General features: G+C 39.2%; 1 protein-coding gene and 1 long non-coding RNA gene across 2 annotated transcripts; both read right to left on the reverse strand.

The window, feature by feature from the left end:
- Positions 1–6,981: 6,981 nt before the first annotated feature.
- LOC122968718 lies at positions 6,982–16,470 on the reverse strand. The gene is made up of 3 exons (XR_006398871.1): positions 16,203–16,470; positions 10,698–10,701; positions 6,982–6,993 (listed from the first exon to the last, which is right to left on the reverse strand). It is a non-coding gene; the product is annotated as an uncharacterized LOC122968718 (long non-coding RNA).
- A 10,996-nt stretch (positions 16,471–27,466) lies between these two features.
- LOC122969023 (LIM/homeobox protein LMX-1.2-like) lies at positions 27,467–42,662 on the reverse strand. Its single transcript, XM_044334585.1, has 7 exons — positions 42,625–42,662; positions 42,096–42,328; positions 41,809–41,987; positions 40,025–40,102; positions 36,223–36,289; positions 33,713–33,877; positions 27,467–28,173 (listed from the first exon to the last, which is right to left on the reverse strand). The coding sequence occupies exons 1-7, from the start codon at positions 42,660–42,662 to the stop codon at positions 28,019–28,021; spliced, it is 915 nt and encodes a 304-aa protein (XP_044190520.1). The 3' UTR covers positions 27,467–28,018.
- Between the last annotated feature and the right edge of the window lie 29,427 nt (positions 42,663–72,089).

A 72,089-nucleotide genomic window follows, 5' to 3' on the forward strand; every position in this document is an offset into this window, starting at 1 on the left:
GACGACCCGCTCTACCTCCTGAGCCACAGCTGCTGTTGTATCTTCTACGAGCACTCATTTTGTTTTCCGTTTGAACATTGTATCTTTGTATGAGACACGGAGACAGCTGTTACTGTTAACAAAGGATGACCAACAATCCACCGCCCACTCCTGCTATGCGGTGTTTAATCAAATAAACCCTCCGTGCTGAAGCCAGCAGGCAGACTGGAACTGCTTTCATGAGACAGACGAATGAATCAGAGTTCAGAGGATCACATATGACATTAACTGACATGTACAGCATCAAATAATGTCAGAAAAAGGACCACAAAATAAGTAGCTAGCAAAAACTCTTCAGCAAAAAGTGGAGCTTAAGTTTAAACTTTAAATTGACGTTGATTGATTAGTGTTTTAACCGCCCAGCTTGGTAGTTTGGATAGATTGGCTGATGATGCATCACCACTGTGTGTTTTGTCCACAATTTCTGTAACTAACACCATATAAGTTAAAGTTCTGCTTTATCATTCAAATTTTTAAAGGAAGGCTTTTTATATTTTCAGAGTGAGTGAAGGAATCAGGAGAGAGGAGAAAGAAGTGAGGAAAAATTGCAGGATGTAATAGTGTTGAAAGGAAAACAAAGAAAAAGTTTAAAGAGGAAAGAGAAACACAGAGGCCACCCAGGCGTCATCTGATAGAGAGACATGAACAGATTCAAAGCAGGAAAACTGGTAAGGAAATTACAGCTGTATCTAGATGAAATATTGTTCTGGTAAATATTTTTAAAGGCACAATCTGTTATTCAAATGTAAAGACATTCCACTAAAAAAAGTCAAAGAACAAGATTGAAACCTGCTATAAAATGACATTTCATTTGGGCTGAATGAAATGATTGGACGGGATTATTACAGGCCTGCAACGGTCACAAATACTGGATTTTCATTTGATTTATTGATGGCTGTCAGGATGTACAGAGAATTTCAACAAATATAAGAAAAATGCTTCTAAAATACATTAGATACCATTAGAGACCTATACTCCCACTCCCACCACATGTGTCAACTGCATGCTGTTTTAAACACTAATGGTCAATTGAGTCCAAATATATGCACGTGATTAAGTGCGTGTGTGTGTGTGTGCACGTATGCGTGATTAAGCCCATGGCATCAAAATCTCACTCTAGCTTAGTACTCAAAGTTGGCAACCCTGGGCTATGTAAACAATTTAAATGTTGTTTGGTTGGCAGGCAAACTCTACAAAGTCATGCACACAAGAAGACCACAAACGCACATAAAAGTTTGACTCACTTTGACCGCAGCGGTGGCTTAGTGTGTCTTGGTAAAACATAGTGCATTTCCTTTGAAAATGCCCAGGGCTGTTTTTAATTTAATGGTTAGTTATTCTTATTAGTCCTCTACATGTATGGAAATGAAATATAACTTTGCCTTGGTACCCTTTTAACAAAAGTGTAGTTCTGCTGTAGTTTAACTACTTCCAAAATAGGAGAACCTTGTAATTTCCCTGAATTTGTCTAAAAATAAAAACAATCCTGAAGACAAAAAATGGTGCCGTCTATTTGTTGCTTTCAGCCCATTCACCTGTTTGTAATGTGGACTACTACTGTACTACTACCACTCTACATTAGTGGTTTAACTTTTAATATAAAAAGGCTTCATGTTATAAGACAGAATTGAACTTTAATGGAAAAAAAAATACTTTGGTTTTCTCCATCACTTCAAAAGTTTACCTTCAGTGAAAAAGATACATTAACTAATAGACTAAGTGACTCTATAACATCACTTTCAGCATTTGATCACTGTATGGAGGCAGCTGATAATAAAAATCTCCAATAGTGAAACAGCATATGCTGTAACTTATTATATGATCTAAGGTTCTTAATGAACTGACCTTGGACCATGTAGTTATCATATTTGTTTTCATGGGAGTATGCTCTTTGACTGACCTCAGGTTCTCATGTAAAGAACAGATTCCACAATTAAGATTTACATGTAAAATGAAGTGAAATACATCACCCTAACCACATGGTGGCAGTGGCAAGTTGGTGACAATTGTTAAGCTGCTTTCTGTTTATGTTACATATGTATCTGAAGACACAATAAAGAGCACTGCAAACCTGAGAGAACACTAAATTGGAAAATAATATTTTTTTATATTCAGATAAGAAAATACAGCAGTGAGCTCAATGTTAACACATTCTGTTGGTGTTGGATTTGTTTGATACAAAGTGATTAACCCACATAATTCTGTGAACATGGTTAATGTTTAATAGTGTGTTACATGCCAACATTTTAGCGTGAACATTTTCAGAGGTTAAATAAAACATGTAACAATAATAATAATAATAATAATTATAATAATAACACAAACATAACAGCTGTAATTTTAATCTCAGCCAGTCACTCATACTGAGAAGCAGTTCATCTTCATTTAAGTGGATCTACTGTGGAGTTGGAGAGATTTATTGAGGAGAGTTATCAAATAGCAAACAGGATCAAATACATGTCCTGGAAAAGACAGAATCAGACTTTGAATATAATGGAAGAAACTTAATATGAAGAATGATTCCGCACCTCCCGTGGGTTAAAGAGTTGAGTGAGCAGTCAATGGAGGTCAGGATATCTTTACTGCAATATAGACAGGACAATGTTTTGAGAATGTTAGTACAGGCAGAACACTTCAGTCACTATAGCATTAGTTGATCAGCAAAGATGCTTCATGCTTCACTTTCACTGGTGCCTCATTCATGAACAGCTTGGCTAACTGATCAGAGGGATGTTCCATCAACGCAGCTAAAGAAAGCTGCGCTCACTGAAAAAGCCTGGCTAGAATTAACGTCAACTTTCACTTGAGGCTCAAGCCGTTCCGCTAACGCAGCTTAGCTGCGTCTAGTCAATGCTAAGTCTAGCCAGGCTGGAATAAGGTTGAAGTGCGTGTGTGCACGGAGTACATCAACAACCCAGAATAGTTGATTGTAGAAAAGACAATACCATGTTGCAAAAAGAAGAGAAAACTAGAGTGGTGTTCCTCTCCGCAGCAGAACAAATATAAATAAATATAATATAAAGGAGTTTTCACCAAAAAGTGCAAAACTGCTACAGTTAACAAGGTGAAGAAGATGGCTTGGCACAAAATTGATGACAGATTAAATGTATACCTGTAGGTGGGTAGTGATGGTGAAAAGGTTAGAGGAGTGAACTTACTACTAGAAGGTTGATGGTTCAATCCCTGCATTCAGCTTGATGATTCTGTGTGGTGGAAGTGAAAAGCAGCGCTTGTCCCTGTTCATGGTTTTATCTTTATTTGTTAATAAATGAGCCTTCAGATCAATGACTGTAGTTCTGTTATCAATAGGCTAGATAATATCAGATGTTCATTTAAAATGATGGTGTTGGCAACTTAAGAGAATCAACTTTCCAACATTATCATACATTTTCTCTTTCACAGGATGTCCATTTACAAGCATCACTGAAAGTTAAAAATTAACTGGAAACTGGAAAAGGACGTAAGTTCAGTGGAAGCCACTTGACTATTGATCACGTCTGTCCGGGTCAAATATCACTGTAAGCAGATGATTATTATAACCTTTTCTTTTTCTTTATTTGTCATGCAGAATACCATCTAATTTACATGGTTATATTTATTAGCCTACATGAATATAAAGATACGGATTTTAATGACTGTTTCAAAATACAGTACAGCTGCTTCAAACGCAGTGTGCACATTTTTGAAACAGCGGGTTCTGACGTTTGCCAATGACAAGTTCCTTATTATAGCGAAGATAGCGGTGAAATTTACTTAAACCCCCCCCCCCCCTTGTCATACGTTTTGGGGAGACTACGTTTGTCATTAAGAGAAATGACTTTCTGTCTCTGTCATGATTTCAGTGTTCACGCAGCAGCAGCCGCTTATCATGGGAGTAAAGTACAAAAACAGATTTATGTAGTTTAAAATGTTTTTCCACATGTTGTCATGTATGAAGAGACCCAAAATGAATACTGTAGGCGGACTACTTGATTTCTTTAGGCGACTTATTTAAACAGCATAAGTGTTGTATATGAATGATTCTGTCATTCTGCCTGTTATCACTGTATACATTTAAACACAGCAGGACATGGTTTGGACTTTATTTAAATTTTCTTTTTCTCACAGCTTTAACAAAATGAGTGAATGAATAAATAACTTCAAAATAACCCTGGCACACTTTGACTTCTTAAATTATAAATACTTTCAATTAAAAGGGTTGCGAGTGTGAAAAGACACTTGATGGAAGTGCCTTCTGAGAGTCTCTTCCCGTCCGTCGGACATTCTTTGACATGCAGCTGAGTTAAACTGGACCGTTAGCCTGCCACAGAGCAGGCTAGTTCTGCTGACTAAGTTACCATGGTTACTGAGTTGGGACTCATATAAGTCGCAGTGATGGAACGGAAGTCTCACTTAAATTAGCAAGGTTTATCGAAATAAGCCAGGCTATCCCATCAGCCAGCTTGATGGAACACCCCTCAGCTGACGAGTAACATCCAACCATAATCATACATGTGTACACACAGCCATTATAATCAGAAACCACTCACGCTAACTAGATAGACACAGACCATACATGACATGGAAAAAAGGAAAAAGAAAAAAAAAAGAAAGACTATATATGATATGTATATGATAAAGTGTAATAAATTGTAGAGCTGAAATAATTAGTCTGACAAAAAATTTATTTGTTATGTGGAATGGAGCAGGTGGACCCAAAGGCAGGAGGCTCTATGTAAAGCAAGGCTAAAGAATAACTTTTTTATTCTATGACCATACAGGTAAAAACAAAAGCTCGCAGATCAGCATGAAACAGAATACAGAACAATGCAGAACAAACACAACAGAGGATCCAACAAAACTGAACTGAAAACCAGGACTTGCATACAAACTGAACTAATGAAGGAATGGGGAACAGGTGACCAAACTGAGAACAGGCAATGAGTTGATTGGCTAGGGGAAGACACAGGGAGAGGGGCAGGGCTAATGAGACTGAATGCAGGGCAGGTGTGGAGGGAAGAGCAGGCTGGGGAAAAACAAGAAAAAACACTGGGTGCTTTTCATTACGCTAACGTGTCTCCTCGCTTCCCTCACTCACGTCTCTTTCTCGCGTTTTAGCTCCTCCCAGCGAGGATGAGAGAGAGAGATGTGAGGAAGAGACGCAAGGACAGAGGAATTTAGTTTATCAAACCGGACATCCTCGCTCACTCCGTCGTCATTTTGAGGAGACGACAAGTTGTCATGATGCACTTCGCCTTAAATGTCAAATATGAATGTCAGCAATAGAAATTACTAAGTAACAGTTTAAACTCTAAAGTTTGCAATTAAAATTCATATACAACTAATGAACACTTTACACTGTTACTTAATAATTTCTACATATTGATAGCTGGAAGGAAAACACCTGATAACTGCTCCAATGTTTTATCATCATCTGACTGTCACAGAATAAGACACAAATAGACAATTTAAATCTGTTAATTACTGAAAGAACAGAACTGACATAAAGGAGCAATAAAAACAGCTGTAGCCTGCAGAATATGTTTAAATAAAATGTTGCTTATTTAATTGGTGATAGTCCGATGTGCTTTGCAGACTCTGGATGATTTTATAGGAGACACACAGCTGTGCAGCGTTCTGCATTGTTCTGTATTCTGTTTCATGCAGATCTGACAGCTTTTGTTTTTATCTGTACAGTCATAGAATAAAAAAGTTATTCTTTTTTTTTCTTCTTTACTAGTCTGCTGAGGGGTGTTTCACACTTCAAGCTGGCTAACGGGATAGCCTGGCTTATTTCGTTAAGCCAGCCTATAAATAAATAGGCTATGATCAGCTGCTGTTGGTGCTTTCATTCCTTCTCCACAGGTAGTTTTTCTGATCTGCTGTATTACAACAACAACCTGACTGTTTACTGTCCTGTCAGATCAGCTGACCAATCAATACACACTTTGGAACAAAGGGGTGTTGCTGTCCGGTAAAACACTTCCGCATAGGATACACCTGTGTTTCCTCACTCTAAGCTCCTCCAGGTTCATTTAAGGGACTGGAGGATCCTCCATGATGGCAGAGGGAGATCGTTTTCCGGGTCACGGAGGAGAGAAAAAAAGAAAAGAATTTGACAGATGATTTCATAATGTGCGTATATATGTGGGGGGGTGGAACGGAGTAATACTTTTAAGAGTAGCCATAACAGTAAAATAAGAGACAGAGTAATAATGAGGCAAAAAAGAACATTTAAACTGATAAATGAGTCAATAAGGATGAAACTTTAGATCAAAGTGCTCTAACTGAACTAATCTAACTGAGGCTGCAAAACATTTGTAAAGGTCCTTTCACAGCTAAGTAAAAACTGGGTATGTAGAGGGTTCTTTCTTTCTTTTTTTTTTTTTTTTTTTTTTTTTACAAATATTCCCATGAAGTAAATGACATATAATGGACAAATTAAGAATTATGTGCCATTTCACATGTGATGTGAAGTGAAACAGAAAATGTAATGAAATATCAAATCTAATTTACAGTAAATCAAAGTGATTTTTCATCCAAAACAATCTTTTTCTTTCCACTTTTTGATTGAACAGTGGGGCCGGCTTTATAAACGTGAATGTCTGTCACTGACTAACTGAATGATGAAGTTACTGGAGGTGTGCCCGAATACAAATACGATATTCGGCAAAGCACAAATAGTGGTTTTTTTTCTTACAAATATTTGTTTCATACAAATATTTTTTTTTTTAAAAAGATTTGTTTTTGGTAAGAAAAAAAATCCATGTCAAATACCAGCATGCAGGTCTGTTACATCGCTGTCTCAGTCTCTCTCCTCTGCTCTGCTGTTATGTCTATCAGCAGGCCTCAACTAGAGTCACATCCACAGGGGAGTCACATCCACCTGCTACATGACGCACATTTCCTAATTTGGACATCACTCCCGCAGTTGGGGGTGTTCCACCAGTGACAAAGCTGAGCTACTGACACATGCTGAAGTGCTCCCAAGGGAACACTTCATGAACCCTTATTTTAATGCTTTAATTTTCTAAGATTAAATGCGTAACAAAAACAAAAACAGGATTTTTAAGCCTCCTTCCATTTTTATTTGAATACAAATACAAATAATTTTGCTGCCTCAACAAATACAGATACAAATACAAACACTGGGCCCTTTGCACATCCCTACAAGTTACACCATTGGTCAGCTGAAGGCAGCTGAAGCTAAGTATCCCAGAATGCATTTTGCAGCGATGGCAGAGATTGAGGTGTTGTAATTTTCGCTGTAGGACTGTTAAAATGTCACTTTATTAAGTTTTAATATTTTTTCAGGTAAGAAAGTAACCATTTAGATTCCCAATATGTGGTCAGTTTATCCAAATATTGCCTATTTGGAAATTTGCTCCGACCTTTTCAGAGATGTTTGGAAGCTGCTGGCTGGGTGATGCCAGCCGGTCATCTCAGCAGCTAGCAGCCCAACTCCTGAGATGATCGGCCGGTCAACATCTGTTGTCGTCTCAGGGAGAACATGAGCCGATGAACTGATCTGTGCAGCTCTTAAGTAATTTACCGCTGGTTCTGATGTCTCTGCAGCATTTTGATATATTATATAATTCCTTTTGGGAGATGTTCTCACAGATGAAATCTAACAATTTTAGCTGCCACAGTAGTTTGTCTGAATGTAAAGTGAAGCTTCATGTTTTTACAGCACTGCCTCTGGGGCTCTACATGTACAGATATCACCACATTTCAATGAATATAATAAATATAAATATAAAGAATAAATATAATTAAGCTGAGCTGCTGCTGTCAGCAAGTACGCTCTTGTTCCAATTGCAGAATAATCGTACTGCATCCCCCTGTCCTCGGAAGTTTCTACTCCCGAGCCCAACTTGTCAAGTCCATACTAGCAAGTACGCAACTCCAACCTTGGTGTTCTTGGTATTGAGAAAGGCCCTATGTCAAATTGGCCTAAGTCAAAGCTTGGCACACTTTCTGGAGGCTTGGTCACCGTGAGTTGTGACTTACTGTATCTGTCTTTTAAATATCTTTTAAATCAAAAGCACTCTAGCATTTCATAGAAGGTTCAGCCATATGTGATTTTGACCTAGTCTTGTTTACTTGTGAAGGTGGAATATCTTCTCAGAATTGTAATATCTAATCTGTACCTGGTTATGATTTGGCATAAAAGTGCAGGACTAATATAGAATTAAGCAGTTTACACAACATTGTTCTCATGTGTCCAATAGCAGGTACACTACTCTGTGAAAATTCATTTGCAAATGTTAAATGGTGGTAATTATTTGACACTTAGGTGCTTCATGTTCCCATCTGTTTCATAGAATGCAGTCGGACTCTTTTTAAAGTGCAACATTTTGTGTACACTTCAAAAGAGGTAAAAGGAGACTGATAAGAAATGTGAAGAGTGGCGGCGCTGGTTTCAAAGAAGAGGGGGTGAAACTCATCAAACATGGAAAAGCTACCTGCCCTCTGGCAGCCATTCATCTGTCTCAGACACAGACTCGATTAGGACGGAGTGTTTCTCTCCGAGGTGAGGATAGGTATGGTAGTAATGTGACTGAGGGCAACAGGTACAGAGCTGAGGAGAACGTGTGTTTGTTCCCAGATCTGTGGAGACCAAAGTACCTACTCCTGACCAGGGGCGCTGGATTACTTTCAGAAGTAAAAATGTATGTGTGCGTTAGTTTGTGTGTGTCTGTGTGTGTATTTGTGTAGCAGTTGATAGACCAGAGACTGTCACTAAACCTTTGCAGAGTAACTATAGCTTGCTTGCACCATAGGGTGGTGGTATAACTCCAAACACAAAGCAGCTAACTAGTGCTTGTGGGATTAGATACGATCTTTTTTGTTCTATTACCCAAAACTATGAGTTTACAGGACAGTAACACTAATGCAGCTGAGTAACGGCAAGCAGGCAATATGAAAGTTAACGTCATCCTTTTGTTCTAAACAGCCATGCCCCAAATCCGTATTTAACGATAAATCAGAAAAAAACATTACTTTCCTACTGCTTCACCTTCACATATTATCAACAAGCCATGCTGTTGTGAAAATGTCATTCACAGCCTACAATAGCCAAAATAGACTTTGGGAGCTCCTTGATTGCCTTTACTCAAAAAGGAAATGCTTTGGACCTGTTATTTCAAGATTAGTTCAGCTAGCTAAGTTAATAGCTCAAACACATTAAAACAACATAACACTCAGCATTGAAACAATTTTATTGGTTGCAGTGTACACTGTATGCATTTGATTTGTGTGACAATGTCCCCTTTGATTGGATTAAAATGTAAATATTCTTCCTGTTTTATGTTTGGCTGCTTTATTTTACCTAATGTCTTAAGAGCGGAGAGGAATGATTCAAATGTCTTTTTAGCGTTGCAATATAAGGGCATTTGCGGGGATACAATGATTCGTGACTTAAAAAGAATGTGGATGGGGGGGGGGGCAATGGCCCCATGAACCCCCTACTTCCGGTGCCCTTGCTCCTGACTCAGGGTCAGCCAATGGCAGACACAGTTGTCCTCAGGGTAGAGAGCTGCATGGAGTTAGAGTGGCGGGTCTTTTCGCTCACACCTGTGATGTCAGATTACTATGGTGATAAGACACAGAAAAACAGCGTGTTGTCAGAAGCTGTCTAACAGCTTAGTGCAGTGGGCCCAGAGCAGAGCCCTGGGGGACAACTGCAATAGACACTTACAATTTATCTCATATTTACATGACAGCACCAAGAATGTGGCATGTGTGAGAATTAGCATTCCTGTTAGAGAGATCAAATCTACACGTGTGAAGAGACAAAACTGCCTTCACTCGTGTTTAACATTCGGATCTCACCTGTTTTTCACTGCGACACAGACTTTTCAACAGTTTGTTGAAAAAATCTTTAAAATTAACTTGATCTATCTCTTAGCCTTACATCCAAGGTGATCTAATAACACAACACTGAAATGCCATTTACTAACAGAAAAAAACCCTCAATCAAAAACTATAAAACACTAAAAGTTACATAGCCTACAGCTAATACAAAATATGCTGCCAGATATTTGGTATCATGGTTCATAATCATAAAAACATCTATAATCCACTCATTTTTATTAACGTATTCAATTTGCGCATAAAAAAACCTGCAATGGTTTAATGGCACCAACTGCAGAATTAATGCCACAAACCCAACTCCTAGCTTATATTAGGTGAAAAGTTGTTTCAGGGCACATTCATAAAAAGTGAAGCTATGTGTACATCAGTAGCACACCATGACCATTGGACTAAGGCTCTCTAGATAAAAAGTTCACCTACGTGCTCCAAAATTTCACCAGACAGCTAAATCCATAGGTAACAGTCCTCCATTCTTCACTACTTGTAATTTTTATTCATGTTCAGTTATGAAAAACAGTGTTATCAGCAAGCTAGCATTAGCAACAATAAATAAATATCCTTACTTTCCTCAGTTGAAACTGTCCTTGAAACATTCACCTTCTAGCGGACAGAATTTATCACTATTTACTCAATCAACTAATCCTCCCTTGTAGAGGTGTAATCTGATTGGTTAGTTTTAATGCCCCAGATTGTAGTTTTGTTTTGTTGTATTGGCAAGGCCTTCTACAAATTTACAGAGGGAACACTGTAAATTTCATACCTTTTTCCTTTCTTTTGTAGATTGACGGTGCACCGATATACACACGCCTCAATCCCCATGTGCCAGTCCTTGCTGTGTACTTTGATGGCCAGAGGGACGTCATACCTGAGTACAGGCTGGGGCGTCAGTCCATGGAGGCCTTAATGGGGATCCTGCCATTAAAGCAGACACAAGGCTGGTCACATGAGGTGCATGTATTGATCACTGACTACTGGTTGGCACACAGCTTATCATAAAGTGTGGTGTCCTGGGCCTTTCATGTTCCTGAATCTACAGTCTGCAGACTGGTGCACACTGGAGTAGAGAAAATCGCAGCCTTTTACCAGGAGGTCATCAGACTGCCCACCGCCGGAGCACTGGATGAGGTTGGCCAAGGATTTGCATGGCTGGCCAATAGTCCAGTGTTCTCCAGGTGTGTGTGTGCCATGGCTGCCTTGTCCTCATCAAGACACTCCTCCCAGGATCAGAGGGTCAGGATTACCTCAACAGAAGGCTTTTACCATCCATACAACTGCAGGCAGTATGTAATGGGAAGGGCTTCTTCATCAACATCTTTGTGGGGTATCCTGGCTCCCAATGATGGTGGCTACCACTGCATTGAAAGACCTATGGCCATCATCACCCTATATGAAGTCTCACATGCAAAGTGAAGGAGGAGCCTAAGCGTGATCACTTACAATAAGCGAAATACATAATATTTACAGCAAAGACTATATTTAATGAGTACTTGGACAATGGTGATATGAATGATGGTGTTTTTGTCATCCCCTGTTAAATGAGACATATCCCAGACCTGTCAGTACAGGGCTACCTACTTTACAAGTCATGACACACATTATTTCACTCATATAACATGCAGAACAAAGCATGATAGGCATATGTGTATGGTTTATCAGGCCCGTTTGGTCCTTGAAGTGAGCAGCTGCAAATACCATGTGGCAGCCACGTGGATGCTTGTAATTTTGTGACCGTTTCTAACACTTGTCCAATAAATGATGGAATGCTGTGCAATAATGATCAAGGATGTTACACACATTGTTAACACGGTGCTGTTAGTGTGATTTATGACATAACAAAACGGGTTGTGGATTGAATAAACTTATTGACACATGACAATGTTTAGGATCCCCATCTTTTTGCATTATAATATGATTGCATTATAATGTAAGCACGTCTGAATTAAAGCGATTCATTGCAAAGAAGGAATTAACGGGCATTTACACTTCTACTGTTTCTCCGCCATCTCTTTCAAATGTACCAGATGTAGGGGCGGAGCATTTATACACCATGGCGTTCAGCTGAAAGTCTTCTGGGAAGTCTGCTCTTGTTTCCCCTTGTGTATCCACTCCCCTCCTTGCTCCTTGCTCCTTGCTCCTCAGAGCAGAAATCAGAGACTTGACAAAAATAAAAGACATCAAAATGGTGGACCAGGAACAACTTCTGGTTAAGGCGAGGAGAGAGGAGCGAGGAAATATCAAATAAGAGATTTGAGATGTATCCTTTGTCCTCTGCCTGCAGGAGCCTGGTGGGCGGAGTTGGGTAGTCGGGGAGGTTCAGCTCAACTGGACTGACAAGCTTCTATATAAACTGGAGGCAGTCAGTCATTTGCCCTCTCTCCTCTGGCTTCCATCATATTTGGTTTTGGTTGTGTTTAGTTTCATTTATATCTTAGTTATGTACAATAAATCTATTTTTAGTTAAAACTCATGTGTGGTCTCCCCTTCTTTGTCAGACAAAACACAAAAAATAAAAAATATATACATAATAATAATAGTAATAATAATAGATTAAACAATCCAATGACACAAAACAATCATAGTAATGTTGGGACTCAGTTTTGTGTTTGTGGGCCATGTAGACATGGTGACATAAACGCTGCTCACTGCTGAAATTTGGGGGCGGATCTGGTGTATCTGCCAGCTACAATAACTGTCAAATGATGTGCAGACTCTGCCTACTTGGCGTACTACAGGTGTATGCCAGTGTGGTAATGGTGTGTACCCATTCACAGCACACAGTGGGCTGAACTTGTCATAAAGTAGTGACAAGAACTTAATGTGAGGTCTGTACTACAAAGTAAGTTCAACATATGCAGGATTTCTTGTCGTTATCTGGCTTCACTGAGCCTAACATCGGCAGTCCAGATAACCAGTGCTATGGAGCTGGCTATCACCCAGCTCAGTCAATGCTTTCATGTGAAAGAGGCGGGGTTGTTTAATTATGACCGACATCATCAGAACCATGAATAAAGCACTTCATATGATATGAGATGAAACAGTGATACCAAGTAACAGTGGAAAACTTCTGTTTTAGAGACAGCAAAAAGTCATTTTCATCAAAGTGAAAAGTAAATGATAGCCTGTAATCATATAACACAATAAGATGTAGAAAACCTAAAAATGATTTCCACATATTAAAAGTAGACTGAGTCTTAAAACACATGTAGGAATTATTATATATGACTTATAGAATGAGTATTTTTTACTATTTAGTTGGATGATGAAACCATTCTGAATATGTCACATAAAAAAGGAAATTAAAAAGTAATGTCAGACTGTTCTGCTCCTGAAGCAAAGAGTGGAAAAGTAGTTAATGACTGATGAGGTCTATCTGACCCAAATGTTGTATTTATAATCATGGAGCCAATTAACAGTGTATGGATTATTTTTCTAATGAAAGACAGCATTTCATTTTTATTTCCAGTTATCATCACACAGTTATCTCATGCTATTCTGAGCTGCAGTGATGGAATCAGAGAGTAAAACCATCCACACTGTCAGCTTCACTCCAGGGAGGCGTGTCGTAAACGATCTCTCTGTTTGTTAGAAGCTCTGTTTTAAAACCAGCGTTGAAATAGTAAACCTGGAACAATAAAATGTTTCACTGACCTATAAAAATGTATATTGCTCTTTTTTACTTATCACTTTGTTGTAACTCAGGACTTTTGTCCATGTTGCGATCCTGTAGGAATGATGACTCTTTATTTCTAGTGATCTGATTGGTCAGTGGTCTGGGTGCTGACAGGTTGTGATCTGATCCTCTGCTGTAACCCTGAAAATCCAGAGTTAAACCTGAAGTTACCTTGCTAACCCCAAACCCTGCTTCATAGTACAGACATCTGCTTGCTAGCAGGTTTTCTTCAACAAACCCTGAGTTTCTCTCTGTCTCCTTCCTCTTATACAGCCAGACAAACTGTTTCATTTCCTCATTCATTCAGTCTGTATCAAAGTGCGTATTGAAGCACATTAATTAGCTGAGGTTTACTGTATGCCAGAATTAAAATCCTCGTTGGATGTCAGTTTAGTTATTTAGGATTTTCTTAAGTTACTGCTTTTACACACATAAGTCATTTCTTTGAACAGCGTTTTTTGCTTTCACATGCAAGTATTACACAGCATGAAATCAGCGTCAGCTCAGAATAAAACCTCTGCATGTTCTTCTTTTTGTGAGTGGAAGTTCTTTTTTTTTTAATACTGTGACTCTGTGCACACAAGACAGCTGTCAGTTTGTTAGAATAGCTCCTGTACTGAAATGTTTATTGCACATAATGTGTAATCTCAGTTTAAATCTAAAAAATTGGTATCAACATTTAGTGTGTAGTGTGAGATCAATTAATAATTATCTCTATCACTTATGATGTGATGATCGTACTGATGGAACATCGTTCCTGTAATATTGCAGCTAATATTTCTGAGTGAGCAGGATCAAGCAGCATCACTGAATGCTGTTGAGCAAACATACAAATACATGTCTAAAATTTTAAAATGTCCCGTATTTTAACCTGGACACCTTTTCAAGTGCAAATCACCAAACACAATATTACTGATCAGACTGTAAGCTTACAGTCATGTCTCTATATCTAAACATAGCACAAAAAGTAAGGAAATTTGTGTTTGGTAGATTATTTCTTTGTTGAAACAATGCTTCTTGGCAATAAATCTTATACTGTTGGAAAGCCTGGTATAAGATTTATTGCCTTATTCACCCTTTTAAATGGTGCCACATTTGTAAGGAACATGCATTTGTGGGACGAGCGGCATTGACTCTTGTTTGTTGTTTGGTGGATTGGATGATTGAAGTTTGAAGAAACAAGACATATTGGTAATTTAACAATTTATTCATTTGACAAACAGGAGCCTCAGTAGCGCGTGGAAGAACAATACACAGTCACAACAGCCTGGCACCTCCTATTCATGCTGGTCACCAGCCTGGTCACACACTGCTGTGGGATGGCATCCCATTCTTCAACCAGCATTTGTCGCAAGTCAGCCAATGTGATTATGTTGGTCACTCTGGAACGAACAGCACGCCCAAGCTTATCCCACAAGTGTTCAATGGGGTTGGGATCAGGACTGCTGGCAGACCATTCCATCCTCTCCACTCCCAAATTCTGGTAAAGTCTCTGATAAAGCCCGCTCTGTGGGGGCGAGCGTTGTCATCTTGGAGGACGGAATTTGGTCCCAGACTGTGGAGATATGGGATTGCCACTGGTTGCAGAATCTCATCTCGATATCTCTCTGCAATGAGAGATTGCCTTCAATGATGACAAGCCTTGTTTTTCCAGTTAGGGAGATGCCGCCCCACACCATCACACTGCCTCCACCAAAAGATGTTGCTCTATCAGTGCAGCAATCAGCATAGCGTTCTCCGCGTCTTCTCCACACCTTGACCTTATGATCCAACTGCCATAGGCAGAATCTGGACTCATTGCTGAACATAATGTTCCTCCACATGTTCAGGTTCCAGTGCACGTATTACTGACACCAGCGCAAATGGGCCTGATGGTGAAGGGCAGTCATGGCTTACCTCCTGGCAGCCCTATGAGACCGGAGATTGGCTGCGTGCAGTCTGTTCCAGATTGTCTGGGCAGAGAGCCATCGACCATATCGTCCTGCAAACCTTGACTGCAAATCTGTACAGGGCAGCCTACAGTACCTAAGTGCTGACAGGGTGAGGAAACGGTCTTCTTGTGGTGTTGTCTTCTTGGGACGCCCACTTCGCGGCCTGTCTCTGACATCCCCCGTAATATGGAACTTGGCCTTCACTTTGGAGATGGTACTAGGGCTTACTCCAAATAATGCTGCAGCTTGGTTTTGCAGAACAACAGCTTGAAGTCACTGTATTGCACGGGCCGTATCCAGATCACTGGCAGGGCCCATGCTCACAGGTGCTGCCAGGCACCTGATTGGCAACGGTATAAGATTTACTGCCAAGAAGCATTGTTACAACAAAGAAATAATCTACCAAACACAAATTTCCTTACTTTTTGTGATAAGTTTATATGTTTTAAATCTTCAACTATATTTTTCTTCTTCAGTTGCTGCCCCCTTTAAATATATTTAATGTAATGTAATGTAAATGTAATGTAAATACAGCCTGATACACAGTCAGATTCCACTTTATCATCACTAAGGAAATGTAAGTCTGGTAAATGATGAAGTAATGATCGACACTGAATAAAACTTTATTGTGTTAACTTATTGACATTTTTCCCGTTCTGACTCAGGCTCTATTTTTAAAGATAAATGTGCACCGTATGAATGTACACATACATTAATATCTCTACGTTCACTGGATTCAAATGGAGGCTCTGCCTTTTATTTACCTGTAGCCATGGTGAATTGTAGTTTTGAGCTCCATTGATGATGGCTTTTTTCATTCATCATGCATGCGCTTAACTCAGAGTAAGCATACTCAGACTTCATTGAACTGATTCTGATCAGTTGTTCTGAAACCGAAAACTTGGAGTTTCCCATCTCAGCGTTCATCAACTCAGAGTTCGGGGTTAGACTCAGAGTTTGTTAAGCCTGCTTTCTGAAACAGGCCCCAGGAAGGTTCTTGGAAAACCAAAATAAATAAAGGCAGCAGTGCGTGTAAAGCACGTTTTCATATATGTAGAGATGATATACAAATTTAAAGAAATATTTGAAACATTACTTCTCCTCATTATTATATGAAAGCAGAGTGAAGAGTGTTGTAAGCATGTTTTGTCACCTTGGCCTCTGAGTCACCTGGGAAGTGTTTGCCGGTAACACTGAGGCCAAACGTTGTTGGGCGACAGGTTTCATCGTGCAGAAAGCCACTGACATCTGTCTCACTCGGTATCTTCCAGCTGACTGAACTCAAACCATGAGCTGTCTTTGTGTGCTGCTGTGAATACGCATCACTTTTTTATGATCAATTGTTTGGCAAAGAGGCGGCTGTTTGTCTTTCACCCAGCAGCTTGACTGAGCGGAACAAATGGAGTTATTCCACTCATGTTCACTCGCGGCTCATACAAAGAGGAGGAAGGGATTTGTTGCATGGTGGGTAAATATTGTTACCGTCTGTCAGTCATGAAACAAAGTTGAGAGGTAGGTGAACTACATATACTGTGTAGTGACCCAGAAAAAGTGTGCATATGCTATGAATAAACTTTAAAATGCAAATCACACTGCAGGGAATATTTGATTAAAATCTGAGGTGTGAGTGTTTGAAGAACCTGTGTGCTGTGCAGCTGATTGGTCTTTCTAGGGTGTACATGCAGGTGTGTGTGTGTTCTGTTTGTTTAAGGATAAAATATCTTAAGGGTAAGTGAGGAAACCTAAAGATTAGGACTTAAAAGACAATTAGACTTAAGTTAAGCGTAAAGTTCAGTCTCAGAAGTTTAAACTTTGGTTAACATAAGCAGTAAAGTCATTGTCACAGAAATGTGTTGGTCATGGTCAAATAAAAACATTTTATGGGCTCCATAACTCAAAGAAAAGAGTGAATTGGAAACTGTTGATTTTTGGTTGTATCTCCTCTGACTTTGCCCTGATGGGGAAATATGCAACATTTCTTCCTTTTTATGCATATTATATTTGCATTTTAAGACAGTGGGCATCATACAAGAAAAATTTGTCAGATTCAACAAACTCTCTTAACTGGACAAACTTGTTTTACTGTACAACAAAGAAATTGCTTCATCAGCCTGATGAATGTCACCTGTTCATGAGGAGGTAAATGTTCTTGAAATCTGATCATTAGAACAATCAACACCTCTAAAATGTCCATATAAAGCAACATGTTCTGCTCCGTTTGTGGGCAAGTTTCATTAACAAAAATGCTCCCAAAGAGTGAAAAGCAGGCACAGTTATCTGTGTCAGTAGTCATATTAGAGGAGCTGAAACAATTAGAAAATATGAATCCATCAGAGCAGCGCTGTAGTGACGGAAAAGAAGGAATGCTTATGCTTATATTAAATGCCACAAATTCTCTTAAATCATTCGTACATGCCACTTATGAACAAATCTGTTCGTACAAGTGCTTCCAGCATGATATCCATGGCTCGTATTTCACAACTCCCTGCAGTATCAGAGCCCCTAGACCGCTTTACCTAAATGCCCCTTTGCACTGCATGCTAACATAACCAGAAATATAGAAACCCCTGTACATTGTAATATAATTCAATACACAGAGCTGTAATAAATCATAGCTCTGTGATACTCAATTTTTTAAATAGTTGTTGACACAGAGAGGTGCCAAACTACTTTTGGGACTGCAATACACTGAAGTTTTTTCTTCTCCATATGCTGTATGTAAATGGACATAAAAGATGGACAAAATATTAGAAACACTTTTAAATAGTTTTTTTTTTTTTTCTTTTTTTTATCACGCGTCATCAGAAACACTAATCTTGACATCTGGAGAAATACAATGCAACCTTGTTATATTTGTAGTAGTGTTGCCTATCAATATACTATTATCTATATATAGACAATCTTTGGCACTAGTGCACTGTCACAACATGAATCCATGAATTTGGATGCTAACAAAATGACTAATCTTGGGATGTAATAAACATTGATCCATCTGTGGGTCACATGACTTTAAGGCTTGGTCATACCAGGATATAAAATGGCAAAACATCACAGCAAATTAAATTCATTCCAGTGGAATTGCCTCTATCTGTGGTGGGGGTGAAGTAAATTTAGTAAATTTAAAGTAAGTGAAAAGGTAATTTTTTCTTCTAGTTCAACTTTGGTGAACTTTGAACTGCGAAACTGCACCATTGACCAATTGCATTCTGTCATGACAGTGCTGACCTTCAGGGAATGGAGGAAGCTTATTGGCTGTGTTGCATCATTCATTTTATTTCACCTCCTCTATTGGAGGAAAACTGTTCCACAAAAGAGCCATGGACGGTTGACAGTTATGACAGTTATGAGATAGGAGTTGATGATATGAATAAACTATGTGAAGTTATTGTCCCTTTAGTGACCAGGCTAGGCTAACAAGCTTTATTTTCACTATTCAGTAACTTTTTTATTGTATGGTGTACAATGGTGAACAAGATGCCAGGGGGAAGTAAACAGAATCTACAGTGACTGACCAGCGCTAGCAAGTGGTATTGAGTGAGTCACGATATCACAAAGTTTCCAGCTCCACCTTTTTGAGGGATGAGTGAATGTCACTTTGTGGTGTGACCTCTCTTGTTTTGCAGTATGGTAGCCTCCTTTATTAATTCAGCCATGTGACAGTGCAGATAGTGAACCATGTCATCAGATGAAGGTTTCAGTTGAAGTGGCAAAATTAAGATTACTACAATGTTTAGGCTTAATGTAGGTTCAGTTAGGGTCAGAATGGGAATCTATATGTTGCCTTGAGGGGGTAAAAATGTGAGCAAGAGAGGGGAGAAGGGACTGATGAGTAACGGACAGCACAATGCCTTTAGGGTACTTGTGTGTTAGATGAGAAGGGAAAGAATAAGAAAAGAGCAAGAAAGTCTGAGAGGAGCAGCTGCTTATCAAGATCGATCTCAGTGTAGGTTTGGGAGGAATGAGGTGCAGCATGAATGCCGTGCTGATCTGCTGTCAGGATGATGGAGGAACAGGCCAGGTGTTGCCTAACATCTCACAGCATTACACACCTCAGGCAAAACTCTCACCTACTGATTCCTGTGAATTTCTCTTCTCTTTTTCCTCTTCACTCTTTGGTTAGGGAAACATTGTGGCTACAGTTAATAAAAAGGTGCACATTAATCGCAGGTCTGTGATTTGATGCAAAAATTGACATTCACACCCTTACTGTTTGCCTTGGTACATAAAGGGTGCACTCCTTTCTGCATTAGCACTCCACATTGGTTGGATGTAAATTGTGAAGAAAGTAACCAGCCAGGCATTTTGGTCTACCCCACCCCCACCAAACACCATCACCACTCAGCTACCGTCCACCTGTTCAACCTGCACAAACATCAGCCATGCTTAATTTGCTTACAATAATGCATCAACAATCACTCATGACTGCAGTTTAATGTTATGACTGTTGCAGCACCAAATACAAGTCATATATTCATTATAAGCCCATAGTGAAGGGTACATACACAATACAGAAATTGTGTCACCAAAAGGTACAGGCCAGCTCCCTGTATGCCATCTCTCTCTCTCTCTCTCTCACACACACACACACAACAGATGAAACAACAGAAGTCCCTTCCTACCTTTAAAATGTCTTCCTCCTGGTTATACTCGTGGCAGAGTCCTTGATTAGTGCAGGAAAGTCCAGGGCTAATCAATGTCAAGTAAAGCATGATTCCGTTTTAATGTAATGTTTTGATAGTTAACAGGTGTTTAAGTTTAACTAGTGACCATGTTAACCAGTGACTTCCAGCTAAATGCATTGTGGTTGCTCGTAGTGACGGCAGCTGGCTCCTAAAAGCCTGATCAATTTACTTTAATCAATACATACTCATCTGTGTTTATTATCTATGCTAACCATTTACTGAAGTTAAACTGTGCTCAGCAAGGACTATTCACCTTGTAATGTTTCTTATAACGTGGGGAACAAAACATAGCTTATAAGTTGGCAGTGCAGCTATAGCCTATCTTGTAATTATAATTTTATCCTCAATGGCAGTGTGTCCCATACCCAACCAATTAGCCTGCTTTGTCATTGTGTACATACTAAAAGTACAGTTTGTGGCTAAATATTGTACAAACTGTGTGGTCACATGGCCAGTATTCACTGGGTTTGACCCATGGATGTATAAAGAGAACTGGATACAGTGTTCATTCCTGATGAAAGTTGCTCAGCGGCGCATGAAGCCAAAAAAGTCCGACTTCCGGGTATAAAATTACCTGGATCTTCCAGGATCATCGGGCCATTAGAGCAAGCACACTAGCAACTTTCGACTTTCAAATAGGGATAAAACAATTCAATCGTGTGGCTCTTTTAGACTTTTGAAATGTGATCGGAATGAACGGATCAAATCCTGATAGTGAAACGAGTCATTTCATGGGGGTTGTGATGCTCAAGAAAATGTATCCGCTGATTTACGGACATCTCTTTCGCAGTGTTAGTCTATGGGAAACAGTCTTTTTGGGCCCAATAGCGTCACGTGACGTTGTAATCACACGGTTTGGCCGCTGTGTCAAATTGGCTTCACAACCCCGTGCTGTTCCTGGGGGCTTGGTTTGACCAGCCAACCGTCTATTTAACTTGTGACCAAGTTGGACCTAAACCATGGGATTAGACAAAGGCAGGCCTACATGTAAAATCTGAAGCCTCACCAGCTCCCTTTCTCCATCTCCCATCATGCTTTGATCAGTTCACACCTTGGTATTAAATCCAGGAAGCCACAGACTCTTGTCTCTCATTGGCGGAGACACTCCAATGCCAGAGGAAGTCACGGCGATGCAACCACCGCAGCTTTAAGTACCAGCTGCACACAGACATCCATTGCCTTTCCATTGTAATTGCGTCGGAGGACGCTTTGCTTTCTCTGTGAACCAGTTTGCTAAAGGAGGTAACCCCGTGCATGTGTACCTTTTTCCCCACCAACTGGAAGATTCTTCCCTCGCCCAAACACAATCACCGGATCCAAGAGAGACCACTGCTGCAACCCAGCGCTGTCAATGTACCTGCAGAAGGGAGAAAGGATTTCTCCACAGAGATGAAGGACCGCATTGTCTTTAAATGAGCTGACACCTTTGTTTTCTCCGCAACACCTGCTGAGGATCAGCTGCCATCAAACCCAGCGACAGAGCGAGAGGAAGGCCCTGTCAGCGTCTGAGTTGAGGAACCAAGCCGGACCGAAAGATGGACTGAAACACACACCCAGCTCGCTTTCTGAAGCGACCAAGTAAGAGGCATCTGGGCAGAGTCAGTGTTATATTGTGTGTTGTTGGCTTTTAGCTTTTTAAGCTTTATTGCTTGTGTTATTGTTGTGTGAATTGATGGACCACTGAGTCCTTTTGCCTGCTGTGCTCTGAGGAGTAGTTAAAGTTTGCTACCTGTTTAGTTGTGTTCACCACATTAGAAGTGTTGTGTTTGTCCCACTCAGGACTGCTGTGTTTGTGCCACCGTGAGTGAGAAAGTAAGTTGTTTGTTGATCGAAAATCAGACAACGTGCGTTACAGACTCCCCAAGGTCGCTTTGACTGGTTGCTTAGACTACTAATAGCCCAAGAGGTGGCACTAGTACACAGACTACAGACTGCATATAAGAGTGAATGTCATTTCTGTGAGCTATCAAAGTGAAGTAATCAAGACAACAATTAAGTGATCATACTCCTCAGAATATATATACAAAATGATGTATGTAACCTTTTCCTAAATAATAATGACTAAAATATTAGACGGATCATATAACAAGAAGATGTGTTTTAAAGACAATAACCCACATTATCAAAACAAATGCCATGGCTGGCCAGTGACAGCAGGGACAGAGTAGCATATGTGTAACTGTGTGTGTCAAGAAATAAATCATTTTTTTACTCACCTCTACTTGTAGAGGATTCTAAAAGTTTGAGTTTGTGTTCAGATGTAATGCATCTCTATGGTCCGTGAGAGGTTTGCCAGATGAACAAATCCTGTTGAGCTCTATGGGTTGTTCAAAGAGCAGCTTAACCGGTCAAACGGGAGGCAATGCCAGCACTGGTCCCAGTGATTGGTGAGAAGCCAGGTTCAACCAAGTCTCCCTTGTTTTTTTGTTTTTTTTTAACGATTAATTGACCATTCAGTGGTAAGCTCAGTCAAGCCTGGCCTCAGTCTGATTGGCTAAAACTTTTACTTTTTTTCTCTAAGGGAAGCCAGGTAAAGCTGACCTCCTTTGAACGATGCATTTCACTGACCGCTAGACAGAGCAGAGGACGTCAACTACACATTGTTACACGCAGCAGAATGGCACTGTTTCGCTCGCTACACTAGCTAAAGAAGAAAAATATGATGATTTGATAACAAGGGTTTGGCAAAAATCAGTAAAAGACATGTGGGTATAATAAAATTTGTTTTCTTTATTAGAATATATTTATGGGGAGGCCAGGCTTCCTCCGGCCTCTGAGAGAAACCGCCTCTGAACAGAAAGATTAAAAAAGAGGGAAATTAAAAGTGTAAAGGTGACAACTGTTGCTGACAATAAAACAAATGACGCACTTCCGGTTTCCACTCAGAAGCAGCAGAGATACTAAACACAAGAAACAGATGTCTCACTTCACTCTAAAGCGAGACAAAAAATGTACAAATGAGGCAGGAATTTTTTTTCCCTCTCTGTGAATTTTATTTTATTTTTTGATCCTGAGCCTCGTGGGCCCTTTCATGTCATCAGGCCCGGGTATCCCCAGTAAGCCTGTGTATTAAAACAGTGTTGAAGCTGATTTCTCCTGGAAGAGCCAAATTCCTGGATGGGCGGGCCTGGCTCCCCAAGACCCACCCATAACACCGGGTCTGTATGGACATAATTCCTGGGCTGTTTTAAAAGGCTGTGGCTGTGGTCAGCTTGAATCCTCATTCCATCCATCCTTTGGTTCCTGAGGTATTCCCAGGCCAGATACCTGAAATACCTCCATTTGTAGGCTTCCAGGAGGCATTCCATTCATATTCCCCAACATCAACTGACTACTTTAAGTAAGAATAAGCAGCGGTCCCACTGTGAGCTGTAATACTTCTGGATGTCCAAGTATCCCACCCTGAACCCAGAAACTTTGCAATGGAAAATTATTATATAAGATGTTTCCACCACAGGAATTTTTGCAGGAACTAAACCTGCATTTGGACCAGAAGAACCAGGGAAAAAAGTCCTTGCTGTGGGGGGAGGTTTTAACGCCCCCACTTTAATTTATCATGGGTAAAGTTTACATAGTCTATACAGTTCTTCAGATGCAGTGGAAACCTAAATAGGAACTGCTGAATTCCTGAGATTAGTTCCCTTGGTTCTATAGCCCTGTTTCAACCAAAAGTTCCAGGTACTTTGGGCCCAGAGGAACTAATCTCAGGAGCTAACCTTGGAACTTTAGTAACTGGAGTGCAGTCCTGTTTGCGTTTCCATGAACCAGGTAGATCATGCAAATTAGACCCAGGAGAAGTTAAAAAATTACAGCCGTGCTTGAAACACAGCATTCACACATGAGGAAAAAGCAACACAGATTTGTCCTGTTGTTCTTTGTATTTACTGCTACATTAGTTGGATGTCATGAATGACTGAAAAGGAGAACTGCAAAGGAGGAAAATGAATTAAGAATGTTTCCACAGTAAATCATCTGTTGAGTATTTGATGGTTATATATTTGTGCTTTGGAAAATAACCCCTGTGAAACAATCAGAAAATGTTTTATTTCTCTCATTCAGTGCTTTCTTCTCTTTACCGCCACTCCTCGTCCTCACTGGACCACCACCGTGCTGTCTCTCCTTCTCTTTCTCTCTCTATCCCTCTCCCTCTCTATTGCTGGTGCTCTCAGCTCGCTTGAGCTATTTCTCATCTCATCTTTTTCAAAATGAGTCGGGAAGCTGACAACAAAGATTAACTTTGCTATTAACATTATCAAACAAAGAGAAATGTTCTCCCTTCATCCTAAACTGGTCCTAAATGAAGCGGTACGCAAGTTGAAGCCGCCAAGCTGTGTGTGTTTGACCATTCCTGCAAACCCCAACCCCAAAGATCCTGTACTTTAAGAAAGTACTACCCTCCAAGTAGGGACATTTTGGGGGTAAGACAGTTTCCCTGGAACTTCATGTAGACCCTGGTCCCTCCAGTGGAAACGCAGGTTGAGGAACTGAATTCATCAAAAGGTTCTTAGTATCTGGGGAAAGTTCCTGCAGTCGAAATGTGGCTTCTTTGGTCAAAAATGGGCCACAGTCGCTTATATGCACAATCTCTTTACTTTGGTCACTACCTAGAGCTCATGACCATACAGTAGGCTAAGGTTTCAGTGTAGATTGCCTGTCATCCCAAGAGCTTTGTCTTTGCAATGATGTTTCCTCATCCACCTGTCAATCTCAGACTTTGACCCTACAGGAAAAGATGTGCCAAGCTAATTTCATGGTACATTTGATTTCGTTATTTCTTATGCATTCATTAGAATTCATTATATGGGGAACATGAATATCCACAGGAAGTTTCATGGGAACAAAATGTTCAAATGGAATGCCTGACAGTGGTACAAGTTGGAAAGCTCAGGGACTCACCTACATCTTAAGGATTTGTCTTATTAAGGCTATGAATATCTATACCAAATTTTATGCCAATTTGGATAATAGTAGTTGAGATATCTTTTTCTGGACCAAGTATTGTCCACCACTTGACCAACATGCCACCTTAAAACTCATTACTGTGGAGTGAGGTGGTCTAACAAGAGGACTCTGGAACCACAGTGCTTTAGGCTGTTGCAAAAACAGACAGACATTACAAAATGAAGGCAATAAACAGTTCTGATGCCTCAGTCCCCAGACTGTGTGAGTGATCAAGTGCTGCTGTTTACACTGTCCACAGGTTAGATAAGCAAGCTGAAGGCATGCAAACAGGCTCATCTTTTATTTAGTTATTATTTCCCCAGAGCACTAGCTTCAGCTGTTAGCCAGGCAGTAGCTTCCTTGTTTTCTGTAAATTTGTGTTTGTGTCATTTTTGGGTTCCCAATGCAAACTTTTGCTCAGACCTTCATGGTTCCCAGAGGTTGAATCCTAATAACCTTGGTGATCCCTTGACTTTTGATCTTGGTTGACATTTTGGGTTCAGAAATTTCTCAACAACTATTAGGTGGATTTCTACGAAATACTGGCACAGACATTAATTTTTCCCCCACAGGACGCATTGTAAAAATTTTGATGATGCCCTGCCTTTTGATCCAGCACCACTGTCAGGTCAAAATTTCAGTTTGTCCAATACTTTAGTTTATGACTAAATAACTGCAAAACTAACAACATTCCCATCAGCCTCAGCGGCATTTTGTGTTTAGTGCTAATTAGCAAATGATGGCATGGTAACATGCTAAACCAAGCTGTTCAACATGCAAAACATTGGCACAGTAACATTGTCATTGTGAGAATATTAGCAGGCTTATGTTTGAATAGCTCAGAGCATAGCTGAAGACTACTAGGCCTCTTAGAAATTTACGCCTGATATTAACATGTGATCTGTATCTGGAGACAATATTTGGATAACGACATCTGATCCTTGAGCCTTTGCATTTACACCTGGTATTAATAAGTGCTTTTGTTATCTTGACTCTACCTACATTGTTACTCTATTTACACCTGTCATTAACATATGATCTGATTTTGGATACATTATGCAGATAAAGAAAAACATGTTAATGCAGGTATAAATGCACTCAGAACACTTGTGATCAGAATGAGATTGGATCGACCAGACCACATATGGAGATAGTCAGGCTCACATTGTGATTGGATCTCAACCAGGTATGAATGCAATCCGTACAGTGTGACCACTTACCAAAAGTACAAATAGTAGTGGTAACTGAAAGTCATCCCTTGCAAAAAAGTGAATGACGTCTGTTCATGGCAACAGTTTCCTTGACCACAAATCCAACAGCTCCGTCTAGCTAATTTGCATATTGAGATCCAATCACAATGTGGGCACAGCTGAGAAAACGAGAATGCATTTTAATGCCAGCTGTAAATGCAAAGACCCATTGATCGGATGTCATTATACAGATCACATGTTAATACCAGGTGTAAACGGGGCCTGTGCTTGGATCTCAATATGCAAAATACCTTGGTGATCTGGTGGACTGTGTCCCAGATCAAGGGAAGCAATACCATTGATGGGCATCATTCATTTTTTGTGAGGAAAGACTTAAGGTTACCACTACTAATTGTAGCTTTTGCCATGCTTGCTTAAGCTAGCAACAAGAGACGGAGTTAGGTGACCTTTCAACTTACTTGGTGGATTTTCTTCCTCAGAATGTGAACATGTACAGATTGCATTTGCACCTGTTGAGGTACAATCAGATCTCCAGATGTGGTCTGAATGAACGGATCACATTCTGACCACATTAACATAGATATCCAGATAGAATATCTAGATACAGATCACATGTGCATGTTATTGCAAGGTGTAAACGGGGTCTTACTTGTGTTATTCATAACTTGTTGGTCAGAGCTGGGATACACAGTAGTTTTTATTAAAATGTTTAGTATGTGCGATTGGTGGAATTTTCCTTCCATGCTAATTGTTTTTCATTTAAAACAACAAAAGACAAGAATTCAAAAGAATGCATTTTTTATTTTAAGTACCAACACCTTTGGTAAGTTAGCAAATCTAAAATGCATTCTTGACAATGTCCAGATGAACTCAACAGAGAAATAAATAGCAAAGTGATACTAATTTACAGACTCATTAAAACAACACAAATACAATGATAAATAGCAGAATCAATTAATGAATTAGGATGTGTTTGTTTCTTGTACTCCACAATGGTATCATATTGTCTTTTAAATATATATTTTTTGATTTATTGTATACCAGCATGTTTTTGAGAAATAAATAAATTGCTGATCCTAACATGCAAAATTGGATGTTTGGATGTGTCTGAGGAACAATAACTACTTATAGTACATTATATACATTCAACAGCCAACTTTTTTTTTTTTTTTTTTTTTTTTTTTTTTTACAATAAAGAGACTTGGTAGTTGACTAAAATTACATCACCAAAACTATATTTGCTTAATTGTCCCATTAAAAACAACAGAAAATATTATTAATGCACCTTCAACTGTGTTACCTCCTGAGAAACATTTAGCCTAATGTTTATGTGAAACAGTTTGATTTGAACTTTATTCCCACTTTTTATACCGCTAATAAATACTTTTGCTGTGATATCTGTACAAATACTGACAATTCACAATCACAATCTACTGCATTAATCCCAGATTCAGACAGTGGGATGCATATGGAGTCAAATTCATGCTTCCCTTTGCTTTGGCTGGTGGAGGTCAGTCAGGTATATTTGGTGGATTCTTTGCAGGTATGTATTTCCCTGCCTACTGGTTTCTGTCTTGCGGGACAACTCTGTGGTCTGTATGTCTTGTGTCTGCACTGTTGTGAGCTCACTGTTCATGATCTGGGAGTTGGTGTTGTAGGTGAGGTGGCACCGACAGTGATTTTGGGGTCTCAGGAGGCAAAGTAGGAGGTCTGCATGGAGTACAGGCGGTCAATGGGGTTCCCTGCCCGAGCATGCAAGGAGCCAACATCTGGAGTGGACATGAAGCAGTCACTTAGACTTGTCAGAGACGTGTCGCTGTCGATGTCGTGGAAAATGGAGTCACCTGGTAAGAACAGAGAGGAAGTCAAACAAAACTCAACTGCAGTGTCACACTGTCTTTTTTTTGTAACTTGGGCTTCATTTTATTCTATTAGTTTTGTTGTTCTTTGTTATATTCTTATTTATCAATTTTTACCCACCAGCTACCTTGATGAGATCAGCTGCAGCAGTTTTGAAGAAGTAATTTTTTACCCAAACTTATAACTACATTATTTATTTATTTTTTTGTCGATAGGTGGAAAAATAACTTTGCAACAAGCTGACAGACACCAGCCATGACGTATTATCATCTTATTAAGTTGTCTTTACAATTATCTACTTAAACATACCGCAGACATGGACTTATGTACTCATGGGGTACATTCAGTGTGGTTGTGCTTGTAGTTCATGCTTTTTCTTATCGACATTATTACTGATGTTTTTTTCTTCAATACACCTTACCTACGATTATGAGAAATATATTATTCTAGCTTCCGTCCAGTTATAGTACAATCCATCTCACCAGCAGAGCAGCTGCCCTACACTAAAATCCTTTAACAGTCTACATGAGTCTCGTGTTTTACCTGTAATGCCTTTGTTCATCATCTGTGATAAAATCATCAGTTTTCCACATGGTCAAAGAAATAAAAAGTGTGAGTCCTAATACTAGTTCAGTTATAAAATCCAAGCGTACCAAGGAGTGTCTCTCCTGCTGCTGACAGTGCTGTTAGTTGAAGAATCAATCACACTGGAAAGTAGGGGAGACTGTACCAGCATCTGGTTCAAAAGTAGTTTAGCCAATTTTGTTAACATTCAACATTGGAGCTGAGAGCATCTGAGCAGCGCAACTTGTTTCTATTCACTGCTGCTGTTTGTCCTTTCCTCTGTTTTTATGACAGTAAGTAGTTATGTCATTTGTAAAAGTTTCTAGATAATTCAAATAATAGCTGCTTAGAGAGCCCTAGTAGGAACCAGTAAGTATTTTATTAGTACCTGATTCAAACAACAAAATAATACTGTAAATCGCAGGCTGTATTATAAAGTGTTATCATTCTTTTCCTTAACTAATTATGTCACAACAGAAAGGGAGATACTCTAATAACAACAATCCTCTGTGAAAAATAAAACCAACCAGCAACTGGAAATTCAAATTAAATAGTAATAACTTTGATGTGACAATAACATTAACAAGCTTGGCTTTGTTAACGGAAAACATTTGGAACAGTGTGTCTCTAATTGTAGCTGTTAGCATCACAGTGACAGTTTTCTACGAAGATAGACATCAAAGATGTAATATTGTTTGTGTACATGTGTAGTTGCACGAGCACACTGTTCTCATTGAGTACAAATGTTTAATTGCAGGAATGTGTAGCACTGCTCTCCTGGGTGTCACTGGCTTTATTGGGCTCACAGGGTCTAAATGATGACAACTTGATGGGTCATCCATTTTTAATCAGCCATCATGCCTTATTGGGTGATTCCCATCACCGCCAACAAAATAAGAGTCGGATTTGGAGGGAGCAGAGAGTCGTTATGGTAGGTAGGGATGCTATGGGTGTTCTAGTGTTAAAAAGAAACACTCACAGGTTCTCACTCACTGGTGAGGCTGAGGATACAAGGGAAGTGGCAATACACCAGAGAGAGGTTAATCCCCTAGCAGAGTCAGGGTAAAGACGACAGGTACAGTCACAAAGGTACAGTAGATGTGCATGTGTTTGTCCCCTACATATCACTAATAACTTTATTTTAAATGAAAAATAGATAATAGTAATAGAGTATTTTGACTTTGTGCCAACACATTACCACAGCATGTTGTATGGCTGAGTCTAAACACAAACTGAATCCTGAATGCTGTCCTCTAATTTTCGGCACTGTTGTTGGTTTGTTTATTTGTTTTCTCTAACTTGCTCAGTTTGCTATAGCACCCTCAGGTCTGTAGATCTCAGTACACTGTTGAACAGTATTGAGTTCATGAAATCAGTGAGCATTAAGGAAGCTTTGGGATTTAGTGGCACTATTCGGTGTACTAAAACATGTGTATCTTGAATGACCATACCATTTTTTTGCAGGCTTATCCCATTTACTAAAAAAACAAACAAACATATTTTTTGGTTATCAAAGGACTATGTGTAATGTGAAAGGTGTCAGTTGTACTGATGAACTTACAGAGAATTATAGCCAACTCTTATATAGCATATAGCATCTTTCAGTTTATTGTTTTGGTTTTATTGCCTACAGCTTTATTGTTTGGTTCAGTCTAGCGCTCTCATCAAGCTGGTTTCCAGCAGCAGCTGTTTTCAGTGAAAAAGCACCAAACAGCAGGCAGACACAATTAGCCAGCAAGCACATATATGTTGCTGTGTTTAAAAAGAAGAGCCTTATCAATTTTACTTTAATCTGTAACTTTGAAGGAGCTATGTCTGAACGACGGTCACTACGCTCAGGCCGTCCTGCTTTCTATCAGTGGAGGAGAGGAGCTGCTCAAGAAGACTCAGCAAAAATACCTAAGCAAGCAGAACAGCACTTCACTGGTGAGAAAGTTGATGTTACTACATTTGTTTGATGTTTTGTTGGTACAATAATAGGGGAAATATTTAAGCTGTATATTAACTTTATTCAATTAATCAATTTGTCCTCAACTCAAGCTTCTATCATTAGTGGTGACCCAGAACTGGAGGGACAATTTGCAAAGCTGTGAGCTGGAAGGAGGCTCACTTTACTTGCTGAATAACATTTCTGTCTGAGCTCATTCCCACAGCTCTCATGTTTCTTTTCAACATTTTTAAATCTGTAAATCCAATATTTTTTCTCTTTCTGGATTGTAATAAACACTTTTAAAACTGGCTCAAGATAAATCATCCACCATTTTTGTGCAAGTTGTGATATTGTTTTGTGTTCACTGTGACCAATTATGTGCTGTATATCAACAGGTTTCACATCTCTGCGCAACCCAGTCTCTCGGCAGTTCATGAAATAGTCACGAAATTTAATCTGTAGATTTGTGTAGCCTACATGGACATGAATTTTCCTTTTTTTGTGACACTCAGCATGACTTTCAAACTAATGTATTTCAATTCGAAGTATCTGTCATGCCTGCACCACGTTTTTTCTTTTCCGTCAGTTGGGACTCGGGGGGCACAGAAGCTGTTTTAAAACTATAACCACTACATTACTCAACATTTAGTCATAAGATTTTATCCTTGTTTTTATTTCTTTATTTTAATTTTATCATTACAGTCAATGGTCTGTGTCAGTCCCGTGGGCAAACCGGAGGACCCGCTGACTTGTTGTGTGCAGAACTCCATTCAAAAATGTTGAGATTTAATATTGCTGTCCTTTTCTGAAAATGGGCTGCTAACATAAAACATGATAAAACCTGACAGTTTGACTGACCGACTGACAGAATGTGACATTTTAACAACCAAAGCAGTGAGATTGAAATCAGAGTTTTTATGAAGTTTTTATGAACTGTTGAGTGAATCAGGCCAGCTATATGTTACATTCCAGGACGACATCTCTCCAATGATGTATTTGGTTTATACGACAAAGTTTCAGATGAAACTTTTTGTTTGTTTTTTATTTTTTAGTGGAAATAGTAACCAAAATGAGTCACCTTCAGAGATTACAACACTGCTTACAATTTAGGGCATTGCTATAGGCTTGGAGGAATGCCTGAAGTGCTTGGGTTAGGGGTAGGGTTAGAGTTAGGGTTGGGGTTAGGATTGGGACCAGGGTTAGGGCTGGAAAGACCAACCCATTCTCATTCCCAGGTCATCAAATACCAAATATAGACACATGCATAGGCTACTATTTACACAACTCTGGACCCTTGTATCTTTATTATTCTTGGTTTTGTTATTCTATGTCAGCATGACATACAGTAGCCCATTCAGTTAGAATCTGTTTTATTAGCCAATGCAAGCATACAAAGAATATGTCTTGGAATTTGCTGCCAAAAAATGCAACACAGAAGGCTAAAAATAGACAAAAGTAAGGTAATATTAATAATAATGAAATAAACTAAGTAATAGTAATAGTTTTGAAATGGGATATAAAACTTGAATGAAATATTGACAGTACAAAGGAAATATAGACTGTGCTATGGACAAAGAAATGAAGTGTATGAAATATATGAAGGTGACAAGAGCAAAAATTAAATGTGACGTGCATAAATAATTCAATACGTAACAGTGGAGGTTTAATGCAATGCACAATCTAAAGTCCAGTTTGATGAAATATATAAAAGTGACAAGTGCAGGGATTAAATGAGGGATGTGGAATTTAGAGTCCAGTTTGATAACCCTGTCTTCAGTGTGGCAGTGATGCACACACATACACATGCGTGCGTGCACATAAGCACACACACACGTTTCAAGAAAGATGATATCATTTCATTCACATATATATAAATATAGCAAGTCAATTTTATTTATGTAGCACCAAATCACAACAGGAGTTGGTGCTACATACTTTACCTACCTACTTTACACTTTTCAAATAGAGCAGGTCTAGACTACTCCTTAATTTACAGAGACCCAACATTCCCCCATGAGCAAGCACTTGGTGACAGCAGCAAGGAAAAACTCCCCTTTAACAGGAAGAAACTTCAAGTTGAACCGGGCTCTAGGTGGGCAGCCACCTGCCTTGACCAGTTGGGTTGATAGCACCTGGTATTCCCAGGCTGTCTCCCATCCAAGTATTAACCAGGCCTGACCCTGCTTAGCTTCCAAGATCAGACTCACCCAGGGTGGTATGGCCGTAAGCAACTTCAAGCTTTTCAATCACAGGCTGTAAAACGCCTTTGCTTAACAGACAGTGGCGTTTGGATTCAGGTTCCGGTGGACTGGTGGCAATTTGAAATGGAATGAAGCCCACCAACAGCAGATAACCCAAAACACTGTTTGAATGTGCCACATCTGCCCATAACACATTGAACTTCCTCAGCCTACGACTATCAAAAACTGTCAAAAAAAACCTTTTTTTCAGAAATGATGGAGAAATAATTTAAACTGATGGCCTTAATATTAACCTCGTATTGTTGAGGTATCAAGGACACTTTCGTGTTTTTATATTGAGAAAAGTCCACCGGACTGACCAGGACCACTGACCAGGCTACCGTAAGATAAAATTAAAATAAAGAAATAACAATAAGGATAAAATCTTAATGTAGCAGTTAAAGCTAAAAAAAAGAATAACAAATGAGAAAAAACAATACAGTGTCTGTGCTCCTGAGTCCTGACTGACAAAAAAAAAAAAAACGTGGTGCAGGCACAAAGCATACTTCCAGTTGAAATACATTAGTTTGAAAGTCATGCTGAGTGTCAAAAAAAACTGGAAAATTTGTGTCCATGTACACAAGTCTATAGGTTAAATTTCATGACTATTCACAAACTGCCATGAGACTGGGTTGCTCTGCAACAGAAATTTTCATACTATAGTGACATTAATGGAAACCAGTGGCTGCCTAGGAAGTAATAATTTTACCCCTGTAAAGATTTGAAGACTCACACTGGGTTGGGTGCTGTACAAATCCAGGTACAGTCATTGTAGAGTGTAATGCTCACCATAGGGATTCATGTGGTCTCCAGGCATCTGCGGTGGGGTGAGGCCCTGCTGGAAGGGGTCAGTGTTGTAGCTGTTGTGCTCCATGGTAACCAGCTGCTGCTGGTTTGAAGGTAGCGGCCCTGAGTAGGAGCTGAGCAGGCCCTCCATGCAACCTGATATCACCTCTGCAACAGTCAGTGGAAACACTTAGAGAGAGAAGACCGTAGTGATCATCTTATAATTACATTGTCTTACTCTATGTGTGAGGGCACCCATAAACTAAAACCTAACCCACCTTCAATGACTCAGTGTGACATGAGGTGTGTTTCTATCCACATGTTTTTATTCATATTTTCAATTTGCACTTGGCTGAGGCAGAAATGTTGGTGTATCGATATAAGCAGAAAGCAACAAAGTGCAATTGAAACAGACTGTACAGAAGCATGTGACATCCACTGGAGCTTCCACTGAAGAGACGAAAAATAGTGACAATTGAAAACATCAGTATAAGCGTCTCCATCAGCCAGATCACAATCTTTGTTTTTCCAGGCTATATGCCAACCAGTAAACCCTACTCCAGTTCAGAGGGTAGTGATAATGCACTTGAAGCTGTTTGATAACCGCCAAAAAGGTCAGAAGTACAGAACTTGCACAGTTTAGCTAGTTAGGTAACAGCTACACACAAACAGGGATAAAGAAGGCTTCTTTGTTTGTCATTTCAGCTGCTGTTGCTAGCGACTACTTCCAGATCACTTACTGATGTAGTTACAGTGAAGATTATGTTTGTGTCTTGGAGAGACGGATGCATTGACACCTTCTCAACATCAGGCTAGATTGTGTGACAGATGCAATCAGAATATTGATTTGGCTAACGGAGACATATATACAGTATGTGGCTATATAAAGAATTTTTAGCTGAACAACCAGCAACACTTCCAGTGTCCTGCTTTGCTCATCATCTGGCTGAAGTGCAAACTCCAGCAACAAAAGTTACAGACGCACTCAGCGTAGCGCTGTGCAGTGGTGGGATCATGATAAGGCTTCCTGCATATGTGATTTGTCTTTCTGGTGTGATGTACCAATGGGTTCTGCCTTAACACCACTCGCTCTTGAGCTGCGAATTTCAAAATTTCATATATCTTAAAAAGCCCTATAAGTGTAATCATACGCTTATTCATACAACTGAAATGAAAGGGGTTAATTGGATCGTCAGTGATCAAATCGGGATTCCCTGTCTATCTGTGAGTCTTGTACACACTAAAAATCACTGGGTTCAATTTTTACCCAGTTTGGATCAATATAGCACCAATACAACATCAGGTTAGCTTTACCCAGTAGCTATCTGTTATTTTGACCCAGTGTTACACAGAACAAGCTTTAGCTAAAAACTGTCACAATTGTATTGTTTCTTGTATAAAATGATGTGCATATGACATTCAAAAGTTACACAAGCTATTGACAATCAATAATAAATTTGACATGCAAGTTTAAAAGAGTAGATTAGATTATAACAAGCTTTAGTTTGGGGAAAAAATCCAATAGTAAAATAAAAAATAACACTAAAACTGGGTCAAAACAACATTAATCCAGTATTGTGTTGGTGCTATATTGACCCAAACTTGGTAAAGTTTTCACCCAGTGATTTTTAGAGTGTATTGTTTTAACAGTTATTTCATTTGTTTATTTTCTTTCTAATGTATTCATCTGTCTGTTGATTTATTGATTTACATGCATGAAATATTACATTTTCTGGCTCTGGAGCAGTAGGTTTTAAACATCTCTTCAGAAACAGACACTAGTGTACATCCATGTTTTTCAGTAAGCTATGAATGCTGAACAACAAACAGTTTCTCATCAAAGTATATACATACATACATTGTCTGACTGGTTGTTTGATCTCGAGGATGTCTCACCAGTCGTCTAGGAGGCTTCATCTCATCCTAACATCAACTTCAAACAACAACCATTTGCTGGTTTACTCAGCTCATTTGGTTAACAGCGGCAGCTTCCACTATAATAAACCCCGCTGCTATGCCAATATTGACATGCTGGAAGTCCCTGAACAGATAGAGGCAGTGCTTGCCAAAGCACTGAGCCACTTATCTAAACTGTCTGCTCATATCCGCTGTGAGACCACAGTGGCAATAAGCCTGCTAGCTACGAGGAGCTGTGCTGCAGAGAATGATGGCTGTGGCCCACACTTTATAGCCCTGCTGTCGGAAAAAACTCAGATTTACCAGCAGAGATGACACTCTGGCTTTAGAATATATAATAATGCTAAAGCCTACTAAACAGGGAGTGTTTGTAGACTGACTCTGCTCTGTTTATTGTTCTCATAATAAATTTCATATTTCAAGCTGTTTCTCCAAGTACTGTAATTCATAAATTACCTAGCTCCCAGTAATTACTGTAATTACAATAGTGGACAGATTACATCTTGCACATGGACATCAAGTGTGCTTTTCCTTTTGTGACATCAGAGAGAGCAGCTAACCAGTACAGAATACACACACAAATCATAAATCCTCACCTTGGCCTAGCCTTTGGCTGTTGTGCTGCTCCTGCTGTTGCTGTTGTCTGCGGGCTAACTTCTTCATCTGTAAATAAACCAACACAGTAAACAGCTTGGTGTCTGACTGACAGGCATGTATTGGCAAAACAATCAATTACAAAGATGTGAAAGAGCTGACTTGTAAATATCCTCTAAATTATATTCAGAATACTAAGTGATACTGTATGAAATTCTGTCAGGTGATCAAACCATACCTGAGAGATAAACTAGACAGACAACTGAAACTAAAACATGTGCTCTGAACTTCAAGGAATTTGAATATTCTATAAGACCTGCATTCATTGCTTTATGTTGAATTCAGACTACATGATGTCTGCCCAATAATGACATTGACCAATAAGAGCTCAGAGTGCTCTTCAACTGTTAACATGGAGAAGAGAAAGAGGAATGCGTTGATTTGACCATTTGACTCTCACCCTTGGGGCAGGAACATTATGCCAAATGAATCCCACCTGTGGGTGTGCTGTCCCCCTCTAAACACATACAGTATAGTATAACAAAATATCATGTACATCTAATGCCTGATTAGTGAGAACAACAATAACAATAAAATATACTGATCCACCTGTGGTGATAATCCTATTATTCATAGCACCATATGAATTTGGAAACAGGTGAAGAAACCCCTTAATTTAAGAGCACTTTCTTTCAACTTTCAACTGACCCCTCCGTCTACAGTGGCACATGTATGGCTTTCATTTAGTAGGACACCTGTATGTTAATGACATTTTCACCAGTTACCTGCAATTACAGAAAAAATACAATATACCTACAACTTTATTTCTGATCTGATACAAGTTAGGGAAACAGCAGCTGCCTCGTTGTATTACATTGGAATCCAGTGAATGGTATGTCTGTTTGAAGTCAAGATCTGACACCAAAAAGACAACATCAATCCTGTACAGTAGACTTATGGAAAATTGAAGCTCTTCAATTGTACCCAAACCAACAATGTATCATTCCATCTCTCAGAACAGTCTGACTTCTCTACACTATCTGTGGCACTCAGACCCAAAGCCCATTAGTTTGTAAATCTTTAGAAACACCTCACTAATTTATAATTTCATTTTTAAAACGGTTCAGTAATTTTCTAAAACAGCTGGTCACTATGGTTTTTAACAAATGTTACTCAAACAGGAGAAAATAGTGTATTTGTTGGTGATTATTTTCAGTGAAAGACACATTTTGTGTTCTAGTGAGTATTTCTGGCAACATTATGGTTTAAGTGAGAGTGGTATAGGTACTGTAACAAGCATTTTAATTCATTTCACACACAGCAGTAGGTCAGCATGGAGTCAAGTGTTGCAGCAGCTTCTCTACCTTCACACGTGATCATTAATTTTATTAGGACAAGATGCAAAAAGACAAGTTGTCTTAGAATTTTTTCAGAGAAGAAAGAGTAAGGGTGTTTTCACACCTGAAATTTTTAGTCCGGTTAAATTGTACTCTGGTTCATCTTCCCCCTCGGGGCAATTCATTTTGGCAGGTGTGAACACATTAATTGTGAGGACCAAAACAGCTGTACTGAGACCCTTTAGAGGATGTGGTCTCGGTCCACATGAACTCTGGAGTGGTTCGTTTGTGGTGGGAACATAATCCGACCTCGATCTGACCTGACATGTACTCTGCAAGTTTGAGCAAAACAGCTCCACATACGTTACATTTGGCCAGTGGATCTTCTTCCTGTGTTTACATTCCTGCTCCTGCCTAAAACACATCTGACCAATGAATGACGTGAATTTTCTCTCATGGCTTGTGGTGTTGCGTTTTGGCTTGCTTCAATTTTTCTCTGTGTGAAAAGAAAGTGAACCAAGTGGAAAACGCACCAAGTTCACCAACTCATCAGCTCATCAGCTGATTCGGACCAGAGCAAACAAACTACAGTTGTGCAAACACTCTAAGACAGTGGCCAGTACACACAAACATAATTAAAAATTAACATTCCAGCATTGATTTGATATTGGTAAATGGTAAAATGGTAAATGGACCGCACTTATATAGCACCTTTCTAGTTTTCCGACCACTCAAAGCGCTTTTACACTAGAAGCCAAATTCACCCATTCACACACACACTCATACACTGATGGCAGGGACTGCCGTGCAAGGTGCCAACCTGCTCATCAGGAGAATCTAATCATTCACACACACATTCACACACCAAATTGCTCCCGAAGGCTGTGCCATCGGGAGCAATTTGGGGTTCAGTATCTTGCCCAAGGACACTTCGACATGTGGCCACAGCCACCCCTATTGTAGATTATGTGACCTGAGTAAACAACCAATGTGATACTAGTCACACTAATAGATTCATAATTGATTGCAATAAGAGGCCTATTAGATATTCAGACTTTGACAAGCTTATTCCTCAAAATGTCGACAAGCTGAGCAAATAGTAGATTATACATTCTTGATCCACTGAAGCTTAACTGATAAAGAACTGGTTTAGACAATTAAGCACTTTTGGCAAAAAAAAAAAAAAGACTTCCACTTGGTATTAATATGCAGCCAGTTTGTGGATACATTATCTGGATAATGACATGTGATCACAGGCCTTTGCATTTACACCGACTAATTCACAACAAACATGATGAATAAGTGGTACAGATCATATGTTAATATCTGATAATGGGTCATAATTAAAAACAAGGCAAAATGTGGATGTGAACCCGCTGCAGGAATCTTACACATCAACATATGGACAAGTCAGTTTGAAGGAAAAAGCATATCTGAACAGCTAATCCGTATAACTTAAAATGCCTGAGTAAATTATTTTAATGCCTTTTCCTATATGAAACTTTAATTAACCTCATAGTGAAACTGAGTTGTTGAAGAAGTAGAGGAACATTTAATGGATAGCAACTAAAATTGATAAACATCTGACAATTCCATGACTCTCCAGGAATTCCAAAAAACAGAATGAAATGTGTGCTCTTACTTTAGCTGGTCCTTATTCTGTGCTCACATCATGTGGGAGTTACACTAATCAGCTGTTTCCAACTTGTAAACACCATTCAACATTCAAGTCCTAATCATGACTGTGAAACTAGAAAAAGCAAACAAACATGGGTGCCTCAAATTTAAGGTAACATTAGTTTAATGGTAGGCGTTTGAGAACTTTTTGTCCATTTCATCCAATGGTCATGGTTTGCCTGCGCTATTGACACCCATCAAATGAGGCAACGCTATCAGCAGTCAGTGTGTGTTGCACTAAAAAGATGGAGTTTCAGTGCCAGGCATTCTTAAAGGACAGGTTCACAATTTTTCAAGTCTTTCTTAAAACAACAGTCAGGAGCCCAAATGTTGTAATCATTGCTCCTGTTCATACTGACTAATAGAAGATCCCTTCATAATGCACTTACAATGTAAATGATTGGAGACAAAATCCACAGTCCTCCTTCTTTGCAAAAATGTATTTAAAAGTTCATCTGAAGCTAATATGAAGCTTCAGCGTCCAAATGAGTAAAATCTGTACAGTACTCATACTGTACAGGGGTCACATTTTCATTCCATTTGACTTTGCAGGCCTCTGTTTGGTTTGATTTTGATTTGACTGATGTCAATATGAATCTGTTTTGGAATCTCTTACTGGAGTGAAAAGCACAAGCACAGTAAGCTGGCAGCTGTACGATGACATGAGCGCTCATAAACACAAGGATCTTTCCCATTGTTATCTTCCATCAAACATGTTGTGAAAGCAGCGTTAACCGCTATATGGAGTGTGGGTGTTGACAGCTTGTTTTTGGTGTAGTTCTGCACTGACCTTTGCTCTCTGGTTTTGGAACCAGACCTGGACCACACGTACACTGAGGCCCGTCTCTGCTGCCAGCGTCTCTCTCACCTGGAGGTCACAGCAGTCACACTCATTAGCCCTTTTCACACATTAACAATGTGTGGGGACCTCATGTAATTAACCCTTTGAATGCTATGGTGTTTTTGTTTGTTTTTAATTTCCGTTTATAGTAACTATAAATGTCATCCAGACATGTCATATATTGTTTTTTTTCAGGACAAGTTAGGCTATTCATGTATGCCATAATTTGTGTGTGAGTAGTACTATACATGTTCAAGGAGACCTTTTACCAAAATAAATAAATAATATAAATTTAAATTTTCTAAGTGTCTTTATGTCCAGGGGTTTTCTATACAGCACAAATATCCATATATGAATGGATAGAGGGGATTGTCAGGGTTCCAGGGATATAAGAACGTATTGATAGCACCAAACGAATGAAATACAGAAGCCCCATTTTTGATCGATTTGATCACTCTGATTGATTTGCTGATTGTAATTGTTCTGTATCAGCCATCAAGGATCAGTAGGTTTATTGACATCATCCTGATTGATATGAAGTTGTGATGTTATGTTTTTGGGAAAGAAGAAAGAATTTTCTGTGTTTACATGATGGTGAACCTGCACAGAATTAGATGCTGCATTTACTTCTAAACACTTGCAGTTTCCACGCAGGCATGGATGTAGCTGTAAAACTTTTTACTGGAGAAAAAGTCAGAAATTTGATGATTATGAACCAATATCTAAAGTTATAAGAAGCATGTCTTTTCTGTGATTTCAAAGCGGATGCTTACTGATGCCTATCTTTAACAGACCTCAGAGAAACATACATCATGTAAAGGTTAAGTTCTGCTGATTTTTACAGTGTGTGTATGATGTCTGTGAATTCTGGTTTAAAAGAGTTGTGACTTGAGATTGAGATTAAGGGGTAGAAATTTTCATGCATTGCAACATGAAATACTTTAGTAGTCAACTTGCATGTCCTTCATATCCAAGTTGTATTTGGTAACTGATGAGTCTACTCATCAGCACAGTCTGATTTTGCTGGCACTGAGTTGATTGTATGGAACTTGGATCATATTGAGGTGATGTTTGAGGAAAGTCCAAAACTCTGAGCTTCCACCTACAGTAGGGGGCACAAGGGAGTTAAAGGGGGGGCACGAATGGAGAGTCAAAACTCATACTCCTTCTTTGAGTCATAACATTGTCAAATCTGAACACACAGACATGATACACATATTTTTAGAATCAATGTAATTTACACTTCCCAACAATATCATTATCATCTCTATAAATCTGTTTGGAATTCAAAGAAAAAAGACGTTCCCTATAACTCCAGAACTTGCCTGAGAATCATCACATTTTTAAGTTTTTTTCAGTATGAAAGTAATCCAGTGATAGTTGTCTGTACATCCACAGGAGCTGCTAATAGCCAATTCTGCATAAAAAATGTTAACAAATATAGGCTGAAGAAACAGAGCTGAAGTTGTAGCCCACAACTCACTGAATCCAAGGCAACATCCCCCCAAAGCAGGGAAATGTAGTTCCAAAATTAGGGGGCAGTTGTCTCAGTTTTACCTGAGGGAGCCCACAGTGTCAGACTTTAAAAACCCCTGGTCCAGGATAAGCGAGCACCAGAACACTATGGTGAACTTTTTCCAGTTAATACAGGCTATATTAGGTGGACATTACTATTGTGTGCCTAGAAACACACTTCTGTTGAAAGTATTGCATGCTGAGGTTTCTCTGTGCACCTTTCTGCAAGGTTTGGAGGAGACCTCAAAGGAGGCCTTGAAGGCCCTTCTCTGCTGGGTGGTGAGGATGGTGCGTGGTCTTTTGGGCCGTCGAGGGTCTTTGCTGTCATCACTGCCTTTTCCCTGACCAGCAGGACACTTCTCTGAATTCACATCCAGATCCTCATCCTCGCTCTTATCTGTTACCCGACAGAGAAAAACGAACACAGTTTTTTCATTTTAGTTTACTGCAGTTTTGGCTCGACTGATGGGCTTGAAGTGATGGTGAAAAGTGAATCAAATAGTACCTGAGTCAGAGTTGTCTGGGCTGACTGTGCTGAGCAGGTCCCGCTCCCTCTCATAGTCACTCTTACACAGCAGCTGACCTTCCTTCAGGACAAACTCATCTCCTTTGCACAGCTGGCGCTCACAGACACAGCAGGAGAAGCAGCTGAGGTGGTAAACACTCCCCACAGCTCGCATTACAAACTCAGTGGGTGCTATTTTCTCCAGACAGCCGCTGCATTTGGTGGCAAACAACCTGAGGAGACACAGGAGAGAGAAGAGTTTTAACACTGCAGATTTACACTTATACCCTACAATTTCTGCCAGAGCTCAACTGGACCCAGAGCAGCACACAAATACTACACAATCCTACCTGGGTTGTCATGACACTTTTTTTCTCATCCTAGAATATGCACTTAAATATAAGTTTAACAGAAAAGACCATGAAAAAACTTGTTCGATAATATTAATCATGACAAAAAATATAGTAAGTGCGACAATAGGTTTTGAATAAAAAGCATATAAAGGTATGAGCATGGTATGAGAAGTTACCAATCAAGGGATGCCACCTTCACCCAACAGCATACCATCATTAACCACACAACCTCATTGATATTTATGACACATTGCTGTTTTACTGGGTTGACTGAGGGCTGATTAGTACACAGAATCAGTATTTAGGCCAGTGGTTCAACCCAGGTCCTTGGCGGACTGCCATAATTGTTATTGTCATTACACTTTTATTCTTCTGAGTACGTGAAGACCCACTTGTTCCTCCTCCATCATTTACCCAGGCTTTTCCCATTAAAGACCCCTGAACTTCAGTTCTGGAGATCTGCAACAACAGCTCAGTACAAAAACAAAGAAAAGAGCCGGTGACAACACACGTGAGGGAGGAATGAATTGGCAGGAACACTGAGAGAAAAAAAACACTTTTTACACTGCATAGACTGTACGATGTGTCATTACTGTATATACTGTAACTTCATCTCCACACAGCAAAACCAGACACTAGAAAAGAAGCCAGATGTGTCCAGGCTAAATGAATGAGCTATTACTTAGCACTTATTTTTAACCCTTTCAAGCTCCCTGTGTATGTGAAAGCTTTTTGATGTTGTAATGGGCCCACAGGAGGCCTGCTCAAAGGGCTGAATCAGACGGAAAGAGCAGGGACATTTTCCAACCGCTCCCCACAACCACCTAATGAGGCAATATGTGATCTTTAAAAAAGAAAGTGGGTGCTATTAGATGAGGGAATATTACTCAACCAATATGTTCTGAGTCTGGTCCACTTTGACAAATTCAAGATGCCTGATTTTCCCCATTAATCTTCTTATCAAAGATGCCAACAAATGAGCCACAAGTCATTTCCAAATGTTAAGAAAAGCGCAGTTCAAGGGCAACATTCATTTGCCCATGGGGAAGATGAAATGAATGTTCTCCTTCATGTGTTAAGAGATGCATTAAAATGTTACATTGAATTGCAATCAGGAGAAATAATACATGAAAGAAATGTAAAATGTCTGTATGATGAATTTGGAAAGAAATGGTGAGAATATGTTTTTAGGGTTCAGAGAGGTTTTAGAGAAATCTGAATGAAAATCTTGGCAGAGAAAATGAATGAGAAAACTGTCAGCAGGAGTCACTTCACTCCTGTTGTAAATGCAAATTCATTTTACTCAAGTTGGCACCAGCCAACCCTGTCTCCTAAAAACAACCTTATGACCAAGAACCTTGATATTCTGCAAAACCCTGGATGGCATTCAATACCAACATTTTTAAAATTTGCACTTTCTACAATATTTGTCCATGGTTATTGTTAAGGAAAGATGCTCCATGCCCTGGTACACAACTGGTTAAGATGCATGTTACCACAGTGGCTGCTGTTTGAATGTTTGTTGCATGTCATTCCCTGTGTCTCTGCCCTTATACCCTGTCATCTTTCAACTGTCGCTATCCAGTAAAATCCATAAAATGTCCCCCAAAAATATTGAAAAAAAAAGGTTAGGGAAAGATCCTGGTTATGATTAAACAAAAACAAAAAGAAACTACTATCCTCCATGTCACCATCTAGTGCCATATTGAAAGGTAGTAACCAGTGGTAGAATGTGACTAAGTACATCTACTCAAGTACAGTACTTAGTTATAATTGTAAGGTACTTTACTTGAGTATTTCCATGTTATGTTACTTTATACTTACACTCCACTACATTTAAAATGAAACATTGTACTTTTTCACTCCACTAAAGTTATTGTTATGAGCTATTTTTTGATTAAGATCTTACATATGAAACATATAATCAGGTGATAAAATATGATGCATTGTTATAGATAAAAAATACCCTGTATAAAATTTGCTCCACTTCAGTCAACTATACTATTAAAGAAGGGTTTACATGTTAATGCATAAAATAATGATCCAATAATGTAATAGTATAAAACAGGAGATATTCTGCATAACACTAAATGCAGGGTCCTACTGGAAAACAGTCAGACTCTTTGTCTGTCCCAGTGAAGAGTTCTCAGAATGTGGAGGAGCCTTTTTTCCCTGCTGATTACATCCCCTTACATTGATTATGATCAAATTATTAGAGTGTATTTAATCCCACTAAGTCCACCCTTGCATACCCTTTCTCTCACAGTAGAAGTAGTTGCATAGAGCCAGAAATCCTGCAGGTGCTGTGTTCTTTCTCTCAGAAAATAGAGGGATTGTTGAAATGCATCCATTCCATCATCTGCACTCAGTATGATGTTTTGTTGTCTGGGCTCACAGAGGGTGCCATGTGGATTAGCGCTATAGTTTTAGTATGATGACCTCAAGCTGAAGAGAAGGAGTGCAACCAACAAGTGAAGCCAAGACTGGGACTCAAGAAGGAGCCACAGTCACAGCCAGCACAGATCTCTATAGACACATTCTTCTTCCTGACAGTTCAGAGAGAAAGTGAGAAAACATCCCAGAGAGAGAGAGAGAGCGGGAAGAGAGAAAGATGCGAGAAGCCAAGGAGAGAGAGAAGATAGAGGGGGAACAAAAGACAGAAGTGTTTGTTGAGGGTCTTTTTGGAAGCGTTAACTGTGTGTGTATGGATGTGTGTGTGTGTGTGTTGGGGCAGAATGGAACTCTATGAAGTACAGAGATCCTTTCTGTTCTGTACCTCCTTGCCTTGGATTGGACATTGGTCAAATTTCATGTTCTGTGACTGATAGAATGTGACTGCACTTTCCAAAAAGCCAGAAAAAGAACTTGTAATTAAAAGTATAGTTTGACTAAGCGATCAAAAAAAAATCTGAAGGTTTTATCTCCTTGGGACTAATTTCATGACAATATAGCCTTCTGATGGTCAGGAGGTCATTAAAATCTTTAGGATCCATCCCCTAGTATAGGGAACATGAATATCCATTCCATGTTTCATAGCAATCTGGCAGTAGTTGTTGAAATATGCTCTCTAGACCAAAGACACCAATCAAATAACTGGACCACCATCCTCAACTCTTCTAAAAAATACATTCATATCCAACTTCTTTCCATCGGCAAATATGTTTTGTAGCCAACATGATACTGCTTGGATTACACACTTTAATATTCTTGAACTTGAACTCAGTACTTTTTCATTTGTCATCATATAAAACCATCTCCTGGATTCTGAAGCACAATTAAATTTTAATTCAAAACACTTTAAGTTTAGAGTTGTGTTCACTGGCTACATATTTCATTGCCCTTGCTTAAATACTGAAAAAGTCGATGCTGACTTGAAACAGGAGATTCAGTGCATTGATCCGTTCAACATTTACTAAAAATTATTATCTTGTTTTAGCAGCCTTAACCTAACAACATGCAGGATGCAGGAGGTGAACCGTGGTCCCCACTGTCAACATAATAGTGCCCTGACCTCCTCCCTATACTCCTGTGCAGTATAGGAATGTCACACTCACATAGTTTAGATGGCAACTGAATTTCCTCTAAAATGTATTTGGCAAAGTAAATCAGCAGCAGATTTCAGCAGCCAGAGGGGGCCTCAGTATGCTTCACAATATGTGCTTGTCAGATCATTTAACTAATCTGTCGGCAGAAGTGGGAGGGAATATGTTTCTAAATGGACAATCTTTAAAATCATGCTCATTTTACACAGTGATGGCCAGGTGTGTACAGGTGTGCAAGTAGGCAGGTTTGAAGTTCCTAATATCCCTAATAAGTTATTGCAGCTTTCCTGTGTCGCTACACAGTTTGTTTTGTTTGCTTTTTGGGGATTTTTGGGGCATCTGGAATGTTAACAGTAGTCAGCAGTAGAGGTAATTCTTGTGAGTGTCAAAGGTGTAATCACTTATTATGAAGTATTTTGTTTAAGTGGTGACTGCTATCAAAAATAGGAAGGTACTTCCTATTTTTGGCTGGACTGCAGATGCAGGGCCAGCCCTATAAACACAAATATCTCTCACTGACTGACTGACTGAGTGATGAAGTTACACCATTGGTTGGCCAAAGGCAGTCAATGTTAAGTATCCCAGAATGCATTTCACACCAACAGGCAGCAATGGCAGAGCTTAAGCTGATGTAATTTTACTTCTAGGACTGAATGTCACTTTATTAAGTTTTAATAATATATAGTTTTATATATTATATATATATATATATATTTTCAGGCAAGAAAGTAACTATTTAGATTCCCAATATGTGGTCAGTTTATCCAAAAAATGCCTATTTGGAAATTTGCTTCAATGTTTTCAGAGATGTGAGGAGTCGTTGGCCGGGTGACACCAGCCAGTCATCTCAGCAGCTAACAGCCCGACTCCTGAGATGATTGGCCAGTCATGTTTATACTGGACAGAACAACAGCGCTGCCTGTGGGGCTCTATATATAAAATATCACCACATTTCAATAAATATAAATGTATTAAAATGAACAGATCAGTCTATATTAATTTAAAATTTCTTTTATTAAACTGCATAGCAGTTTGGATTTTTATTATACCTACATTACAGACTGAATAACGTAATTTCCTGCATCTCTCTGTTAGTGAGGTTATTTTTTTGTGAGGAAAAAAAGTGTCACAGTACAGTCAGGTAGTTGTGTTGAAGCTGAGCTGCTGCTGTCAGCAAGTACGCTGCTGTTCCAATTGCAGAATGATCGCACTGCATCCTCCTGTCCTCGGAAGTTTGTATTCCCGAGTCCAACTTCCAAAGTCTGAACTAGCAAATACACAAGTCTGACCTTGGCGTACTTGGTATTGAGAAAGACCCTATAACTGGCTTCAGTCAAAGCCCGGGGCACTTTGGTCGCCACGTGTCACCACTCCCTGTATCCGTTGTTTCAAATTAAAAGTCCTCCAGTGTTTCATACACGGTCCAGCCATATACTAGTTTTGGACCTAGTCTTGTTAATGACCAGTAACAACTTAACATTGCTAAAAGGCCAGTCTTCCAACTTTGGATAAGTTTGGAGAAATGTGGTATATTCCTTTCCAGTAAGTTTGGTAAACTGGTGTAAGTGGTAGAGTGTTGAGCCTGGGAACAGGGTTAAAGCAGGGCAAGACAGAGGGATAATGGGAGGAGGAAGGAGGTGGCTGTAGGGCAGGTACAGAAAGGCTCAGTGTTTGGACAGCTGCACTCGTCCTCTATTCAACAGCTCTCTCTCTCTGCTGTCCACCTCCTAGTTCCTCTCTCAACCCCCTCTCTCTCTCTCTGTCCGCAACAATATTAATAGATATGTATATATGAATAATAGTTTTCAAACAGGATTTAGAAAATGTCTCAGTTGATTCAGTTCAATATTTTTTTTTTAATCTCTTATATGTTTCTGCTTACTTGCTGATGCTCTCACACTGACAAAGACACTTTATGTTGAGCTGAGCAGAACTGATAAGTATATATCTTTTCTATATAGTGTTGTAAAAGTTTGTCACTCTATTCCAAACAGTTTCATCATGAATCTCTTAAGATTCATGATTCATGGGAGTCGGTTTTTAGTTCCTCACATATTTCAGTTGGAAAAATGGTAAACAGACTGCATTCATACAGCACTTTATCCAAAGTATTCTAAAAAAGTAATGATTTACATAATGGGGACTTGCTTTTTGTCCGTAAAAGGGAGGTGAGTCCCCACAGTGTGACTGTGTTAACAGATTTATGTCACCACAACATGAGGAATACCTGCTGCACAGTACCAATGTGTGCATGCAAGGTGCTGGTCTAGGCATCTGGAGCAACCTGGGGTTCAGTGCCTTACTCAAAGTCACTGAAGCTGGGGATTGAACCACCAGCCCTGCAATGGATGACCCTAAGTCTTGAGCCACAGACGCCCCCTCTCCCATACTGATTTGCTACATTAACTCCACCTGTGGTCCTCCTGGTTGGTTAAATGATCATCATGTCTTTGGTCAGAGGGACTGTTTTGATGGTTTTTTAAAAGGCTTTGATGCAGGACAACTCAATGTCACATGGCTGACACATGAGCCGACAAAACTCAAATTCTTATAACCTCAGAGAAGAAAATACAGTGTTATGCCAAGCTGTTGTGTATTACATCTAGTTTAAATCTAATTTCTCAAATCATCTATCTACTCTGTCCTGTAGCCAATCAGAGGACAAAGAAAATAAGAAGAAAAAAAAAAATTAAAACCACTGCGAATATGCGCCACAATGACAAAATAACACAAAACATTGATGACTGATGGTTCAAAATAACTTAAAAAACTCTAAAAGCAGCATCAAAGCTTTGTTTAAAGCAAACAATCACACTCAAAATATGTTTGCAATCCTGAAGACCAGATGTGACACAGGAGTAGGTCTATGAAGACACCATCAATCCAGGTTGGAAGTGATTCATATTATTTAATATGACACAGATGACTGCACACAAGATGACCAAAGATTGCACATCTACCATTAAAGCATCATCAGAAGTGCACACCACACGCACTGCAAGACTAAACATTCAAACTCAAAAACATGTTTTCCTTCTTGTCCTTCAGTTGGATGTTGTTCTCTTCTCTGTGCAGAATGATGAGTTTGTTTTCACATTCATCTACAGAGAGAAGTTCCTCTGTGTTCACCTCAAATCTGTGTTTAAAACTTGTATCTACAAGCCTGATTTGTAATCACAGCTAGGCATCATAACTAGTTTGGAGCCAATTATGGTTTAGTATCAGTGGGGGAACGTAACTAAGTACAAGTACAAGTACTGTACTTAAGTATAATTTTGAGTATGTGTACTTTACTTGAGTATTTCCATGTGATGCTACCTTATACTTCCACTCCACTACACTTCAGAGGGAAATATTGTACTTTCTACTCCACTACATTTATGTGGAGGTTTACATGTTCATTGTTGAGGTTACTCCAGATTCATTCAGATGAAGACATTAAAATACGTTCTTGTTTTTTCCCTGTGGGGAAAGGCAGACATAAAAGACAGGTCTGGTCTGATTTGTACCTCAGAGAAAATTATAAAAACAAGAAATTTGGTGAATGTGACAAGTCACCTTAAATCATTCATCATGTCACTTCAGAACAAATCTGTTTGTATGAGAGGTTCTTGCATGAGGTCTAGAAAAACAGCAACAGTGTTGAGTCACTTACAGTAACCTGTGGTTATGTTTTTCTGCCAAGCATCACCTTTCTATTTGGACACTCTAGACTCTGAGCACAACTCAGGATACATGTCAACTATGCACATAAGATATTTCCTAATCCAAAAGGCAGATTTTCATTACATTTACTCAAGCCCCCAGGAACAGCGCTGGGCTGTGAAGCCAATTTGACATAGCGACCAAACCATGTAATTACAACGTCACATGACGCTATTGGGCCCAAAAAGACTTTTTCCCATAGACTTACACTGTGAAAGAGACGTCCGTAAATCAGCTGATAATTTTTTTTGAGTATCACCACCCCTTCAAAATGACTCGTCTCACCACCAGAATTTGATCTGTTCGGTCCGATCACATTTCGAAAGCCTAAAAGAGCCACACAATTGAATTGTTTTATCCCCATTTAACACATTTAAACTTCCATGAGAATAAACCCTTTTGATTTTATTGACATTTTCTCATGGACAAACTTACATTACATTTTTACCTATAAGTGCTACGGCTTCACATTAAGAGAGGATACTCCAACACATGCTGGATGTACTGAACTCTGCAGCTTCAAGAAGCAGCTTTAGACTTTTAGTCTTGTTTATTTAAATATCTTGTTTGGTGAAGCTTTCAGTGTGAGTGTGTGTTTGTTCCAACAGGGGATTCATGAAAAGCCCTCAGCAGTTCATTTCAGTGAGGATATGGACCACCACTGCTAGGGGCCGCCTCTTTGGAGGAGCCTCCTTGACCCCCTGGCCCTGTGCCCTGTGCTTCCACACTGCTCCAGCTTAACAAGCATGAAGAGGTACAGGATTAAAGAGGATAAGAGGAGTGGAGAAAGGATGAAGGAGTAAAAACAGACTGTGTGTGTTCCTGCACTGTTCTCTTGTTTGTTCTCCCTCCTCAGGGAGCTGGGTGACCTAAAGGAGGAGGCTGGGTGGGTGGGTGGCGGCTTCGGGTGGCAGCTTGTTGGAGTTTTAATTAGTAGGAGTAATCAAAAGATTATTGTGAAGGAGGCAGCGGGAAATAAAAGCAGGATTCAGAGAGTGGGGATGTGCTGTTTGCTCAGCCAAAGCTCAAGAAGTCAGAGTAAGGCCTGGAGATTCTCTGGGGACTCACTTTAACATGTTTGTTAGCAGGGAAATTATCTCAGCAATCGATCAGATGGACTCATTTATTCACCTTCTGGAGGTTCACTTTGCACTGAAAGAGTCTTTCAGGGGTCGTGGTGGTAGTGGAAAAAGAAGGAAGAAGGGGAGGAAGTTGCTGAAGGGTGAGAGGCATCATATGTGAATGGAAGTAATCATAAAAATATTTCATGCTGAACACAAATACTGTATTATGACTGTATTGACATATTTAAACGATCTAATATTTTAATAGTATATATTTATATTATAGTATTATAACATATTATAGTATGAGTTTGAACCCTTGTTAGAGTGATACATTCTGATAATTGATCTTTTGCACATGATCTTTGGCTAAATTATTTTCTACACAAATTAGAAACAATATTTTTTGTAAAATACACCTTTACTCCATGCTGTTGTGGGCTGTCTGAGATGAAAGTTGATAATCATGAGAGGAACGTGGTCCTGTCTCAATGTGAGACACAGTATCAGAAAATTGGGACCAAATTCTTACAATGTGACTGCTGCCACAACCCACATCTACAAACCAAGCAATCAGAATACAACATGAAATGATACAGAATACACTGACTACCATAACGTTTTGTAAGTGCTATTTAAGAAGAAAGTTATGGGGAAAAAACACATGTTCTCTGTAAGACATCCATCAGAGCTGAAGATGGATGATGAGCTGATGATGTGTCTGTGCTCTCATTTACTGCTTTTGTTCACATTATAACTCTATGATTCACCACACGGTCATCTCACAATCTGACACAGGTTTTATTAGTCTCGCTCAGTGTGACATACAACAAACCTACACCGTCCTTGTTGTTGTACAGTTTAAAGGCAACATAAGTGGAATAAAGCGTAAGAATATTCAAAACGAACATGATTACATGCTAATTACATTTTTCAACATTTTTTTGTTGTTTTTGATGGCTGCTTGTATATGCATTTTTATAAAAGTACATAATCAGATATGCAAAATTTGAATTACTCATTTAGAAAAACATTTTTACCCATGGTGCTTTTCCTAATTAGTTTAATACACGAGATGTGCTGCACAAGGATTCATTTGTGGCATTGGGATGGAAGTGATTTATGAATTGTGAATCATTGAAACTCAACGCTCATGTTCATTAGTACACATTTAAGAGTCTTATGAGCCACTATCCAGGTTGTACGCAGGAGTAATTAAGCAGTGGTTGTTGTGGCATTTCACTGGTAAACCTGCACAATAACACTGTGATGTGTATGTAAAGGATTTCTATTTTTAAGCCCTTTTATACAGCTTTTGATCAGAGATATGTGCAGAAGACTGTTGAACTAAGCGCATGTTGAAATATAGTCATTGAAATGTCAGTGAAACAAAGGCTATATTTGATCTCAACCAATTTAGCACAGGTTAAACAGATGCCAACACATTTTTTCACACCTTACTGAGTTATTACCAGGTGCTCCAACAATAAACTTTGGAAAATATGGAAAACCATACTCACAAACCTCTGCTCTATGAAATCATTCTCAGTAAATTCACCTCTATGAAATTCTTGTGCTCGGTCTAACACCATAACTATCTCCATATATTTTGTTTCTGGATGCAAAGAAGAGAACTGTACTTCACAATTTTCACATATTTATTATATGACATATTTCATCTGATTATAACGTAAGAAATCATGGATTGCAAGTTTGTTTATTAATAAAACATGTCCTTTCCCTCTCAGGATTACTTTTCTTCCCAGCCTAAATTTGGAGCTCTATCCAAAATAATTGATTCAGTCCTGTTTTTCTAAATAAGGAACAATGTAAAAGAGCCTTTCTGCAGCCAAATAAAATTAAAATTGGAAAATGTGTGCCTGCATAGTTTTATCATGTCATGTGTTGATTGCTGTAACACTTTGTTCACCTGCCTCAGCAAATCTTCTCTATCAAACTGGTTCACAACTCAGCAGTGAGGCTCCTAACAAAAACTAAACATAGATCACAAATAATACAGTTTCATATCTTTCCATTGGCTCCCTGTTACTTTCAAGGTTGGTTTTAAAATTCTACTTGACATGCAAGGCATAACAAGGTCAGGAACCTCTGTACTCGAAGTCTCAAGCCCAAATTGAAGTGACACCATCAGTGTTATTTTGTCTGGCTTGAAAAAGCTGCTCCAGAGCCATATAAAAAGTAAAACAAATAAGTAGAATAGTAGAACTCCTTATGATGAATGAGCTGAACGTTATGTGATCAATTGTGCCTCTGTAGCAATATAGTCATCACAAGAAAACACAACACAAAAATCAGCTGGCGGATTTGTCTATAATCCACCTGAACAATAACACAACACTAAAATTAGCATCCTACTGTAACCACATGAAACCTGAGCATTCTAGACGGAAGCTTTCTAGTATGTTGGCGATACAAGTATGTATAAAGGAGTGATTCTACATCAGAGCTCAGGGACAGTTGCAAAATTGCATTGTGTGAGAGGGCAGGTTGCCATGGCAGCTGTTGGCAGGTTATGTGATATTAAATTTTGGCTGTGATGGAGCAGTGGTGGACACCCTGTGTGAGACGGGTGAATGCTCACATTCTTGTTCTCAGGATAAGGCTTGTATGTGTGTGTGTGTGGTTATTGTATATTTGCATGTATATAGATGCTTAAGAGAATTTGTGCCTCCATGCATATATATACATATGTGTATGTTTGTGCATACATATTGTCAGTATGTATACCTACGCTGCAATCATTTCTCTTGCTTCAAGACAGCATCACAAGACTTTACAGAGTGCCCAACACACTACTCACTCAGGCACATTCAACTCCTGTATATAGAACATACAGTACAGAGGTGCCTGCATAGGGTTGTACAGAAGACAGAGAAGGAGCTGGAGTTGGAATTGTCTTCCCTTGGCAACAAACCAGAACAAAATCTGATGCCAAGTACCACACAGAGAGAGTCAAAGAACAAATGTCAGAAGCCAAGAGATCCTCAGGAGATTCGTTGGGTCCATTTGGTGACAGTAAACCGGATAAGACTAACATATAGAAATGAGTTTTGTATCAGGTGGTGTGTAACTCTGAAGAACCAGTGTGACATTCTGGGAAATATTCTTGCTTCCTGTTGAACAGAATCAGATGAATACATGTTCATCTCTGTATGTTCACTACAGAGATAGGTCACCCTGCCCCCTGTCTTTGTGCTAAGCTAGGCTAAAGATGTACTAGTCCTATCTCTCTACTGGACACACAAAAATGAATTACTTCACTCTTCACTGGTCAGAGGGCAGACACCAGGAGACAAAGAAGAGTGGTGTGCTGGTGATAGTGAGAAACTCTGTGTTGAGACCATGATGGAAAATGAATGATAACACTCATCCCTGAAGTAGTTTGGCTTAGTTTCTGTCTGCAACTATGTGTACATCTAAATGTACTGAAACGAACTTGGAGCTGTGAGCCTTCATTGTACTGAACAATGAAACAAGAGATAGTGGATGTCTGGCTTCTCTAGTTGAAGCTACTTTGTCCAGAACGCTGTTGGAAGTTGTTGTGTCATATTCTATTTATCTCTGTCTGTTTCTAGGAAATAGTTTGAATTACTGTGTTTTAGTCAGAGAGCAAGAAAACAGACCAGCAAGAGAGAGACAGAGAAAGACAATAGTCTCTGAGTGTTGTTCCCATGACAACAGCTTGAACAGAGACAAATAACAATTGAGAACTCCCCAAAACACAATGCTGTAACTGCGTGTGTGTGTGTGTGCGTGTACTGACTGGGACCTAACATACTGTCTAGACACTGCACCACAAAGCAAAAAAAAAACCCTTGAAGCAAACCACAGGACAGAAGAGTTCAAGAGGAGAAGAGAAGCTTTGTGGATCCTGCTTCAACATGCAGCCACACTGAAACTCTGATATTTATGTTTATCTCAATCTGGGGGATTTCTTACCCCCTTCTGGGTAATGTTAGTTACTGGCCAAGTCACTGTGACTTCCAAGGCTGAGCTCAGTGTGTGTTTGTGTTGTGGTGGGGGTTATGAACTAACATCATGGGGTGATTTGACAAGTACACGTGATGTTGTTCATTTGTCTGAGGGGGGTTGTGGCTCAGAGGCAGAGTGGATCAATCAGAAGATCGGTGGTTCAATCCCTGGTTCCTCCAGTCAACACGTCGAAGTGGTCTTGGACAAGATACTGAACCCAAATGACTCCCAAAGGCTGTGCCATCAGTGTGTTTGTGAGAGTGTGTGTGTGAATGAGCATTAGAAACTCCTCCTGATGAGCGGGTTGGCACCTTGCATGGCAGCCTCTGCCATCAGTGTATGAATGTATGTGTGAATGGGTGAATGTTGGCATGTAGTGTAAAGCACTTTGAATGGTTGGAAGACTAGAGAGGAGCTAAATAAATACAATGTAATCTCTGTCTCAATCTTAATTTCTGTCTGGAACAAGCATACACAGGTGTAAACCCACACACACACACACACACACACACAACCCTGAATGAAATATTTCTCATCTAAACAGTGTTTAAGACTTATAATCATGTTTCGTCCAGTAGCATGTAGGTCACAAAGCCCAAATAGAAACTGTTTTGAAGTTTGAACACACATTTTGCTTGCAGGATAATTCTGGTTTATTAAAACATGGGTCTTATTTTCATATTTTTGTCCATTATTTCCATCAGTTATGATAACACTGTGTTCACCAGAGTAATCACTGAGATCTGGAAACATGGTGACCTCACTACAAAGAAGCCCAACAGACCAAAAATCACAGTGTATACTGCACATGTACCTTGGCTCTACTCAGCAGCAGGAGGAATACCTGGATGAATTCAGTCTGCTGCTGGCCCTTTGTGGAAACAACAAGTCTGTAAATGACATTTATTATGCTCTGTGATTATGCCAAGTCCACAATCCTGTCTCTTAAAAATTCAGGGAACCATGCATGTCTGTACAAAATTTCATGGCAATTCAGCCAGTAATTGTTGAGACCAACAGGCTAATATTGCCGTCCATAGAACCATGTGGCCACCAAGGCTAAAATGTATTTGGCAAAGAGAAGTGATAGGATATAATGTAATGTCTGGCTGAAACAGTTATGAAATGTTAAATTTTTATAAATGTGTCAATGTAGTAAAAATGATGGTTCTCCTGACAGTTAAATTTGTATGCACAGTATATCATCCCAGGCCACCTGCAATCTGCTGGGTTGTTCAGGGCTAACTGGCCCTTTGGCCCCTGTATGTCCCTCCTATAAGCACCTGTTTGGGTTATGATAGAGTCATATTCCCAGACAGGTCTCGGCTGCTCCTCATCATTACTTCCTAAACTGATGACACCGCCTCAAGCTCACTGGCTGGTTGTATGGCTGGTGCTCCAGCTGGCTGTCACAATTCATTTGTTTCCTGATACACTGCAGTCTGTCACTACACAATGCCTTCAATATCCCTGCCTTCAGGCCACTAACCCCTCCTCCCCCCGGGGCCAGCCTCTCACCTGCTCTCCTCACTGCTGCTCAGCGCACATCAACACCCCTTTGACTCGTCCACCTCCACATTGTTTTTCCACACACTGAAATGATCTATCTGTGACATGCAGTCTTCATGAACCTCTGTGTCTTATTGTGAGCAACCGCCTGGATGCTACAACTAAAATTTAACATAGGCTATATACCTTTATCTGATGCAAATTGTTATTTCTAAAAAATAATAATATCACAGCGTGTGCTTTGAGTTCTACTAATTTGTATTCAATTTGTTACAATATATGAAGTGTAGAATCCAGTGTTTTCACCGTTAGACCCATACTATGGAATAAAAGTCAGGATATCTTTGATTTTGACCATTCTTAATTTTAATTTGTTGCTTTAGAGTGTTCAAATATGGAGGGTTACTACTAAATCACCAGAGTACCTCTAAAAACACCAAAAACTAAGCCAAAACATGTGTGCTAGCAATTTTGTTGTTTTTTGATAAACATAAAAATGAACAGTATTGTGGGGAAAATATAATGGCACGTAATATAGTGTCACTTTTGATAAGATTTAATATGTTTTTGCTGTTAGTTATCTTTTCAGCCTAAAATATAAAATACAACTTTAAAGATAAGACTATACAACTTTTTGAAGTAGAAACAGCACAATAAAATCTCTTTAAATGAAAAGTTCATAAATCATAAATAAAACACACCCTTGCTCAATTCAGTCCACTCAGGGATTTTGCTGGTATGAGCAGTAGCTTATGGTGGCTCATGTTAGCTGGTGTTAACAAAGTTTAGATGAATATTGCTGTGTAACAGACTGACTTACATTATGTTTTAGCATTTACCATTGTTCCATTGCTGCTCCATCAGCTGTTTAGGAAAAGTTACACAATCTCACTTTAAGTAATCAAATAAAACATCAGGTTCAAACTATTTTCTATACAGTACAATTCTGTAGGCACCTAAATGAAATTACTAAATAACATGGTTGTGTTTGTATGAGCTGCAGTTTTTAGCTTTGGGAATACACTGGCTAAGTGTATACATAGTGACATAGACATTGTGGAAAAGAGTTTACTTTTCAGAGAGTGTCTGAGTTGCACAAGGCTTTTTTGAACTAGGACTTTATGGCAGTGGCAATATACAGGGACCTAAGGACATGAACCTTATCATCCGTGTTGGAAGGATGATTTATAGTGTGTAAACTGTCATTTTGTGTGTGTGAAGATAATAGACACACCCACAGAAGACTGGTGGCCAGCTGCAAACTGAGAGGGGATGACAAACCTGTGTCTAAGTCAGCCAGCTATATGGAACATTATCAGATTGTTAATGCTGATACATCAATGTGTAAGCAGCATTTTACAGTTGTAGCTGGTCTAGGTGTGGCTACGTTTAACTACTTTACACTATTAAATAAAACTAGCTGTGCATCCACTAAACTACCTAACAGCATATTATACGTTTTTAATCCAGTGCTTCCCAACATGGGGGTTGGCCCCCTCCAAAGGGGTCCTAAAATGATTAATAGGGTAAGAAAGAGGGAAAAACAAAGTTCTGCTTCACAAATTAGTATATTTTTTCTAATCTTTGCTTGTTTGTGAAATATTGGATCACTTGACCTCTTTCATTTATTGAAATGAAATGTCTCTTTGGAGGAACTGCTAACAATTCATAGACATAGCTTTTTGGTAAGGGGTCACAAACCACATAAGTTAGGATACCCTGTCTACTAGAATATACAACAAATTGTTTTCCCAATTATGTTGCATTGACTAAAATAATCACTGTCTGGGTTATGTTAGCTAACAAAAGCACTTTGCTCCAGGTTAGTGAAAGACGGTGGTGTGGCTTAAATGTTAATAAACATGCTGAGCTTCAAGTCACTGTGGACTATTTTCTGTATTAAACCAAAACCATGATCTTTCTCTAAACTGAACCAAGTGCTGCCAGAGTCTAAATACAACCATAAAAAGTTTAATATTCTTGTAGTTTCTACTAGCAGATATTGTGCTGCCAGATTGGATATTTTGCTCAAAAAACAACAACTAGGTACGTTGTCTCTGAACATTTTACTCATATGTTCAGAATCAACATTTTTGCAGCTTGTCAAATATGTTATTTAACAAAATTTTCTCATTATGTTGACATTATTCAGCAGCATTACGTTTCCAGCAAGATGGATTTGCTGTTGCAGATTAGTCATATATGAACATCATTTCTAGGAGAAAGGGTTGGTTGGGTTCCACTAGTTTAATCTTCGACAATGTATTGTGTTTAACAATCTTTTTATGTAAAATCTTAATCTGAAAAGTAACTAGTAACCATCGCTGCCATTTCCCTCTGAAATGTAGTGGAGTTGAAGTATAAGCATCAAATGGAAATACTGAAGTAAAGTAAAAGTACCTCAAAATCGTACTTAAGTAAAGTACCTGAGGATATGAACTTTGTTACTTTCCACCGCTACCAGATGATGGCGTTAGATGAAAAATCTGGGAACCACCAAAATTAATATAATTCATGGCAATCCATGAAAGTTGTTGAGATATTTCAGAGGAGAAGGAGATGACATGAAGAGCCGTACAAACAGCAAAATCTTCAGCTTGTTGTTGGTTCCATCCAACACTTTTATATTGTGACTTTAACAGACGTTGCTGCTAGAAAGCAGCCAGGCTGTTGATGTATAGTCTTATTAGAAGTTCAAAATAAAAGATTTATTGAGCATTGTCTTTCCTTATAAATACGAGCTCATTTGTTAAGGCACCACGTCTGTAAAAGCTGTGTTTGAATGAAAAAAGAAATTCTCCAGCACTGACACATCAGGCTCACCTATAAGTCCTCTCCCAGCAGCATTAGTATCTATATGAAACTGCACCTGCTGTGTACTGTCACCACTGTACTAATTGACCAAGCATGCAAGAAGTTGAGTGAGTACACACACAGTGTTTTTCTTATTCTTGCTCACTCAACTTTGCACATACCTGTCCTGGAGAAACTGTCACTCAGCCATAGTGATAACAATAACAATAGTAAGATTCAATATTATTCCAAATGTCCTGAACACCGACTGCCCCTGGCTGTTTTTATGTAAACCAAGCTTTGTGTTTAAAGAAACATCAATATATCGTAGTTTCTGCACAAAACCTGAACAATAAAAAGAATGACAACTGTGGGTAACAAAAACATTGTCATGGACTGGCATGTCTCAGTGGCAGGGTTTGGCAATATATCATAGTCTGACAATGGGAAGGCTCCATAACATTTTCAAGTGCCTAGAAAATGGACTGAATTTAATTCAACAATCTGTAGTGTTGAATGCAGAAGGTCAATGTTTGGATTTAATATTTGGACTAAAGACTAAAATTCGTTTTATTTTACATGACTACATTGACTAATTCAAACAGGCATTTTTGATCTTCTATATATTTTATATTCAATAAATTCATCCTCAAAGTTTGTGGTTACCATGACACTGTATATAGTTTTGTTTTTATACTGGAATCTTCATTTATGTCTGCCATGTAGTTCTTCTTCTGATAAGTTAATGTCCATGCTCACAGTTCATGATTCACATGCGTGTACCTGCCCGAAGCTCTGTCTGAAAAAGACTTTTTATCCAGTTTTTAGCCACATTTCCTTGCTACACTCTTAAAATTTTGGTCGTTTTTAACTATATCTTTTAACTGGATAAAGGATTTTAGTCATCAGACATGGATTTTAAGTTGTTTTCAAGAACTGTTCTTAGTGTTGACAACCCAACTTGGCTCCCAGCCCTTCAGGTTGGCCCAAACATCAGCGCAGAAAACTTTTTAACATAAGACTGTTCAGTATTTTGCCGGTTTTGATCACTGGGTCTGGTTGTCTGGGAGAGGAGGATACACCCTAAATGACAAGTGCTAAGGGTGTCCTGGCTGAGGGAGGCTGACTGTTGGAGCGCTGTCTGCCAAAGTGAAACCATACACCTGTGAGTGTCAGCAGGGTGGGAAAATTTCTGACTTGCTCACTGTATTTCACAAATATTGTATCAACAATATCGGCATGCCCTGTCAGGACTGTCAGCTGCTCCAGAGACAACAGGGATATCACCGACCTGAAGGAAGATATCCGGTGTCTCTCAGAAGAACTGCCAAAGAAGGACTCTCTGTTGTCTGGCTTTGTCGAGGTCGCAGGTGCACAGACGAGAAAGATCACAGCCATGAATTCAGCTATCTCGGATATCACCCGGGATCATCCTTGGACTGTTCAAGGTCTCATCCCCTGCTGTCCTGCTGCTCGACCCCCAACCCTCAGACCGCCTGGTGGTTATTAGAGGCCGACAGAAGGGAAAACATCAGGTTGTGTCACCATCACTGCTGAACCTTTCAAATCGCTTTGAGGCACTGCCTGATGAGGCCACTGCTCACCCAGAGAATCCCCCCGTACTGACAGCGACCCCGGACTAGGTCCCATCCGCACAGGAGTTACTTCAGCTGCCGCCTGCAAACCAAAGATCTCTGCTCGGGTCTCTGCTTTGACTAGCACCTTTACTGGGTTTTCGGTTGATGCAGTGACATATCCTGTTGACATGTTTCCTGCTCCTGCTATGATCTGTGAACGCCAACTGCTTCAGCTGGCCAGTGGGTCTTACAGAAGGTCTAGTGGACATGTTCAGCGGAGCAGCCGTCGTGCAACACTGGCCATGTTCATGATTTGATCATGTATGGTCCACCATGTCGCGGTCAACGGCAGTCAAACCTTCCGCTACCCTGGAGTCTGTGTTAAAGATGTAAACAACTCTGCCGAAACTCTGGCAGCTATGGAAACTCTTTCTGACTCTGCTGAAAGACCACCATTCTGCTTCTGTTGTAGTTGTTCATGTGGGCACCAATGACATACATCACCAACAATCAGAGGGAGGATTTCATCTGTCTTGTGGACATTGTACTTGATTCGGGTAGGCAGCTGAAAAATTCTGGTCCACTCCCTCCCCCTTGTTTTGGTGACATTAAGTTCAAAGGCTTAAAGGCTACTGTAAGAGTAGGGATATGCCCTTTGTGGATATTTTTCAAGTTTTATAAACCGGAGTGAACTCTTCAAGACAGATGGTCTGGTGTCCATGAACACTGAACTGACATTACACTCCTGCAAGGCCTTCACCTTGTGACACACTGTGAGTCCTAATTATTACCATTTTAAGTAACTCAACTGATGTCATTCAGTGCACACTGACATCTCCTATTAAAGTAGTAATTGACAATAGACCAAAGTCCAGGAACAAGCAAATAAGAAAATGTGACAGATCTACTAGCTGTCTTGTACATATCAAGTTGTACTTCGTTCTTATTGTCTATCCTCCTCCTAAACTGAGACACAGTTTTCTCACAATTGATTTTGACAGCATTATCGTATGAGGTGATTTCAGTATTCATGTTGATAATAGCAACAACTGACAACAATTTAATTAAAAAAAACAATTCAAAATCATTTGATTTCAAACAGCATGTCACTGGCTTCACCCATACAACGGTTACAGACTTTACCTGCCTTTCCAAAGGTCTTGATATTGAAACAGCTGTTCTGGATGTTGCAATTTCTGACCATTATTGCATATTTTTTTAATGTAATATGCTCCTTTGAGCAGATAATTATTGATAGATAACAATGTTACATTAATGTATGATAATACTGATAATATATTCATTAATGATTTTTCAAAGTATACATTGCACACCTTGCCATCATGTGATGCCATGGTGGACAATTTCTCTAATGTTATGTCTCAGATCATTGACCATGTTGCTCCTGCCAAAACTATAAAGACACGTGGACCACTAAAAGCACCTTGGAGAAACAGTGAAAAAGTAAGGATGGCAGAAAGAATCTGCTGTAGAGCTGAACGGAAATGGAGATAAAACAAATTACAAGTTGATTTCAAGACCTATAATCTGACCTGAGGTCCAAAACAACTGTGTCTGCATTGAAAAGCAAACTCAACTTTTCTGTCCTCCCAGGCTTATAGTTAATTACTGTGTGTGTGTGTGCGTGTGTGTGTGCGTGTGTGTGTGTGCGTGTGTGTGTGTGTACCCGTATGGTAGCACTTGTTTCTTGTACAGTTCTTGTACAATTTACTTTGCTGTAGAAATGAATCTATTCTCACGCTAAATGAAGACAAGACCAAAACAAATGTCCTGCTGGTAATGTTGAAACACTACATCTCTTATCAGATCATCAACAGTGCAATTGACACTGATAATGTCAAGTGTGTATATTACAGTACCAGTTAAAAGAATAAGGCCTTTTTCAAATAAAAATTAACAAGAGATTATGCCTTAATGATGTGCCTTTGAAAATAAGCAACTAAACAGAGCCAGTGATATATAAAATTACAGTCAACCCTGTGGAGAAGGAAAGGAATTACTTTTTGTTCATAATAATGAGCAGATTTTAAGTTGCTTTCATCTCCCAAGACATGTTTTGTCATATTAAAGCAGTGCTTTTACATAAGAAAATCAACACTGTTCCTGCAACCTCTGCAGAAACAATCTTACACATGTAGGGTTTCAAATAAACCTGCAATAAAGTTTTATGTACAAATTGGTGTGTGTGTGTGTGTGTGTGTGTGTGTGTGTGTGTGTGTGTGTGTGTGTGTGTGTGTGTCAGAGGGTGGTGGCCTCTTGAACTAAACCACAAAAAGTCTGCTCTGCTGCCAGACTTTCTGCAAAGCTGGAAACAATGATCCCATGTCTGTTTCGTATGTGTGACAATGGAATAGACCGTATCGGTTTTCTTTTATTCCCACTGATATAAAAATAGGGGTGCAATGCATTTCATTTTTAACACTTTTAATAACAAGACTAGAGTCTTGTTTTATCTAGAGGCTGCATTTAGGCACTGCGGTGCTTTGAGCAAAATGCAGATGTCATCATGCTAATAAGCTTGCAATGACAATGCTAACAAGCTAATATTTAGCAGCTATAATATTTAACCTGTTCACCATTAGTTTACAGTTAAAGCTGCTATTTGCTGATTAGCACTAGGGGTGGAGCCGAATCCAAATATGGTATTTGAAAAAGCAGAACATAGTGGGTTTTTACTACTATTTATTTTGTACAAATATTTAAAAAAAAAAAAATTTCAGGAAGACAAAAAAACATGTCAAATAACAGTGCACAGGTCGGTACATCACTGTCTCCATCTCTCTCCTCTGCTCCGCTCTGCTGTCTGTCTCTGTGTTGTAAATGTATAAAGAGCTGCAGGTCTGTGTGTCTGCTGGAGCTGAGCTTTGGCAGAGTGGTCAGTGCAGTTGTCTGTGGTCAAGGAGATTGGGGTTTGAGACCCAGTGTGGGAGCCCTACTTTGTAAAATAGTTTATTGAAGAACACTTATTTTAACACTTTAATATCCTAAAATTAGAAGTGTAATAAAAACAAAATAACAATATTGTTGAGCCTATTTCCACTTTTATTCAAATACAAATACAAATAACTTTCCTCAACAAATAATAATAATAATAATAATAATAATCATAATAATAATAATAATAATAATAATAATAATAATAATAATAATAAACTATTTTTATACAGCACTTTTCAAAACAACTGTTACAAAGTGCTTTACAAACAAAAATTAGTAAAAGAAAGCAGGAAAACAATGACATCCAAAATCACAGTCAACAAACAAAACAACACGTAAAACTGTTAAAAGTTATGATAAAAGTAACACATGAGAGTATGTTTTGGTCATGTCATGTTTTGGCAAGAAGCATGAAAAGCATGAATTTCTCTTTGAAGATCATTAAAAAGAAATAAAGATATCTAATTCTGAGGTATTTCTCAAATGGAAAAAACATGAGTGAGCTAACCTTTTAACATGGGACTCCAGAGTGAGGTTCTGATCTAAAATAACTACAAGGGTTTTAACAGTGGATACCACATGCTGAGCTAGAGAGCCAAGAGCAGGCAGAACTTGGCCATGAGTGTGCTCAGGGCCTATAATAAGGATTTCCGTTTCGGAGGAATTAAGCTGGAGAAAATTTTCTGCCATCCAATCCTTAACCACAGCTAGGCAAATATGCAGGGAAGACAACTTAGCTGATTCAGATGGTTTGCAGGACAAGTACAGCTGAGTATCATCAGCGTAGCAATGAAATGAAATATCATGCTGTTTGATAATGTGGTTTGATAATCACTGACAACTCTTACCAGGGCAGTCTCTGTGCTGTGTTGCTGTTGGAAAACTGACTGGAATTTTTCAAAAATATTGTTATTAATCAAGACTTCCAACAGCTGATTTGAAACAGTTTCCTTGAGGATTTTTTATTTAAATGTAAGCTTTTAAATCGGTCTGTAGTTGCTATAGTCAGAGGGAACAGAGCTAGGTTTTTTGAGAAGTGTGTTACCTTAAGACTAGCAGTCTTAAGGTAACCACATCTAGAAAATAAAGAACTGTTGATGATTGAAAGCAGGCATGGGGCTACAGTATCTAGAACCTCTAATAAGAATTTGATAGGTATTATGTCCAGTGGGCTTGATGATATGTGCAATAGTCTCAGTTAATTCTTGGATAGTAATTTCTTTAAAAACACATAAAGTATCCAGCTGAGGACAAGATAAGTCAGACACAGAAGTGAGGGGAGTGAATTCTCAATTGAATGCCCTCAATCTTATCTATGAAAAAGGTTAAAAACCTTTCACAATCTGCATTGGAAGTGACAGGGATAGTTGACTGATCAATCAATGGTCTTAAATGGGAAACTAGGCTGGTTGGAGGTGATGAGGTCTGAAAAATATTTAGCTCTTGCATCTTTAATTACGCTGTTGTAAGACTGTTTCTCTCTCAACCCAAACGGTCGAGGCAGATGGCTGCCCACCTAGAGCTTGGTTCTGCTTGAGGTTTCTTCCCATTAAAGGGGAGTTTTTCCTTACCGCTGTCGCCAAGTGCTTGCTCATGGGGGAATTGTTGGGTTTCTGTAAATTAAAGAGTATGGTCTAGACCTGCTCTATGTGAAAAGTGCCCTGATATAACTTTTGTTGTGATTGGTGCTATATAAATAAAACTGAATTGAATTAATAAAAATTTAATATGCTCATAGTACAGATACAAATACAAATACTTGGCTCTCTTCAGATCCCTAAATGGCAGTAAATGCGAAGTACAGCTGAGGCTGATGGGAATGTTTTGCAAGTATTCTGTCATAAACCAAAGTATTGAACAAATCAAAATTTTTACCTGATGATGGTGCTACATAAAAAGTCAGAGGATCACCAAATTTATTGGAATTCATCAAGAACATGAATGTGTGAACCAAATTTCATGCCAATCCATCCAACAGTTGTTGAGATATTTCAGTTTGGATCAAAGTGGTGGATTGACAGTCTGACACTGACATCCACAGAGCCATGCTGTTACTGTGATAGTAGTAGTGACACTGGTATTCAGTATTATTTTTTGAATATTTATTTTGGGTGAATATTTCCCCATTTTCCCCAGGTCTTCAAATTCTCTCTTCATCTTGACTTATTTGAAAAATATTTTGCAGTAGCAGTCGGAGATATTCTTAAATAAACATTAATCTCTGTGGGTTAAAGGTTAGACTCATTTCCATCCACCATGTCAGTCAGCCTGGACCTGCTACTAATAAACATCCTGGAGGCACAGGGACTTAACACCACTTACACCCTCATAAATAGGCAAGGCTTTGAGCTGATATGAAGAGCACTAAAGAAGGAGGGGAGGAGGGTGGAGGCAGACTTTATTTCCCAGGGGATCCCTCCTCCCATCCCCAGCCCTGACATTAGTATGAGAAAGAATACATCACTGCTGGCAGTGCAGGTTGTCTCTTAAGCTTTGTTTATACTCGCGCGAGACATCATGATGCAGGACTCCGCAGATGGCGCGCGAGCTACGAGCATGTACAGAGGCGTTTCTGCTCAACGTGTTGTTTGTTGCAGTATTCTCAAATGCCAGGGGGCATACAAACAAAATATTCAATGAATAAGAAAGAATGAGTGTTCTTTGTTACCATTTCCGGTCTTTGTTTACTTTGTTCTCCGTAAAACGAAATGGAAAGAATTGTTACAAAACTTTGTTACAAAAGAGTTATTTTCCTGTTTTGTTTGGTCACATTCTGACAATAAGTAAAAGAGAACACATGTTATAAAGACACATGAAATCACCTACAATACGGAGAGTGAAAGTAAAGGAAAGTAAGCTGCCTGGCATCAGTAGTAAACATCGACATACCGCCAAACATTGCATTTGTGTGCTGTAATTACTGTTGCTTACCTCCAAATTGAAATTCTTGTCTGTCTCTCAATGTTTGATGAACTGGGACAATCATCCCAGCTCTGCCAGAATCGGCAGGACTGCTCGCGCAGTGTCTGTCTAGTTACAAAAATTCAGCAGTGTGCGACCAGGCGCCACAACAACTTGCGGAGCCTTCACATTAATGCGAAAGATGTGATGATGTCATTTTGGACGTCATTTTTGAACCTAGCTTCAGTGTCTGAACCTCCCCCGCAGCCTCCACAGTCCTCCCACACAGAACTGACACCTGACTCTGACTCTGACAGAGAAGGCACACAAGGGAAGACCTCCACCTTCATAAACGTTACTGTTTGTCTTTGTTTCACACAGAAATGAATCAGGGCCATGTGGGAAAAATGACCAATTCTAAGAATGAAATCAGAAATGTGAAATTAAGGTCAGGTTTATTCTCATAATTGATTATCATAATTTAAATTAATATCATAATTTTGACTTTAATGTCAGAATTTATCCTTAATCTTAGAATTAGAGAAAAAAAATCAAGTCAAGTTTGAGTAAAATTAAATTTCATAATTCTGATTTGTTCTCAAAATGTCATAACTTTCACGGAATCCTTCGTCCCAGATTAATCTCAGGAATCTTTTTTTATGTGTCCCTTATCCTTTTCCTTATATTTTATTTATTTCCTATTTTATTTAAATTTTCCATGACTCAACAAAGCTCCCCCAAAGCCACAGAGGAACTGTTTTCACATGCTGAGTAGTAGAGTAAACTGAACTTAATGTGTAAAATCTATGGAGTGCCCCTTGAAGCCTGATGTGAGCCTGTTGGTCAGAGTGAGGCTGTGGTTTCCTGACCACACCAGAGCAGCTGGTGCCCAAACCACTCTTTAAATATGTTTTATTTGGTGGTGCCTGGATGCGCAGGCTTCGGTAACAAAACAAACCAAAATTAAATCTTACTGTCATCTGGGCAACAGTCAGTGAGTGGGTGGTTAGGGAAGGCAATGGTGCCAGTGGAGGAATGATATTACTGCTGGATTTATATTATTTTTTACTTACAGATACAATATTAAAGAGTCACATATCCTGATTTAAGATGCTTTTATTCCATGTTTCTGTTATTGTTCAAGTGGTGTTAAGAGCGTACAGGCAATATATACAAAGCAGAGGGAATGAATGAATTGATAATACATGTAATCATCTATAGTTGTAAATTAGTTTTTTTCCCCATAGAACTCTAAAATGTTTGCCTGCTGAATTTTTGTGATCAAACACACAGCTCATATAAAATCATGCAGTTTATATTTTATGATTTAGTTTATGTTGAATGTCATCATGTCACAAAGTAAAGAAAGACTAGAAATGAATGAAAATCCAAAGGTTTCTTTAAAGCATAGAATTGTCTGGGGACTAGAATTGCATATTTTCCTACAGTGGTGTTCACCACTGGCCAAAGTAAACATCTCACTAATGTCCTCATCTACAGCAAAAACACTTTAACACCCACACACATATGTATGTACTGTATACACACATACTGGAAATACACACACACACACACACACACACACACACAGACATTCACATACACAACACAAAGGACCAAAATGTCATAGTGTCCAGGTTTCCAAAAAGTATAAAGGTAAACACAACTTCCTATTCATTAGAGCAGTGCCCAGTGTCAGAGGAACCAGCCGTGATTTTCATGATGAAAAACAGCAAAAGAAAGCAGAGGCAGACAGGCCTCGCTCTCAGCAGCATGTTCCTGTCTTCCTGCCACACTGTGTGCTGTCAGGCTCTGAGCCTCATAAACTACAGCTGCAGTTTAAACTCCCACACTCCTTAAAAGATAATACTCCTGCATTTTTTATTGTCCAGCTCTTGTTTTTGTCATTCAGGGCTGCATAGAAAATGTGGTTACTTAAAAGTTCAGTTCACACAAATCATTAAATATCCCTAAAATCCATAGGAATAGGGTTAGGGTTAGGGTTAGGGTTAGGGTTAGGGTTAGCTAGAACCCATGCAGAAATTTGCTTTATTTGCTGAGGTTTTGAGAGTTCTGCCATAAAGACTTAGACCTCCATTCTATCATTATGAAGATGAATGGAATTTCACCAACAAATAACAAAATACATTGTTGGTCCCTGATCTGCAGAATGACACATACTGTAGAAGCATGTATTGATCTGACACTGGCATGGTAAAGGTTTGGTTAGGTTTAGAAAAAAAACAACTTCTTTATGGTTAAGCTGTTCTTTCTTATGCTAAACATAGTGTTAACTCCATAGACTATATATAAAGATGGACATAGTGAGGTGTGACATCACCCATTGATTTGCATTGGAACTGGTTTGAAGCCCAGAGTTGCAGCTTATGGTCGGCTCCATTTTTTTCCATTTGGAGTCAGGATCTTCCATATAAGTAGTGTGGGGTGTTGCCTTTCACACTCTGGAAACAAACCTCGCTACCTCAGACCCAAGCTAACACTAGCTTACTGGGAACAATGAGTGCTGCCTGCTCAAGCTAATGTTAACTAGCTTACATGACAGGTATAGTTATCAAGTAACATTAAACTTAGTGAAATATTGCAACAAAAGTACAACTCAGTGCTAGTCACGAGGCCAGGGAGAGCAGCAGGTGAGCCAGCTGTCAATCACAGCTGTCAATCAACACCCACATGGCAGACATCAAAACTACTATAAGTCTTTAAATCTTATTAACAGAGCAATATTTTCCAATATGACCACCAGCACACTTATTAAAGAGCCTTACTTTAGAGTTTGAGTCTGATAACGGCAACGACTCAATAATTGAGTCCATAACGACTCGTTGAAAAAATGTATTGACTTAGTATTTCATGAGAGAAGTTGACATTTTTTTTAATGAGAGTCTACTGGAACCAGGGATTTTTTGGAGCCACCACCTAGCTACCGTCAGTGGTACTGCACTTTAAGGGACTTCTGCATTGGCTTCAATTTCAAGCCATGCTTGTAGCTGCTTATTGTATAAAAAATACTTTAAACCATGCACTTAGCTGCAAATTTTTGGGGTAATAAAAAAACACAGATGAATGTTAAACACTGTATGCGTGTGCGTATGATTGTTTCACAAATGAAGCTGAATGTCCCAGTTAATTTCTTTTTGGAACTATGTTCCACAGCGAGTAGGAAATAAACAAAACTGTAGAGAGACAAACTGGACAGAAAACAGATTAAACTGTTGACCCTGAGAAGTGTGGATTACTGGATGTGAGACATTGTTTCCTGAAAGACACTGTTGTTACACTTTGAGATTTTCAACATTACAAACAAAATTCCATTAATTTCATTCCATCATCACACTTGATTTCTTTACCTTCACCTCCTCCCTCTGACCCAGCACACTCTCTACCTGTCATCAGTCATTCCACACCAAGAGATGAGATAGTTTGAAAGCTGCAGACCATTTATTTGATTTGTGGTCAGGAGGTTGACTCCAGCCTGTTGTGGTTTCAGCTATTCTTTGATGTTGACTAGAGATTTTTTTTTTAAATCAGGCTATTGGTATGTGTATTACAGACCCTGTATATGCTGTTAACCACTATGTTGCAGATAAATGTTATATATTTATATAAATGGATATATTTACCCCTAAATTTGTAGGTTTTTATTTGGAAGCTAGCACCTGGCTCTAGGAATTTCAATGTCCATTGGTCAATCAACAGTCCACAAATTTGGTCATAAAGAGGCATTATAAAGTTGCTGTACAGTAGCAGTCATGTCAGCACAGCAGCTTCAGTCTAGTGCAATATGATATGATTGAAGTTGCCAGTAATACTTATTAAGTATGCCTGTTATATTATTTTATATCTTACAGAAGGAGTATACAGTCAGTTTACTGACATTAGACCATTTATCTATTATTAAGCATGAATAACAATTCTAAAAGGGTGTTATCCAATATCAGAATTCCAAGTTAAGCAGGATAAAACATTTTGAATTGCACTCCATTTACTTCCAGACATGTGCAACATGTGTCAAAACAGCCCAACATCAGATCTTATGAAGCAGCATGTAATGCAAATCAGATGAACTGTCGCCAGGCTCAATTACATCTGTAGTCTTAGTAAATACCCACTAAATTTAAAATTCTGGTGATTTTTCACCCTGTGCATATTTTGCGACAGGCTTTTAGTAAATATCCCCCGTTGTGTTGTTCAATCATGTAATGAAATGAAAAATAATCTTTACAGAAACTTGCCCTGGTTTAGGTGGTAAAACACAATTTTTGGCGTTATGAGTTGATGAGGATGCACAAACACAGCATTAGTTTTGCAGGAATTTACAGCTGAAGAAAATCTTTGAGTGGTTAAATGAATAAGAATAGAAGTACGTTACTGGGGCTATGGAACGCTTTGAATAGAAAAAAGTTAGAACACAGATAGACTGCATTATTCACATAAATGGACGTGCTTTTCAGAAACAATCATCTGCATTCTTTCTCATGGAGGTACAGTCTGTGCCCAGCAGGCCTGCGGCAGAATATGCTGATAGAATTTGACCTTGCCAGATCAGATGACCTCTATAGATGCTTAGAGACTATAATTGCATAATTGGATAATTATTTGTATATTTCAAAGGGCCTAATTTTCCACTGCAGTATAACTGCTGTGAACCTGGATAAATATGTGGAGGGAAAAGAAACTTGAACAATGTTCTGGGTCACATGTCCTAACATATCAGTTATCACAAGGTGACTTCTACTGTGTTTATATACATACATCACTGCCACCAAAAGAGTAAAAAAAAAGTGAAGCCTCACTATTTCTGACCTCAGAGATGAGATCATCATGTTGAGGTCCAATAATAAATGAGGGCAGAGTGGGGGTGAGGGTGTTGTGTGGAGCAGCAGTAGGACTGATGGCTGCTGTTGCATTAAACACTTTGATCCCAGGTTCAGATTATAAAAACCCTGTGTCATGGCTCTAATGAACTCAGACTTGGCCTGCAGGGCCAGTACCTGACAGACTGATCTGTCTGGTAAATCTGTTCATACAGCCAGCGTTAATCCAGCCAGATATGTCAGCTATGCAGCTAAGAATCCGCAGCACCACAGCTGTGAATAGACAGGTGGAGGCTTTGACAGTGTAGGTGATCCTTGCATTTTCACCCAAGGAAGCACGTGTCGTCACAAACAGCTACATGTTTTAACCTGTCTCTCCAAGTACCATGGCTGATATGTGTGTGCAGTGACTGGATAAATTGCTTCTGAAGTCCAGCTAGTAAATCACAAAATAATATAATTATTGTATCACAAAGTTTGCCTTCAGCAAAGCAGTTGAATTCACCCCATGTCTGCTGTCAATTAAAGATTACATCTCCAACCAGGTCTGACAAACTGAAATTAAAAGGTTGGGTTCATCCAAATTACAAATAATGAATAAAGATAGTTTGGTGTTATTTGTCCAGCTTTTGGGATATTTGTCACTGAGATTTTTGCCACCATCCCAATACAATGGGTAATTCACTTTCTAAAGAAAAAACAGTCCCTGTGACAAAATAGATTTTTAAATGCTGGAAGCACTGTAAACAAGCACCATTTACCTT

This window comes from Thunnus albacares, chromosome 18 (genome assembly GCF_914725855.1).
Source record: "Thunnus albacares chromosome 18, fThuAlb1.1, whole genome shotgun sequence".
NCBI lineage: Eukaryota > Metazoa > Chordata > Actinopteri > Scombriformes > Scombridae > Thunnus > Thunnus albacares.

What these genes read in the sequence shown, in the direction of transcription:
- LOC122969023 (XM_044334585.1), bottom strand. Translation starts at nt 42,662, where the DNA reads ATGGTATGCTGTTGGGTGAAGGTGGCATCCCTTGATTG. An exon ending in CCCAGACAACTCTGACTCAG is followed by an intron (nt 41,988 to 42,095) that starts GTACTATTTGAT and finishes GTCGGGTAACAG; the next exon opens with ATAAGAGCGAGGATGAGGAT. An exon ending in CAGCCAAAGGCTAGGCCAAG is followed by an intron (nt 33,878 to 36,222) that starts GTGAGGATTTAT and finishes TGACTGTTGCAG; the next exon opens with AGGTGATATCAGGTTGCATG.